At 45.8% G+C, this 60,948-nt stretch overlaps 4 non-coding genes across 4 annotated transcripts; 3 read left to right on the top strand and 1 right to left on the bottom strand.

Annotated features, from left to right (window-relative positions):
• Positions 1–10,510: 10,510 nt before the first annotated feature.
• Positions 10,511–10,582, top strand: trnag-ucc (transfer RNA glycine (anticodon UCC)). Its single transcript has one exon. It is a non-coding gene; the product is annotated as a tRNA-Gly (tRNA).
• A 298-nt stretch (positions 10,583–10,880) lies between these two features.
• On the top strand, positions 10,881–10,952 carry trnaw-cca (transfer RNA tryptophan (anticodon CCA)). The gene has a single exon. It is a non-coding gene; the product is annotated as a tRNA-Trp (tRNA).
• Positions 10,953–14,155: 3,203 nt separating this feature from the next.
• trnam-cau (transfer RNA methionine (anticodon CAU)) lies at positions 14,156–14,227 on the bottom strand. The gene has a single exon. It is a non-coding gene; the product is annotated as a tRNA-Met (tRNA).
• A 7,624-nt stretch (positions 14,228–21,851) lies between these two features.
• Positions 21,852–21,934, top strand: trnal-cag (transfer RNA leucine (anticodon CAG)). The gene has a single exon. It is a non-coding gene; the product is annotated as a tRNA-Leu (tRNA).
• Positions 21,935–60,948: the final 39,014 nt, after the last annotated feature.

The raw sequence follows: 60,948 nt of genomic DNA, 5'->3' as shown, positions 1-60,948 counted from the left end.
CACGAAAGGGGGAGGTGTGTCTGGTGGAGGAGGAGAAAAGGATGCTGGGTAACAAGAGATCCAGGGTTAAGGAATGAGAAGTGAGCCAATTAGGATGTATGGCCAGGTCAGGAGGGGTCTAGGATCGCCTATGGGAATCTGTATGTGAAACTTGATGTCATTTGAATGTATTTGTAGAGATTCCTTTGTCTCCAATAGCACTCAATTCGGAAGACCCAGGAGGCAGCTTGTGTTCTGGGTTTGTGTGATGCGATTCAGACTTGCAAGTTGGTTAAAAATAAATAATACTATGCCGACAAATGCATCTCGAGTTTTATTGAGTCGAGACTGACGTGTATAGAATTCAATGTTTTGTCAAAGCAATTCCACTATGCTGCCGTGCTGCCCTTACCTTGTCCTTATTACCCCTCTGTGGGGTATTCCTGGACGTTATTGTATACACTTTTCCCCTTCGCTCTGTTAAAGGAATTGGAAACATTGAAAAACTCCTGGTTCTATCTTTATCAAATGATATGACTGTGTTAATAAAACATAACCCATTTCTGTCAGTGGAGATGTGATATTGGCACCAATAAAACTCACACACCACAGCAGATGCTGTCTGTTTCCCTCAGAGAATGTCAATTGAAGAGCTTCCCGATTTCGTTACTTTGAGCTTCACAGTGATGTGAAATGACAAATGTCCGGATCACACTGGAAGCAACACTTTGATACTAATTTACTGAAAAGAAAAGGCGGATGCACGGTGATAGCGACATGTTTACTTTTGGTGTGAGTGAGAATATAAATAGCAGAGGTTGGTTTATGGGTTATGGGCCCAGCACGCTTCCGCTGCGCCACTCCGCTCCTTACGTCCGCCGTGTTCGCAATTACTGCTCTGAGGCAGCCAGATAACTATTTTCTTTAAAACGAGAACCCAAGTGTTGTGAAGCTCACTTTGGCTGGACAATAACCCGGAACTTCAGCACGGCTGTAACAGACAGAGGAAGACACACAGAAAAGCAGGAAGAGACTATCAGGACACACACACACAATGACACACAGAAGAGGTGCAGTGCAAACCAGCAAGATACTGAGATGGACAAACTGGTTATTTAGGAAAACGGGGTTTTCTGTTGCACAAAGATAGGCAATTAAATGTATTTCTGCTGCGTAACTGTGCTCTCTGCTGTGTAACTGTGCTCTCTGCTGTGTAACTGTGCTCTCTGCTGTGTAACTGAGCTCTCTGCTGTGTAACTGAGCTCTCTGCTGTGTAACTGTGCTTTCTGCTGTGTAACTGAGCTCTCTGCTGTGTAACTGAGCTCTCCGCTGTGTAACTGAGCTCTCTGCTGTGTAACTGTGCTTTCTGCTGTGTAACTGTGCTCTCTGCTGTGTAACTGAGCTCTCTGCTGTGTAACTGAGCTCTCTGTTGTGTATCTGTGCTTTCTGCTGTGTAACAGTGCTTTCTGCTGTGTAACTGTGCTCTCTGCTGTGTAACTGAGCTCTCTGCTGTGTAACTGAGCTCTCTGCTGTGTAACTGTGCTTTCTGCTGTGTAACTGTGCTCTCTGCTGTGTAACCGTGCTCGGTGCTGTGTAACTGAGCTCTCTGCTGTGTAACTGTGCTTTCTGCTGTGTAACTGTGCTCTCTGCTGTGTAACCGTGCTCGCTGCTGTGTAACTGAGCTCTCTGCTGTGTAACTGTGCTCTCTGCTGTGTAACCGTGCTCGCTGCTGTGTAACTGAGCTCTCTGCTGTGTAACTGAGCTTTCTGCTGCGTAACTGAGCTCTCTGCTGTGTAACTGAGCTCTCTGCTGTGTAACTGTGCTTTCTGCTGTGTAACTGTGCTCTCTGCTGTGTAACCGTGCTCGGTGCTGTGTAACTGAGCTCTCTGCTGTGTAACTGTGCTTTCTGCTGTGTAACTGTGCTCTCTGCTGTGTAACCGTGCTCGCTGCTGTGTAACTGAGCTCTCTGCTGTGTAACTGAGCTTTCTGCTGCGTAACTGAGCTCTCTGCTGCGTAACTGTGCTCTCTGCTGCGTAACTGTGCTTTCTGCTGTGTAACTGAGCTTTCTGCTGTGTAACTGTGCTCCCTGCTGTGTAACTGAGCTCTCTGCTGTGTAACTGAGCTCTCTGTTGTGTATCTGTGCTTTCTGCTGTGTAACTGTGCTCTCTGCTGCGTAACTGTGCTTTCTGCTGTGTAACTGAGCTCTCTGCTGTGTAACTGAGCTCTCTGCTGTGTAACTAAGCTCTCTGCTGTGTAACTGAGCTCTCTGCTGTGTAACAGTGCTTTCTGCTGTGTAACTGTGCTCTCTGCTGTGTAACTGTGCTCTCTGCTGTGTAACTGTGCACTCTGCTGTGTAACTGAGCTTTCTGCTGTGTAACAGTGCGTTCTGCTGTGTAACTGTGCTCTCTGCTGTGTAACTGTGCTCTCTGCTGTGTAACTGTGCTCTCTGCTGTGTAACTGTGCTCTCTGCTTTGTAACTGTGCTCTCTGCTGTGTAACTGTACTCTCTGCTGTGTAACTGTGCTTTCTGTTGCGTAACTGTGCTCTCTGCTGTGTATCTGTGCTCTCTGCTGTATAATTGTGCACTCTGCTGTGCAACTGAGCTCTCTGCTGTGTAACTGAGGTCTCTGCTGTGTAACTGTGCTCTCTGCTGAGTAACTGCGCTCTCTTCTGTATAATTGTGCTCTCTGCTGCGTAAGTGTCCTCTCTGCTGTGTAACTGAGCTCTCTGCTGTGTAACTGAGTTCTCTGCTGAGTAACTGCGCTCTCTGCTGTACAATTGTGCTCTCTGCTGTGTAACTGTTCTCTCTGTCCTGGAACCGTGACTGTGCCGGTGACAGATCTTCACCGTGGTTGGGTCAAATCATCCCCTGTTGTGTAAATGTGTTCCCAGTTGTGGAAATATGATCCGTCTGAATCAGAACCTTTCTCCGCCATTACTGAGAAATTTCAATTCCAGATTTATCAAATCTTGTCATGAAAGATTAGTTCAGGCCTGTGGATTCCCCGTCCCGGGACAGAACCTTGTATTCCTGTTATCAAAACAGTTCGGTCAGCTCAAAATTCTCAGATGGAAGCGCCCAATATGGGGCTTGAACCCAATATGAAACAATATAGGGCTTGAATGCACGACCGTGGGATTAAATGTCCTATGCTCTATCCAATGAGCTAGCCGGGCTGCTGTCAGAAATATTATTGACCCTCTTCCTGAGGAGATTAGAATTTGCTAAGCAGCGAACTTTGTGTCAAACCTTTTTCTAAAAATCGATTAATTCTTCAGTCACAGTCGTTGGAAGCAGGGCTCGAACCTGCTGGGGAAGTCCAACACCTTAACCACTCGACCATCGCAGCTCGGTTCAATAGGTCATTCATTAAACATTATAAAACATACAAAACATTATAAAACCGGCCAGGAATCACTCCAGGAAGGTCTTGCATTCCTGCGATGAACGGTGCCCCGGTGTTTATGTGAGGAGCGGTTGAATCTACCTTACAATTGACCATTGGATTTGGAGAGCAGTCTTGAGAGACTCGAAAATCCCAGTTCCCGAAACGCACAATTCCACTGATTCAATTGTTTACGGAAGAAAATCAGTTACATTGGAAATATCCTAGAAGTTCATTTTTGCTTTACATGGAACAGCACCGAACTTCCCAGTCCAGATCCAAATTAAAGCAATTCAATCACAGAAACTGGCAGCACAGAAGGAGGCCTGTGCAGACCGAATGGTCACGTGATTACGTGTTCCCCATCTAAAATGATCAGGTGTTCTCCCCGGATCGCGCTCAGAGCACAAGCCTGGAGCAGCTGCTCAAACAGTAAATAAATTATTTTTTGTTACACGTCCTTGGTCGCCAGTCTTTGAGAGATCAGAATTTCTCCATGGTGTCAGGAGTGGGCAGTATGGCACAAGGGCTTCGCCACCTAAACCCGCTGCTGTCATAGAATCAGAGAATCCCTATTGTGCAAATGAAGACCATTCGGCACAACGAGTATGTACTGACCCTCCGAAAGCTCACGCACCTGCCCTCTACTGGAATATTGGGTCCGATGGAGCAACTCTGGCCCCCATTCCAACCCCTGAAATCCGTCCCTCCCCTCTCATGAGTGGGGTGCAGGATTGGAGGGTCAGTGCAGACTCGATGGGCCGAATAGCCTCCTTCTGCATTTTACTGGTTTCTATGGAAACAGATATGATCACAGTATTTATTCACATGGGATAAACATTGGCTCGCACGCCACTGGCGGTGGCCGCGTGGCCTAATGGATAAGGCGTCTGACTTCGATGAATCTAATGATGATATCAGATACCTGTCGCGGTCGTTTTATACAGAAATCCGGTGGAACTTGCTGACAGCCGAGTTTTCCCTCTTCAGCTCATAGTTCCACCTTTCCATCCAAGCATTGCAGGGCTTTTTATGGAATATAATTCCTTCTAACATTGTTTTCATTCAATTCGCTCTCATCCTAGTATTTTGTTTATCCCCTGATGAATCCACAGTATCTGTTTGACTTGGATAAAGAATAGAATAAAATATTATGTATCAATCGGTTCACTACAATTCTGTGGAGGAAATTCTAATGTCGTCAGGAAGACAGACAGAGTCATAGATGTTGGCAGCATGGAAAAAGCCCTTCGGCCCAGCTTGTCAATGCCGCCCATTTTCTTTCACTAAGCTAGTCCCACTTGTCCGCATTTGGCCCATATCCCTCTATACCCACCCTGCCCATGTAACTGTCGAACTGATTTTTAAAAGATAAAATGATACCCGCCTCTACCACTGCCAGAGCCGTTCCAGATGCTCCTCATTACCTTACTTATGCTCCTCATTATTTCATAGACCTCTATGACATCATCCATAAGCCTCCTACGCTCCAGGAAAAAAAATGCCAGCCTATCCAGCCTCTACCTTTCACTCAGACCATCAAGTCCTGGTAGCACCCTTGTAAACCACTTCTGCACTCTTTCTAGTTTAACAATATCCTTCCGAAAATAGGGTGACCAGAACTGAACACAATATTCCATGTGTGGTCTTACCAATGTCTTGTGCAACTTGAACAAGACGTCCCAACTCTTGTATTCAACATTTTGAGCTTAAAACCTCGCATTCCGAATGCCTTCTTCACCACCCTATCCACCTGCGACACCACCTTCAAGGAGCTGTGAACCTGTACTCCTAGATCTGTTTGTTCTGTAATTCTCCCCAACTCCCCACTAGTAACTGATTAGGTCAATCCCTGATTTGAGCTACCAAAATACATCACCTCACATTTATCCAAATTAAACTCCATCTGCCATTCATACGCCCACTGGCCCAAGATGTTTAATAATGAGCTGAATCAACTGTTTTTTGTTCAGAGGGATGAAAGATTATCTCACTGGATTGGGAGTCCAGAGGCCTGAAATACTCTTTGGGACAGGGAATAAAGCTCACCGTTCAAATTCACTGATTCAATTGATTTTCAGGGGCGTTGACAGGGTGGATGCTGAGAGGTTGTTTCTCCATGTGGGAGAGTCTAGGACCAGAGGGAATGATCTCAGAACAAAGAACAAAGAACAAAGAAATGTACAGCACAGGAACAGGCCCTTCGGCCCTCCAAACCCGTGCCGACCATACTGCCCGACTAAACTACAATCGTCTACACTTCCTGGGTCCGTATCCTTCTATTCCCATCCTATTCATATATTTGTCAAGATGCCCCTTAAATGTCCCTATCGTCCCTGCTTCCACTGCCTCCTCCGGTAGCGAGTTCCAGGTACCCACTACCCTCTGCGTAAAAAGCTTGCCTCGTACATCTACTCTAAACCTTGCCCCTCTCACCTTAAACCTCGGCCCCCTAGTAATTGACCCCTCTACCCTGGGGAAAAGCCTCTGACTATCCACTCTGTCTATGCCCCTCATAATTTTGTATACCTCTATCAGGTCGCCCCTCAACCTCCTTCGTTCCAGTGAGAACAAACCGAGTTTATTCAACCGCTCCTCATAGCTTATGCCCTCCATACCAGGCAACATTCTGGTAAATCTCTTCTGCACCCTCTCTAAAGCCTCCACATCCTTCTGGTAGTGTGGCGACCAGAATTGAACACTGTACTCCAAGTGTGGCCTAACTAAGGTTCTATACAGCTGCAACATGACTTGCCAATTCTTATACTCAATGCCCCGGCCAATGAAGGCAAGCATGCCGTATGCCTTCTTGACTACTTTCTCCACCTGTGTTGCCCCTTTCAATGACCTGTGGACCTGTACTCCTAGATCTCTTTGACTTTCAATACTCTTGAGGGTTCTACCATTCACTGCATATTCCTTACCTGCATTAGACCTTCCAAAATGCATTACCTCACATTTGTCCGGATTAAACTCCATCGGCCATCTCTCCGCCCAAGTCTCCAGACAATCTAAATCCTGCTGTATCCTCAGACAGTCCTCATCGCTATCCGCAATTCCACCAACCTTTGTGTCGTCTGCAAACTTACTAATCAGACCAGTTACATTTTCCTCCAAATCATTTATATATACTACAAAGAGCAAAGGTCCCAGCACTGATCCCTGTGGAACACCACTGGTCACAGCCCTCCAATTAGAAAAGCATCCCTCCATTGCTACCCTCTGCCTTCTATGGCCTCGCCAGTTCTGTATCCACCTTGCCAGTTCACCCCTGATCCCGTGTGACTTCACCTTTTGTACTAGTCTACCATGAGGGACCTTGTCAAAGGCCTTACTGAAGTCCATATAGACAACATCTACTGCCCTACCTGCATCAATCATCTTAGTGACCTCCTCGAAAAACTCTATCAAGTTAGTGAGACACGACCTCCCCTTCACAAAACCGTGCTGCCTCTCACTAATACGTCCATTTGCTTCCAAATGGGAGTAGATCCTGTCTCTAAGAATTCTCTCCAGTAATTTCCCTACCACTGACGTAAGGCTCACCGGCCTGTAGTTCCCGGGATTATCCTTGCTACCCTTCTTGAACAGAGGAACAGAGTAAGGGGCCGCCCAATTAAATCAGAAATGATGAGTAATTTGTTCTCTCAGAGTACAGTGTATCTGTGGAAACATTGTTTCTAAGCGAATACTTGTCGAGGCTGGGGAAGTTAATATGTGCAAGATTAAATCAGTAAGGGAATCAAGGGTTATGGGGATAAGGCGGGAAAGTGGGTTTGAAGATTATATCATGTCAATCATAACCTCTTTGAATGGTGGAGCAGACAGGATCGGCCCATGGGCCACTTATGCTCTTCCGTCTTACAGTGTAATGAGATCATCTGATGAACTTGTTTTCACGGCTGGGCGTCCGGTTCTGGAAAGACAAAATCTGCCAGCAGTGCCCCAGATGAAGCTGGCGTCTGTTTTGGAGCTTCTGAAGCCGCAAGGTTTCATGGTGCCAAACTCCTGCCCAAAGCTGGTGTCGTGATTTAAATCGATTATCAGACAGAGGATTAGGAATGTCGGTATAGAGATTGGTGCAAGAAGATTCACTTCTCAGGCCTGTTGAACTCCGAATCTAAACTCCATCCTAGTTCCGGATACACTGAATGCATCATCAGGTCACCCTCAATAAGTGACCCAACACGGAGATGCAGGAAATGGATCATCGAGGAGGATGGATTCAGACCCGCAGATGCAAAGCACAATGGATTAGCAGCGCATCACCTTCACCTCTCGGCCAACTCGCCAAATGACCTGACTTCACCAAACCACCTCATGGACCTTTAACATCTGCAACAACTAACGGAAGAAGGTTGTATTTTTCCATTGGTCCAGATGTGCAGCCAGTTGTGAAATGTTGGAAATATAGTCTCTGTCAGCAAATTACATTTCCAACATATCAGCTGAAGGATTGTTCTGAACGGACTGATGGGAAACACTTCAACACCATGGGAGTGGGCACGTGAGCAATAGGTCAGAAGGTGAGAGCATTGAGGGAGAACTCACACACTGTATCAGAGAGAGACTAAATCCCACACTCACACACTGTGTCAGAGAGAGACCTCTCCTGTGGAAATGTGCTCTCTGCTGTGGTACTGTGTTCTCTGCTGTGAAACTGTGCTCTCTGCTGTGGTACTGTGTTCTCTGCCGTGAACTGTGCGCTCTGCTGAGAATCTGCGATCTCTCCAGTGGAAATGTACTCTCTGCTGTGAAACTGCTCTCTGCTGAGGAAACGTGGACCAGATGTGATGCAGCTGAGGATGCTGAGTGATGTAACGTGGACATGGTGAAGTTACTGGCCAGAAATTTCCGAATTCTATTTTTGTTTTTAATGGACTGCTACAATCCACGTGTTTATTCTAGGACACAACAATGAATAAAAATGAATCAGTGCTGAGCAGATCCTAACATCCCACACCTCCAGTTTGTTCTTATTGAGAACCCCGTCCTCGATGGAAGCTTTTGCTCTCCGGATCACACCACGCCACCTGGCAATACAGCAGCGATACCTCCAAGATCTGATCTGTAACAGAATCACAGAACAATAGTGTCCCCTTGTAACTGAGGGGAACAGGTGCTCCTTATCCGCCCTGTCTATACCTATCATAATCTTGTACACCTCGATGAGATCACCCCTCAGTCATCTCTGTTCCTGCGTGAGAGAGAAAACAAGCCGATCCAACCTCTCTTCATATCCTAAATGTTCCATCCCAAGCAACATCCTGCTGAATCACCTCTGCACCCCATCCAGTGCAGTCACATATTTCCTATAATGTGGTGACCAGAATTGCACACGGTACTCCAGCTGTGACCTCCCCAACATTCTATACAACTCCACCATGACCTCTCTGCTTTTGTAATCCATGCCCCGATTGATAAAGACAAATATCTCAAATGCCTTTTCCACCACCCTATTAACCTTGCCTTCAGAGATCTATGACCTTTGTTCCTCAGGACTTCCCAGTGTCAGGCCATTCACATTAGTTCTACAATAATAATATAATATTCTTCATTGTCACAAATAGGATTATATTAACACTCCAATTAAGTTACTGCGAAAACCCCCTACCAAATGATCACATCTAATTTTTCAGCGTTAAATTCCATCAGCCACTTTTCTGCCCATTTGACCATCCCGTCTGTATCTTCCTGTAACTCAAGACACTCAACCGAACTGTGAGCTTGAAACTCAGTGAAAGGATTTCACCCTCCTCTCGGAATCAGAACACCACCTCAATCCCAACATTCAGCTTGGGTGGGCAGACAAGACAACGTCCTTCCCGCAGCCCCCCAGCACAGACTGGATAATATCCCAAACTCGTATCCTGCTATTGTCACATTGCTCCACCACCTTGGTCTCTTCACAAAACGCCAGGAATCTCAGACCAATTCTTCAGACCTTTGATTCTCTCTTCAAACAACATCTTGTCCCTGATTAAGTCCATCCTGGGAAGAGGGGCTCGGTATTCCGAGTTTCTCTGCAGGCACCCGGTTGCTGCTGATGGACCAAACGAGGCCTCACGCCTGAAAGAAAGCCTCTCTCACAGCCCTGCGAGCATGTCTCCATTCGAAGGTGTAGTCAATACCTGCAGAGTAGATAACAATGGAGAGAAGTGTGAGCAATTTCAGCGTCACAATTCTCTGGACACAGAGCATTCAAAATATAATATTCCTGAAAATACTGAACTGATCCTCTGGGAGCAGGACTCAAGTCAAAGGGAAAGATCCAGTGGGTTTCTAGTGGAAAGATTTAACAACTGGATGATGGCAGCTAAAATCAGTACTTGCGTTGCAATCTCTGTAGATATTCTACTGAATTTAAACCTGCAAAAGGCATATTTTCCGACTAGAAATCCAACACATTTCCCCCTGTTGTGGAGGAAGTTCTCAATCGCACAGGTGGTCAAACGGAATAAGGCTGGGCTGGGATTTGAGTCCAAATTTTTCTTTAGGGAACAGACACTTTACCGGACGAAGCTACAGAGTCTGAGGATGTTCAGCTAATCACAAGGGCTCTGGCTTTGATTGTCGCTGATTCGGCCATACATTTACAATCTATCATTAATTGACCGTGAGAATGGGCGGTGAGGGGATTCTGGAACCGCTGCAAGTCCATATGGTGTATGTACACACACAGTGCTGTTAGGGAGGGGTTCCAGGTTTGGATGGTGCCTCGCGGAGGAAAAGTCAATTTCAGGAGTGGGATTCGAGCCCTGACCTCCAGAGGAGACTGTGACCTGCGCTCGGCCATCTTGACGTATTCGAAAGGTTAGGTGCGTTTGGGCCGAAATCGGGTGCTCTTTCCGAGGGTCGGTGCCGACTCGATGGGCCGAATGGCCTCCTTCCGCACTGGAGGCATTCTATGATTACTTAAACAGGGTGAAAATGGCAGCATCAGGACACAGGACAAGTTAAGGTCTCAGGCCAGAGTAAGTGTCCTATGTAATGACACATAGAATGTACATTTATTGTGGACACGGACACTTTCATTCAGGAGCATTTTAAATTGGAGTGAAATAACTTACGCAAAGTAAGTACTTGATAAGAAACAGTTAATCAAACTGATCTAAAGAACCAAAAGGACACGTCTCCAGTCAGTGAGCGATGGTGGTATAGTGGTGAGCATAGCTGCCTTCCAAGCAGTTGACCCGGGTTCAATTCCCGGCCATCGCAGTAATAAATTATTATTTATTATTTATCCTACCTTACATCTCCTATGACAGTGGATCACCACAACCCCATGAGGGGACGAAACAGAGACATAACAGACACGTTACAGGCCAGGATTGGATTTGAAGCCACGTGTACAGAGCACAATGGATTATTGTGCATCCCCTTAACCACGTGGTACAGCTGCTTGACTTCAGGGCCCTTTAGTATCCCTCAATCGAACTTCTTTGCGTTTCTTTCGCACAGTTGGGTATAAATAAAACATAAATCTATGAGGAGAAACCCGCAACGGTCCGCACTTGGGCTTGTGGCGCAACGGTAGCGCGTCTGACTCCAGATCAGAAGGTTGCGTGTTCAAATCACGTCAGGCTCAGGAGGATTTTCTGTCGCTGGTTCCAGGAATTTCTCTCTGTGGGAATGTTCCCGAAACGACTCCGTTCAAAGCCACAATGCTGGTAAATGTTTGCGGATATTTCAGATTGACCCGCTCAGTTTATATTTTTGAGCAGTTTAATCAAACATGCGGAGATTCGGATAGCTCAGTCAGTAGAGCATGGGACTCTACCTCCCAGTTGGCCGCGTCCATATTATTATCTGAGAATATTGAACTAACTGTGCTAACCATTGTGCTACTGGGCTGTCCAAACAGTTGGTTCAATCTCACTGCTCGTGGATGACACCAGAACAACTGGGCAGTTAAAAACAAGGATGTCGCTCTTTTTCGGGCGGAGATGAGGAGATTTCTCCCTCTCAGAGAGTTGCGCGACTTTGGAACTCTGCCTCAGAAGGCCGCGGAAGCGGGACATTGATTATGTTTAAGGCGGAGATGGGGAAATTCTTGTTCAGCAAATAAATCAAAGGTTTATCGGGGTTGCATACAACCATTGCATTCAGCCAGTTAGCTGGGTGCACAAGCGTGCGGTTTTTTAAAAATGTCGTTTTCATTTCTTTACTTGTACTCCACTGATATATTCGCTGCAATAACTTCTCTGGGCACAAAGCACGGTAGCACAAGTGGCTAGCACTGTGGCTTCACAGTGCCAGGGTACCAGGTTCGATTCACTGCCTGTGCGGAGTCTGCACCTTCTGCCCGTGTCTGCGTGGGTTTCCTCCGGGTGCTCCGGATATCTCCCACAGTGCAAAGACGTGCATTAGGTGGATTGGATAAATTGCCCTTAGTGCCCATACGGGACCAGTCTTCATAAATAGAAGCGTCATTCCGGCCCTGGGTCACTGCCCGCCTGGAATTTGCTCATTCTTCCCATGTGTGCGTGGGTTTCACCCCCGCAACCCAAAGATGTGCAAGGTACGTGGATTGGCCACGCTAAATTGGCCCTTAATTGGAGAAAAAAAAATTGGGTGCTCTAAATTTATACAGAACTAAATAAATAAATAGAAACGCCGGCAAGGCCGCTCTGGAGATTCTTCATAAAATGCTGCAACAGAAATAGACAATGTTGGATAACTCGGCTGGTCTGGCAGCATCTGTGGAGAGAGAAACAGAGTTACAGTTTCCAGTCCAGTCTGACCCTGCTTCCCATTCTCTGGTTCCCGCTCCACAGATGCTGTCAGGTCTGCTGAGATTTTCCAGCTCTGGGCGACTGACATGGGCACGGTGGGCGGAATGGCCGCACCCTGTGCTGGAACCATTCTATGATTCTATAATTCTAATCTGTTCTCGTAATTGAAACCTTCTATGTCTGTATCATTCTGGTGAATCTGCATTGCCGCCGCTACATTAAGGTTCTGAATACATTTTTGGACTCCCCTCATTCCCTCCTCCAGCAGATTTTTGCCGGGTAAATATCCTGATTCCCTAAACTCCTCATTCTCTCGAACAATGAAATGTCGCTTGGCTTTGACACTACCCAATAGACAGAGTGGTTCCGACCTCACTACCCGATCAATGCATCTCAATCGGAACAAGACTGAATTTTAATTCTCGCGCTTCCAACACAACTCGATGCAATCCGGCCTCACAACTTGGACTGGATTGTCACATCAGTGATTGCAGATACTTTGGAAAAATGAGTCCCACTGGGGGAAAGCAGGATGAAAAATCGACAATGATGGGTTTCAAACCCACGCACGGAGAGCTCAATGGATTAACAACCCGTCCCCTTAACCACTCGGCCACCTCATCCCGCAAGCGCGTTTGTCAAATCAAAGGTTTATCAGGTACAAATAACCATTGTATTCAGCCAGCTGCGCTGATGCACAAGCGTGCGTCTGTTTTTACTTGAGGAGAAATTCAGAATCCCACACCATGATCAAACGACCTTTAAATACCCTGTCCGTTTCTTCACGTGTTCTGCACTGATATATTCGCTGCAATAACTTCCCGGGAGCTCAAACCTCCTCCCGATTTCAGTCAATGACACCATCCGGGCTCGTCCGGATTTTTGAACCCGGGACCTCTGGCATTTTATCGCAGCTGAGAATCAGTGGCAATGTCAGGAGTGGGATTGAACCCCCGTCTCCAGAGGAGACTGACACCTGATGTATCCAAACGGTTCGGAGACGATTGGGCCGTGTTGGGGTGCTTTTTCCGAGGGTCAGTGCAGACTGGATGGGCCAAATGGTCTCCTTCTGCACTGGAGGCATTCTATGATTACTTAACCAGGGTGCAAACGGCAGCATCAGGACACAAGGACAAGGTAAGGTCTCAGGCCAGAGCAAGAGTCCCATGTAATGACACACAGAACATCAGAAATAAATACTTTTATTGTGGACTGGTGCCATCTCCTGGCTGACCGGGAGCCGTACGACACGGACACTTTCATTCAGGAGCATTTTAAATTGGAGTGAAATAACATAAACATAGTAAGACGTTGTTTACGAAACAATTTATCAAACTAATGCAAAGCATCAAAAGGGCTCAACATTCGGCAGTAAGTGATGGGGGGATACTGGTGAGCATCGCTGCCTTCCAAGCAGTTGATCCGGGTACGATTCCCGGCCATCGCAATAATAATTTGATTGGAGGCGTTTGCGTCTTTTCCTGTGTTTCGAGCTGAGGAAGAGAGCTGGAGAAAGTGAGGTGGCTGGAGGCAGGAATCTTCGCTTGTTCTAAATAGTCTGGTTGGATTGTTCACATCCGTCCGAGTGGCGAAACTGTGATCTCGGTTTCTATAGTGGTTTATTATTGGATATTGTTATATATGCTTATTACCCCTCTGTGGGGTATTCCTGGAAGTTATTATATAAACTTTTCACGTTCTCGCTGTTAAAGGATTTGAAAACACTGAAAATCTCCCGGTTCGATCTTTACCAAATGACATGACTGTGCTAATAAAACATAACCCATTCCAGTCAGTGGAGATGTGATATTGGCACCAATAATACTCACACACCACAGCAGATGATGTCTGTTTTCCTCAGTGAGAGTGAATTGAAGAGCTTCCCTATTTTGTTACTTTGAGCTTCACAGTGATGTAATGCTGTCTGCTTCATTCCTGGGCAAATGTCCGGATCACACTGGATGCAACACTTTGATACTAATCTACTGAAAAGAAAAGGCGGATGTGCCGCAGGGTGATAGCGTCATTTTAATTTTGGGGTGACTGAGAATATCAATAGCAGAGGATGGTTTCGATCCATCGACCTCTGGGTTATGGGCCCAGCACGCTTCCGCTGCGCCACTCTGCTTTTTAGATTCGCCGTGTTCGCAATTGCTGTTCTGCGGCAGCCACGTAACTATTTTTTTCTTAAACGAGAACCACGTGTTGTGAAGCTCACCTTGGCTGGGCAATAACACGGAACATCAGCACGGCTGTGACAGACAGAGAAAGACACAGGAAAGCAGGAAGAGACTATCAGGACACACACACAATGACACACAGAAAAGGTGCCGAGCAAACCAGCAAGGTACTGAGATGGAAAAACTGGTTATTTATCAAAAAGGGATTTTCTGTTCCACAAAGATAGGCAATTAAATGTTTTTCTTGCTGTGTAACTGAGCTCTCTGCTGTGTAACTGTTCTCTCTGCTGTGTAACTGAGCTCTCTGCAGTGTAACTGAGCTCTCTGCTGTCTGCTGTGTAACTGTGCTCTCTGCTGTGTAACTGAGCTCTCTGCTGTGTAACTGTGCTCTCTGCTGTGTAACTATGCTCTCTGCTGTGTAACTGAGCTCTCTGCTGTGTAACTGTGCTCTCTGCTGTGTATCTGAGCTCTCTGCTGTGTAACTGTGCTCTCTGCTGTGTAACTGAGCTCTCTGCTGTGTAACTGATCTCTCTGCAGTGTAACTGTGCTCTCTGCTGTGTAACTGAGCTCTCTGCTGTGTAACTGTTCTCTCTGTTGGAACCGTGACTCTGCCGGTGACAGAACTTCACTGTGGTTGTGCTAATCATTCCCTGTTGTGTAAATGTGTTCCCAGTTGTGGAAATATGATCCGTCTGCAGCAGAACCTTCCTGCGCCATTGCTGAGATGAAATTTCAATTCCAGATTAATTAAATCTTGTCACGAAAGATTAGTTCAGGCCTCTGGATTCCCAGTCCAGGAACATAACCTTGTGTTCCTATTATCAAATCAGTTCGTTCAGCTCAACACTCTCAGATTACAATATGGAAGCGCCCAACGTGGGTCTGGAACCCACGACCCTGGGATTAAGAGTCCCATGCACGAGGGCAGCACGGTACCATTGTGGATAGCACAATTGCTTCACAGCTCCAGGGTCCCAGGTTCGATTCCGGCTTGGGTCACTGTGCGGAGTCTGCACATCCTCCCCGTGTGTGCGTGGGTTTCCTCCAGGTGCTCCGGTTTCCTCCCACAGTCCGAAGATGTGCAGGTTAGGTGGATTGGCCATGGTAAATTGCCCTTAGTCTCCAAAATTGCCCTTAGTGTTGGGTGGGGCTCCTGGGTTATGGGAATAGGGTGGAGGTGTTGACCTTGGGTAGAGTGCTCTTTCCAAGAGCCGGTACAGACTCGATGCAATTCTATGATAATCTATGATGCTCTACCGACTAAACTAGCCGGGCTGATGTCCAAAATACCATTAACCCTCTTCCTGAGGATATTAGAATTTGCTAAGTCGCGAACGTTGTGTCAAACCGTTGACTAAAAATCGATTAATTCTTCAGTCACAGTCGTTGGGAGCAGGGCTCGAACCTGCTGGGGAAAGTCCAACACCTTAACCACTCGACCATCGCAGCCCGGTTCAATATGTCATTCATTAAACATTATAAAACCGGCCTGGAATCACTCCAGGAAGTTCTTGCATTCCTGCGATGAACGGTGCCCCGGTGTTTATGTGCGGAGCGGTTGAATCTACCTTAAAATGACCAATGGATTTGGAGAGAAGCCTTGAGAGACTCGAAAATCCCAGCTCCCGAAACGCACAATTTCACTGATTCAATTGTTTGCGGAAGAAAAACAGTTACATTGGAAATATCCTCGAAGTTCATTTTTGCTTTACATGGAACAGCACCGAACGTCCCAGTCTCGATCCAAATTAAAGCATGAGTGGGGTGCAGGATTGGAGGGTCGGTGCAGAGTCGATGGGCCGAATGGCCTCCTTCTGCATTGTACTGGTTTCTAGGGAAACAGAGAGAATCACAGTATTTATTCACATGCGATAAACATCGGCTCGTATGTCCCATGCGGTGGTCGCGTGGCTTAATGGCTAAGGCGTCTGATTTCGGTGAACATAATGAAGGTATTGGAAGCTCGAGTCCCACCGCGATCGTTTGATATAGAAATCCGGTGGAGCTTACTGTCAGCCGAGTTTTCCTTTCTCCGCTCAAAGTTTCACCTTTCCATCCAAACGTTGCAGGGCTCTTTTTGGAATATAATTTTTGGGAACATTGTTCATTCAATTCGCTCTCATCCTAGTATTTTGTTTATCCCCTGATGAATCCACAGTACCTGTTTGACTTGGATAAAATATAGAATAAAATATTATGTATCAATCGGTTCAATACAATTCTGTGGAGGATATTCTAATATCATCAGGAAGACAGACAGAGTCAAAGAGTAGTGGATGTTGGCAGCATGGAAACAGCCCTTCGTCCCAGCTTGTCAATGCCGCCCAGTTTCTATCACTAAGCTAGTCCCACTTGCCCGCATTTTCCCCATATCCATCTACACCCAACCTGCCCATGTAACTGTCTAACTGATTTTTAAAATCAAAATGATACCCGCCACTACCACTGCACTGCCTCTGGCAGCCCGTTCAGATGCTCCTCATTACCTTATTTATGCTCCTCATTATTTCATAGACCTCTATGACATCACCCATAAGCCTCCTACGCTCCAGGAAAAAAATGTCCCAGCCTATCCAGCCTCTACTTTTCACTCACACCATCAAGTCCTGGTACCATCCTTGTAAATCACTTCTGCACGCTTTCTAGTTTAACAATATCCTTCCGAAAATAGGGTGACCAGAATTGAACACAGTATTTCCCGTGTGGCCTTACCAGCATGTCTTGTACAACTTGAACAAGACATCACAACTCTTGGATTCAATATTTTGACCTTAAAACCTAGCATGCTGAATGCCTTCTTCACCACCCTGTCCACCTGCGACATCACCTTCAAGGATGTGTGAACCTGTTCTCCTCGATCTGTTTGTTCTGTAATTCTCCCCAACTCCCTACCATTAACTGAATAGGTCAATCACTGATTTGAGCTACCAAAATGCCTCACCTCACATTTATCCAAATTAAACTCCATCTGCCATTCATCGGCCCACTGGCCCAAGATGTTTAATAATGAGCCGAATCAACTGTTGTTCAGAGGGATGAAAGATTATGTCACTGGATTGGGAATCCAGAGGCCTGAACTAATCTTTGGGACAGGGAATAATTCCCACCATTCAAATTCACAGATTTAATTGCTTTTCAGGCGGGTTGACAGGGTGGATGCTGAGAGGTTGTTTCTCCACGTGGGAGAGTCTGGGACCTGAGGGATTAATCTCAGGGTAAGTGACCGCCCAGTTAAGCCAGAAATGATGAGTAATTTCTTCTCTAAAGAGATAGTGTATCTGTGGAAATATCGTTTCTCAGCGAATAGGATTGTCGAGGTTGGGTCAGTTAATATGTTCAAGATTTAATCAGTAAATAAAACAAGGATTATGGGGATGTGGCGGGAAAGTGGATTTGAGGATTATATCAGATCAGTCATATTCTCTTTGAATGGTGGAGCAGACAGGATGGGCCGAATGACCTACTTCTGCTCCTCCGTCTTACAGTGTAATGAGGTCATCTGATGAACTTGATTTCAGGGCTGGGCGGCCGGTTCTGGAAAGGCAAAATCTGCCAGCAGTGCCCCAGATGAAGCTGGCGTCTGTTTTAGAGATTCTGAAGCCGCAAGTTTTCATGGTGCCAAACTCCTGCCCAAAGCTGGTGTCGTGATTTAAATCGATTATCAGACAGAGGATTAGGAACATCGGTATAGAGAATGGTGCAAGAAGATTCACTCCTCAGGCCTGTTGAACTCCGAATCTAAACTCCATCCTAGTTCCGGATACACTGAATGAATCATCAGGTCACCCTCAATAAGTGGCCCAACGCGGAGACGCAGGAAATGGATCATCGACGAGGATGGATTCAGACCCGCAGATGCAAAGCACAATGGATTAGCAGCGCATCGCCATCACCTCTCGGCCAACTCGCCATATGACCTGACTTCACCAAACCACCTCATGGATGTTTAATATCCCCAATAACTAACGGAAGAAGGTCGTCTTTGTGCATTGGTCCAGATGTGCAGCCAGATGTGAAGTGTTGGGAATGTTGTTTCTGTCAGCAAATTACATTTCCATCATATCAGCTGAAGGATTGTTCTGAATGGACTGATGGGAAACACTTCAACACCATGTTAACACCGCGGAAAGTCTGAAAGATACAAACATTTGATCGCATCATGATGAAGATCAGTCAGACGCCTTAAACATCCCGTCAATGTCGGAGTTCTGACGATTCTAATTTGTTATCCAGAGAATCCCTGCAGGACATTCGGCCTCTTGAGTCTGCACCGAACGTCCGAAAGTAACCGGAGGCACCCGGAGGAAACCCACGCAGACACCGGGTGAACGCGCAGACTCCGCAAAGGCAGATCCCTGGAGGTGTGAAACAACTGTGCTAATCACTGTGCTACCGTGCTGCCTACAGTGCAGGTAGGTTTCGAATCTGTGCGGGGGAACCCCAGTTGATTGCAAGTACCAAGCCACAGCCACTCCGCTAACTGAACCACGTTTAACAAGACATTCATTGACAATTTATGCGATAGAAACCCAACCTGGAATCACTCCAGGAAGTTATTGCTTTCATGCGATGACGAGTCTCCCAGTCTGTCTGTGAGAAGGGATAGAATCTCCGCGGAAAAAGACCATTGGATTTGGAGTCTGTCATAATATCCACTCATGTATATAATGAGATGCAGACAGTCAGTGATGGACACACAGGATGACCAGTAAGCACAACACAGTGCAGCCAATCACCAAACAGGACACTACCACTATAAAGCCAGAGGGCACTAGGTTTCCCGCTCTCTCTGGACACAGCCACTGAGACAGTCAGAGTCCACGAGCTAGCAAGTGCAAACACCATGCGGTAGCTAGTAAGTCTGATCAGGCTACTACAAGGTCTCCAGTCAGTTCAGTATAGTGTCGACCCACAGCTGAATATGTGTATCAGTTCTATCGTTGAATAAAACAGTGTTGGATTTTCTCCAGTGTTCGACGTCTGTTTTTAGCTTCCCTGCATCGAGTGCAGTCCACATTGAGCCTACCTGCCTAACACATCATGGTAACAGAGTGATACTGATCTTTACGGACCTACCTCGAGTGAATCAGCATTGACCAGGAAGCAGCCATCCGGTGAAATGGAAAACACCAGCCTCCTCCGCAGCTCCGCATCACCGGCAACATTGGCGCCAATTGGAAAATCTTCAAGCAAAAGTTCCTCCTGTACATCGAGGCCTCAGACCTCGAAGCAGCATCGGATGCCAGGAAGATCACATTATTTGTCTCCACCGTCGGGGGCCACGCCATCCACATCTACAACTCCCTTACGTTCGCTGCCGGCGAAGACAAAACAAAATTCAAAACAGTCCTGCTGAAGTTTGACAGCCACTGCGACACTGAGGTGAATGAGAGCTTTGAATTGTACTTTTTCCAGCAGAGGCTTCAGGGTAAGAATGAACCTTTTCAGTCCTTCGTGACCCATCTCCGCATCCTAGCGCAGTCATGTAACTATGACTCGATGGCAGATTCCATGATCCGGGATCAGATCGTTTTCGGGGTCCACTCCGACTCCCTTCGGCAGCAGCTCCTGAAAGTATAACAGTTGACCCTCTCAGTTGCTATCGAGACATGCGTTATCCATGAGCATGCTAAGAATCGTTACTCCCACATCAGGGCGGCAGAAACTGCAAAACTGGCCTCCCACGAGGTGGAACGGGTGCAGGCCATTGTTCAAATGCAGGGCCTGAGCATCGAGGAGAGTGGTCACTTTTTGCGCTTTTCCCAGGTCCCTGCGCATGTGCGCCCTTACCGAGGGGACGACGAGGCCGAAAACACGACTGCACAGGTGCGTACGTCGACCGACCGCACTGCGCATGCACGATGGCGCACGGAATGCCCTGTCGGCGGCGTCATGACATCTCCGAATTGTGGGTCCACCCACTTAAAGCGGAAATGTCCGGCAAAAGGACGCCGGTGTCTACAGTGTGGCAAGCTTGGCCACTATGCAGCCCTTTGCAGATCTGCTCCACCGCTCAGCAGCCAGCGATCCCAGCTGCGGCGCAGAAGTGTCCGCTCAATACAACAAGGCATGCCAGATTCCGATCCCGACAGCCCAACAGACCCTGATGCTGAGTGCGTCAGGTCCCCATACCGGGTGGGCATCATAACTACACATGCGCTTCCTTCCACCACAACGCGGAACGCCTCTCGATCCTCAGTGTGGATCGACGACTGGTGTGCTGTCCACACAATTAATGAAATGAAATCGAAATTAAATGAAATGAGACAAGGCTTGCATCCGATTCAAACTTCACACCGGCGCATCAGCGAACCTCATCTCAAAATCCGGCCTCGACACCATGCGCGCCAGACCAAGCATTCTTCCACCGGCCTGCCAGTTCCATGACTACAATGGCAATGCCATAGCTGCCAATGGTTCCTGTCAACGAGGGGTATCCAACAAGGCGATCAAGGCAACACTGTGGTTTGAAATCGTCGGGCCTGACAGAGCGTCCCTGCTCGGTGCTCGAGCTCCTGAACCTGGTTCAGCGAGTCCACGCCACGTCATCATCACCGGCGACGGCCTCGCCAGCAAGTTGCAAGCCTATTTATATTCTCACTCACACCAAACGGAAACAAGTCGCTATGTGTCAGCAGCACACCTGCCTTCTTCTTTATAACAGGAAGATCCAATACCTCCCTTTCAATGGAAAAGCGTTGGTCTCAGGACATGAGATTCCAGCTTAAATATGCACAGCAAGACGCCACCGGCAGAAGCCCAGCTTCTGTGATTTCTTCTGTGACGTTGTTCTGATGGGAAAGTGGGAAGTGACTGGATTCATCTTCATAGAATGAAGTTCGGGGCGGCAGATTCGCCTCTCTGGGAACATTGATCACGCTGTTAGAGATTTCTTCAAACTTTGCCTCAAGTCCGACCACGGAAAGAATAAGCCGCGAGCCGTGTGGCGAAGCGGGAGTGTTCTGTGCCCATAACCCAGAGGTCGATGGATCGAAACTATCCTCTACTATTCTCAATCACACCAAACGGAAACAAGTTGCTATTTGTCAGCAGCACATCTGCATTTTTCTTTATTAGTATCAAAGTTTTGCTTTCAGTCTTATCCACTCTTTCACACCTGTTCACAGTACAGTCGAGGTGACTAAGTTGATTTCTTCCAGAACACTCTTCTGCCCCTTCGACTGGACGAACGTTCACCTGATTGGACACTTGAGGGGTTCTTCGGCTACTTGTCTGTGAAAGGAGCACCGGAAGCAGCTGTGGAGAGATATTGCAGTTGCCAGAATGCAACTCTCCAATTGGATACTTCACGTCCTCAGATCTTAGACTTTCAATACCTTCGTCTGAGGAACAGGTAGAGCGGGAAACCGGACCTTGTTGATTAGAGCAAACTGATCAATGCAGCAATGAGAAGCTCCTTAACCACCAGCGGTTTGGACAAGGATGGCACTCAGATACAGGACTCTGGCTGGGGGTCAAAAGTAGGGAAAGCATGTCTTGTTTGAAATGGAATCAAGATGAAGGCAGACTTTAAGTCGATTTGTGCACGGATCTTAATTTCTGCTTCAACGCATCAGGATGGCCGAGCGGTCTAAGGCGCTGCGTTCAGGTCGCAGTCTCTTCTGGAGGCGTGGGTTCGAATCCCACTCCTGATATTGTCTTTTCCTCCACGAGGTTAAATTTCTCCAGCAAGATTTTCCACCTCAGGAAGATCCAATACCTCCCTTTCAATGGAAAAGCGTTGGTCTCAGTACATGAGATTCCGGCTTAAATATGCACAGCAAGATCCCACCGGCAGAAGCCCAGCTCATGACTCGACAATCTGCTTCGGTGAGTCTGGTTGAGGAATTCATATTGATCCAAAGAGAAGGGTAAAATTCGCCTTCTCTTGTAAATAGTCTGGCAGGTTGGATTGTTCACATCCGTCCAAAAGGGGACGTTGGGAACTCGACTGCTATTGTGATTCATTGCTCGATAAAGCTTCATTTCCTTATTGGCCCCCTGTGAGTTATTACTGGATATCGCTTTATATCTATATTGCCCCTCTGTTCGGTACTACTGGATAATGCTTCCCGAGCAGTTTTGACTAAGGGTCACCTGGACACGAAACGTCAGCTCATTTCTCTCCCTCCAGATGCTGTCAGATCTGCTGAGACTTTGAAGCATTTTCTCTGTGGTTCCCGATGTGTGAGCATTACAATGTTCTAATGTGTCATGCTGTCTCTTTCATTCTTGGGACTAATGTCGGGATGAGACTGCAAGAAAGTTTCTGATAGCTATTTGCTGCAAAGCAAACAGGAACGTGCGTTATGTTTACTTTTGTTGTGAGGGAGAATACAAATAGCAGAGAATACCCTCGATTCCTCGACCTCGGGCTAATGGCCCAGCACGCTTCCGCTGCGGCACTCTGCTCCTTAAACCAGGAGCTACAACATTACTGCCCTGCGGTAGCCACACAACTATTCACATCCTCATTTTTTTCTTTCAACAAGAACACACGTTTGAGCTCACTGATTCTGGTCAGCATAGTTCAGATACTTCACTTTCCTGCGGGATGGTTGTTCTGTGAAGGTGATGTGATTTCTTCTGTGACGTTGTTCTGATGGGAAAGTGGGGAGTGACTGGAATCATCTTCATAGAATGAAGTTCGGGGCGGCAGATTCGCCTCTCTGGGAACATTGATCACGCTGTTAGAGATTTCTTCAAACTTTGCCTCAAGTCCGACCACGGAAAGAACGAGCCACGAGCCGTGTGGCGAAGCGGGAGTGTTCTGTGCCCATAACCCAAAGGTCGATGGATCGAAACCATCCTCTGCTATTCATATTCTCAATCACACCAAACGGAAACAAGTTGCTATTTGTCAGCAGCACATCTGCCTTTTTCTTTATTGGTACCAAAGTTTTGCTTTCAGTCTTATCCACTCTTTGACACCTGGTTTCAGCTAGCCACAGTACAGTCGAGGTGACTAAGTTGACTTCTCCCAGAACACTCTTCTGCCGCCTCTACTGGATGAACGTTCGACTCTACTGGAAGAGTCGATTTCGGCGGGAGAATCAGCTGGTGAGTCAGTTTCAGCGGGAGCAGTGCGGAAGTAGCTGCTGGGTGGTAAGTCTGTCCTTTAAAAGCACTTGCCTTTGCAGGGGCAGGCCAGTCGATTTCGGCGGGAGAATCAGCTGGTGAGTCAGTTTCAGCGGGAGCAGTGCGGAAGTGGCTGCTGGGAGGTAAGTCTGTCCTTTAAAAGCACTTGTCTTTGCAGGGGCAGGCCAGTCGATTTCGGCGGGAGAATCAGCTGGTGAGTCAGTTTCAGCGGGAGCAGTGCGGAAGTGGCTGCTGGGAGGTAAGTCTGTCCTTTAAAAGCACTTGTCTTTGCAGGGGCAGGCCAGTCGATTTCGGCGGGAGAATCAGTTGGTGAGTCAGTTTCAGCGGGAGCAGTGCGGAAGTGGCTGCTGGGAGGTAAGTCTGTCCTTTAAAAGCACTTGTCTTTGCAGGGGCAGGCCAGTCGATTTCGGCGGGAAAATCAGCTGGTGAGTCAGTTTCAGCGGGAGCAGTGCGGAAGTGGCTGCTGGGAGGTAAGTCTGTCCTTTAAAAGCACTTGTCTTTGCAGGGGCAGGCCAGTCGATTTCGGCGGGAGAATCCGCTGGTGAGTCAGTTACAGCGGGAGCAGTGTGGAAGTGGCTGCTGGGAGGTAAGTCTGTCCTTTAAAAGCACTTGTCTTTGCAGGGGCAGGCCAGTCGATTTCGGTGGGAGAATCAGCTGGTGAGTCAGTTTCAGCGGGAGCAGTGCGGAAGTTGCTGCTGGGAGGTCTGTCTGTCCTTTAAAAGCACTTGTCTTTGCAGGGGCAGGCCAGTCGATTTCGGCGGGAGAATCAGCTGGTGAGTCAGTTTCAGCGGGAGCAGTGCGGAAGTGGCTGCTGGGAGGTAAGTCTGTCCTTTAAAAGCACTTGTCTTTGCAGGGGCATGCCAGTCGATTTCGGCGGGAGTGGAGCTGACTGGTTAGTCAATTTCAGCAGGAGCTGAGAATTTTTTTAAAAAATTAGTGTTTTAGGCGGGAACAGGAAGTCGACCCGCGGACGTCTGGGAAGACCCTCACCAATAAATTCTGGTGGAGAGGAAACCCGAGACACTACACGTGTAGTGTCTCCCACCCGCCCTCCTCCTCTGACCTAATAATAAAACCCATTGGTCTGAGGTAAGTACCATATTTTATTATATTATTCTTATTTTTTATAAAAAATTTAATTTAGTGGTTAGCCAGATCTTGGTAGAAAGTTAGAGGAATGGCAGGGAAGGGAGTGCAATGTTCCTCCTGCAGGATGTTTGAGGTGAGGGATGCAGTTAGTGTCCCTGCTGATTTTACCTGCAGGAAGTGCTGCCATCTCCAGCTCCTCCAAGACTGAGTTTGGGAACTGGAGCTGGAGTTGGAAGAACTTCGGATCATTCGGGAGGCAGAAGGGGTCATAGATAGCAGCTTCAGGGAATTAGTTACACCAAAGATTGGAGATAGGTGGGTAACTGTAAGAGGGACTGGGAAAAAGCAGTCAGTGCAGGGATCCCCTGCGGCCGTTCCCCTGAGAAACAAGTATACCGCTTTGGATACTTGTGGGGGGGGGGACTTACCAGGGGTAAGCCATGGGGTACGGGCCTCTGGCACGGAGTCTGTCCTGTTGCTCAGAAGGGAAGGGGGGAGAGGAGCAGAGCATTAGTAATTGGGGATTCTATAGTCAGGGGCACAGATAGGAGATTTTGTGGGAGCGTGAGAGACTCATGTTTGGTATGTTGCCTTCCAGGTGCAAGGGTACGTGATGTCTCGGATCGTGTTTTCCGGGTCCTTAGGGGGGAGGGGGAGTAGCCCAAGTCATGGTCCACATTGGCACTAACGACATAGGTAGGAAAGGGGACAAGGATGTCAGACAGGCTTTCAGGGAGCTAGGATGGAAGCTCAGAACTAGAACAAACAGAGTTGTTATCTCTGGGTTGTTGCCCGTGCCACGTGATAGTGAGATGAGGAATAGGGAGAGAGAGCATTTAAACACGTGGCTACAGGGATGGTGCAGGCGGGAGGGATTCAGATGTCTGGATAACTGGGGCTCTTTCTGGGGAAGGTGGGACCTCTACAGACAGGATGGTCTACATCTGAACCTGAGGGGCACAAATATCCTGGGGGGGGGAGGGGGAGATTTGTTAGTGCTCTTTGGGGGGGGGGGGGGTTTAAACTAATGCAGCAGGGGCATGGGAACCTACATTGTAGTTTTAGGGTAAGGGAGAATGAGAGTATAGAGGTCAGGAGCACAGATTTGACGTCGCAGGAGGGGGCCAGTGTTCAGGTAGGTGGTTTGAAGTGTGTCTACTTCAATGCCAGGAGTATACGAAACAAGGTAGGGGAACTGGCAGCATGGGTTGGTACCTGGGACTTCGATGTTGTGGCCATTTCGGAGACATGAATAGAGCAGGGACAGGAATGGATGTTGCAGGTTCCGGGGTTTAGGTGTTTTAGTAAGCTCAGAGAAGGAGGCAAAAGAGGGGAGGTGTGGCACTGCTAGTCAAGAGCAGTATTACGGTGGCGGAGAGGATGCTAGATGGGGACTCTTCTTCCGAGGTAGTATGGGCTGAAGTTAGAAACAGGAAAGGAGAGGTCACCCTGTTGGGCGTTTTTTATAGGCCTCCTAATAGTTCTAGGGATGTAGAGGAAAGGATGGCGAAGATGATCCTGGATAAGAGCGAAAGTAACAGGGTAGTTATTATGGAAGACTTTAACTTTCCAAATATTGACTGGAAAAGATATAGTTCGAGTACAATAGATGGGTCGTTTTTTGTACAGTGTGTGCAGGAGGGTTTCCTGAAACAATATGTTGACAGGCCAACAAGAGGCGAGGCCACGTTGGATTTGGTTTTGGGTAATAAACCAGGCCAGGTGTTGGATTTGGAGGTAGGAGAGCACTTTGGGGACAGTGACCACAATTCGGTGACGTTTACGTTAATGATGGAAAGGGATAAGTATACACTGCAGGGCAAGAGTTATAGCTGGGGGAAGGGCAATTATGATGCCATTAGACGTGACTTGGGGGGGGGGGGATAAGGTGGAGAAGGAGGCTGCAAGTGTTGGGCACACTGGATAAGTGGGGCTTGTTCAAGGATCAGCTACTGCGTGTTCTTGATAAGTATGTACCGGTCAGGCAGGGAGGAAGGCGTCGAGCGAGGGAACCGTGGTTTACCAAGGAAGTGGAATCTCTTGTTAAGAGGAAGAAGGAGGCCTATGTGAAGATGAGGTGTGAAGTTTCAGTTGGGGCGATGGATAGTTACAAGGTAGCGAGGAAGGATCTAAAGAGAGAGCTAAGACGAGCAAGGAGGGGACATGAGAAGTATTTGGCAGGAAGGATCAAGGAAAACCCAAAAGCTTTGATAGGTATGTCAGGAATAAGTGAATGACTAGGGAAAGAGTAGGACCAGTCAAGGACAGGGATGGGAAATTATGTGTGGAGTCTGAAGAGATAGGCGAGATACTAAATGAATATTTTTCCTCAGTATTCACTCAGGAAAAAGATAATGTTGTGGAGGAGAATGCTGAGCCGCAGGCTAATAGAATAGATGACATTGAGGTACGTAGGGAAGAGGTGTTGGCAATTCTGGACAGGCTGAAAATAGATAAGTCCCCGGGACCTGATGGGATTTATCCTAGGATTCTCTGGGAGGCCAGGGAAGAGATTGCTGGACCTTTGGCTTTGATTTTTATGTCATCATTGGCTACAGGAATAATGCCATAGGACTGGAGGACAGCAAATGTGGTCCCTTTGTTCAAAAAGGGGAGCAGAGACAGCCCCGGCAACTATAGACCGGTGAGCCTCACATCTGTAGTGGGTAAAGTCTTGGAGGGGATTATAAGAGACAAGATTTATAATCAACTAGATAGGAATAATATGATCAGGGATAGTCAGCATGGCTTTGTGAAGGGTAGGTCATGCCTCACAAACCTTATTGAGTTCTTTGAGAAGGTGACTGAACAGGTAGATGAGGGTAGAGCAGTTGATGTGGTGTATATGGATTTCAGCAAAGCGTTTGATAAGGTTCCCCATGGTAGGCTCTTGCAGAAAATACGGAGGCTGGGGATTGAGGGTGATTTAGAGATGTGGATCAGAAATTGGCTAGCTGAAAGAAGACAGAGGGTGGTGGTTGATGGGAAATGTTCAGAATGGAGTACAGTCACAAGTGGAGTACCACAAGGATCTGTTCTGGGGCCGTTGCTGTTTGTCATTTTTATCAATGACCTAGAGGAAGGCGCAGAAGGGTGGGTGAGTAAATTTGCAGACGATACTAAAGTCGGTGGTTTTGTCGATAGTGTGGAAGGATGTAGCAGGTTACAGAGGGATATAGATAAGCTGCAGAGCTGGGCTGAGAGGTGGCAAATGGAGTTTAATGTAGAGAAGTGTGAGGTGATTCACTTTGGAAGGAATAACAGGAATGCGGAATATTTGGCTAATGGTAAAGTTCTTGAAAGTGTGGATGAGCAGAGGGATCTAGGTGTCCATGTACATAGATCCCTGAAAGTTGCCACCCAGGTTGATAGGGTTGTCAAGAAGGCCTATGGAGTGTTGGCCTTTATTGGTAGAGGGATTGAGTTCCGGAGTCAGGAGGTCATGTTGCAGCTGTACAGAACTCTGGTTCGGCAGCATTTGGAGTATTGCGTACAGTTCTGGTCATCGCATTATAGGAAGGACGTGGAGGCTTTGGAGCGGGTGCAGAGGAGATTTACCAGGATGTTGCCTGGTATGGAGGGAAAATCCTATGAGGAAAGGCTGATGGACTTGAGGTTGTTTTCGTTGGAGAGAAGAAGGTTATGAGGAGACTTAATAGAGGCATACAAAATGATCAGGGGGTTAGATAGGGTGGACAGTGAGAGCCTTCTCCCGCGGATGGAAATGGCTGGCACGAGGGGACATAGCTTTAAACTGAGGGGTAATAGATATAGGACAGAGGTCAGAGGTAGGTTCTTTACGCAAAGAGTAGTGAGGCCGTGGAATGCCCTAACTGCTACAGTAGTGAACTCGCCAACATTGAGGGCATTTAAAAGTTTATTGGATAAACATATGGATGATAATGGCATAGTGTAGGTTAGATGGCTTTTGTTTCGGTGCAACATCGTGGGCCGAAGGGCCTGTACTGTGCTGTATTGTTCTATGTTCTATGTTCTATGTTCACCTGATTGGACACTGGAGGGGTTCTTCGGCTACTTGTCTGTGAGAGCAGCACAGGAAGCAGCTGTGGAGAGAGATTGCAGTTGCCAGAATGCAACTCTCCAATTGGATACTTCACGTCCTCAGATCTTAGACTTTCAATACCTTCGTCTGAGGAACAGGTAGAGCGGTATATCGGTACTTGCTGATTAGAGGAAACTGATCAATGCAGCAATGAGAAGCTCCTTAACCACCAGCGGTTTGGACAAGGATGGCACTCAGATACAGGACTCTGGCTGGGGTTCAAAAGTAGGGAAAGCATGTCTTGTTTGAAATGGAATCAAGATGAAGACAGACTTTAAGTCGATTTGTGCACGGATCATAGTTTTTGCGTCAACGCATCAGGATAGCCGAGCGGACTAAGGCGCTGCGTTCAGGTTGCGGTTTCTTCTGGAGGCGTGGGTTCGAATACCACTCCTGATATTGTCTTTTCCTCCACGAGGTTAAATTTCTCCAGCAAGATTTTCCACCTCAGGAAGATCCAATACCTCCCTTTCAATGGAAAAGCGTTGGTCTCAGGCCATGAGATTCCAGCTTAAATATGCACAGCAAGACCCCACCGGTAGAAGCCCAGCTCATGACTCGACAATCTGTTTCGGTGAGTCTGGTTGAGGAATTCATATTGATCCAAAGAGAAGGGTAAAATTCGTCTTCTCTTGTAAATAGTCTGGCAGGTTGGATTGTTCACATCCGTCCAAAAGGGGACGTTGGGAACTCGGCCTCTCTCGTGATTCATTGCTCGATAAAGCTTCATTTCCTTATTGGCCCCCAGTGAGTTATTACTGGATATCGGTATAAATCTATATTGCCCCTCTGTGGGGTACTACTGGATAATGCTTCCCGTGCAGTTTTGACTAAGGGTCACCTGGACTCGAAACGTGAGCTCATTTCTCTCCCTCCAGATGCTCTCAGATCTGCTGAGACTTTAAAGCATTTTCTCTGTGGTTCCCTATGTGTGAGCTTTACAATGTTGTAATGTGTCATGCTGTCTCTTTCAGTCCTGGGACTAATGTCGGGATGAGACTGCAAGAAAGTTTCTGATAGCTAATTGCTGCAAAGCAAACAGGAACGTGTGTTATGCTCACTTTTGGTGTGAGGGAGAATGTAAATAGCAGAGAATACCCTCGATTCCTCGACCTCGGGCGAATGGTCCAGCACGCTTCCGCTGCGGCCCTCTGCTCCTTAAACCAGGTGCTACAACATTACTGCCCTGCGGTAGCCACATAACTATTCACTGCCTCATTTTTTTCTTTCAACAAGAACACACGTTTGAGCACACTGATTCTGGTCAGCATAGTTCAGATACTTTACTTTCGTGCTGAATGGTTGTTCTGTGAAGGTGATTTGATTTCTTCTGTGACGTTTTTCTGATGGGAAAGTGGGGAGTGACTGGAATCACCTTTATAAAATGAAGTTCGGGGCGGCAGTTTCATCTCTCTGGAAACATTGATCACGCTGTTAGAGATTTCTTCAAACTTTGCCTCAAGTCCGACCACGGAAAAAATGAGCCATGAACCGTGTGGCGAAGCGCGAGTGTTCTGTACCTATAACCCAGAGGTCGATGGATCGAAACCATTCTCTGGTATTCGTTTTCTCACACGAAACGGAAGCAAGTTGCTATTTGTCAGCAGCAAATCTGCCTTTTTCTTTATTAGTATCAAAGATTTGCTTTCAGTCTGATCCGCTCTTTCACACCTATTCTTCAGCTAACCGCAGTACAGTCGAGGTGACTAAGTTGATTTCTCCCAGAACACTCTTCTGCCGCCTCGACTGGATGAACATTCATCTGATTGGACACTGGAGGGGTTATTCGGCTACTTGTTTGTGAAAGCAGCACCGGAAGCAGCTGTGGAAAGAGATTGCAGTTTCCAGAATGCAACTCATCAATTGGATACTTCACGTCGCTGAGAACTTAGACTTTCAATACCTTCGTGTGAGGAACAGGTAGAGCGGGAAATCGGACCTTGTTGATTGGAGCAAACTGATCAATGCAGCAATGAGGAGCTCCTGAACCACCAGCGGTTTGGACAAGGATGGCACTCAGACACAGGACTCTGGCAGGGGTTCAAAAGTAGGAAAAGCATATCTTGTTTGAAATGAAATAAAGATGAAGACAGACTTTAAGTCGATTTGTGCACGGATCTTTGTTTCGGTTTCAACGTATCAGGATGGCCGAGCGGTCTATTGTTGAGGCGTGAATTCGAATCCCTCTCCTGATATTGCCCTTTCGTCCACGAGGTTAAATTTCTCCAGCAAGATTTTCAACCTCAGGAAGATCCAATACCTCCCTTTCAATGGAAAAGCGTTGCTCTCAGGCATGAGATTCCTGCTTAAATATGCACAGCAAGGCCCCACCGGCAGAAGCCCAGCTCATGACTCGACAATCTGCTTCAGTGAGTCTGGTTGAGGAATTAATATTGACCCCAAGAGAAGGGTAAAATTCGTCTTCTCTTGTAAATAGTCTGGCAGGTTGGATTGTTCACATCCGTCCAAGAGGGGAAGTTGGGGACTCGGTTTCTATTGTGATTCATTGCTCGATAAAGCTTTATTTCCTTATTGGCCCCCTGTAAGTTATTACTGGATATCGTTATATAGCTATATTGCCCCTCTGTGGGGTACTGCCGGATAACGTTTCCCGTGCAGTTTTGACTAAGGGTCACCTGGACACGAAACGTTAGCTCATTCCTCTCCCTCCAGATGCTGTCAGATCTGCTGAGACTTTAAAACGTTTTCTCTGTGGTTCCTTATGTGTGAGCATTACAATGTTGTAATGTGTCATGCTGTCTCTTTCATTCTTGGGACTAATGTCGGGATGAGACTGCAAGAAAGTTTCTGATAGCTATTTGCTGCAAAGCAAACAGGAACGTGTGTTATGTTTACTTTTGGTGTGAGGGAGAATGTAAATAGCAGAGAATACCCTCGATTCCTCGACCTCGGGCTAATGGCCCAGCACGCTTCCGCTGCGGCCCTCTGCTCCTTAAACCAGGTGCTACAACATTACTGCCCTGCGGTAGCCACACAACTATTCACTGCCTCATTTTTTTCTTTCAACAAGAACACACAAAGAACAAAGAACAAAGAAATGTACAGCACAGGAACAGGCCCTTCGGCCCTCCAAGCCCGTGCCGACCATGCTGCCCGACTAAACTACAATCTTCTACACTTACTGGGTCCGTATCCCTCTATTTCCATCCTATTCATGTATTTGTCAAGATGCCCCTTAAATGTCACTATCGTCCCTGCTTCCACCACCTCCTCCGGTAGCGAGTTCCAGGCACTCACTACACTCTGCGTAAAAAACGTGCCTCGAACATCTACTCTAAACCTTGCCCCTCTCACCTTAAACCTATGCCCCATAGTGATTGACACCTCTACCCTGGGGAAAAGCCTCTGACTATCCACTCTGTCTATGCCCCTCATAATTTTGTAGACCTCTATCAGGTCGCCCCTCAACCTCCTTCGTTCCAGTGAGAACAAACCGAGTTTATTCAACCTACCCTCATAGCTAATGCCCTCCATACCAGGCAATATTCTGGTAAATCTCTTCTGCACCCTCTCGAAAGCCTCCACATCCTTCTGGTAGTGTAGCGACCAGAATTGAACACTATACTCCAAGTGTGGCCTAACTAAGGATCTGTACAGCTGCAACATGATTTGCCAATTCTTATACTCAATGCCCCGGCCAATGAAGGCAAGCATGCCGTATGCCTTCTTGACTACCTTCTCCACCTGTGTTGCCCCTTTCAATGACCTGTGGACCTGTACTCCTTGATCTCTTTGACTTTCAATACTCTTGAGGGTTCTACCATTCACTGTATATTCCCTACCTTCATTAGACCTTCCAAAATGCATTACCTTACATTTGTCCGGATTAAACTCCATCTGTCATCTCTCCGCCCAAGTCTCCAAACAATCTAAATCCTGCTTTATCCTCTGACAGTCCTCATCGCTATCCGCAATTCCACCAACCTTTGTGTCATCTGCAAACTTACTAATCAGACCAGTTACATTTTCCTCCAAATCATTTATATATACTACAAAGAGCAAAGGTCCCAGCACTGATCCCTGTGGAACACCACTGGTCTCAGCCCTCCAATTAGAAAAGCATCCTTCCATTGCTACTCTCTGCCTTCTATGACCTAGCCAGTTCTGTATCCACCTCGCCAGCTCACCCGTGATCACCTTTTGTACTAGTCTACCATGAGCGACCTTGTCAAAGGCCTTACTGAAGTACATATAGACAACATCCACTGCCCTACCTGCATCAATCATCTTTGTGACCTCCTCGACAAACTCTATCAAGTTAGTGAGACACGACCTCCCCTTCACAAAACCATGCTGCCTCTCACTAATACGTCCATTTGCTTCCAAATGGGAGTAGATCCTGTCTCAAAGAATTCTCTCCAGTAATTTCACTCCCATGAAGTAAGGCTCACCGGCCTGTAGTTCCCTGGATTATCCTTGCTACCCTTCTTAAACAGAGGAACACCATTGGCTATTCTCCAGTCCTCCGGGACATCCCCTGAAGACAGTGAGGATCCAAAGATTTCTGTCAAGGCCTCAGCAATTTCCTCTCCAGCCTCCTTCAGTATTCTGGGGTAGATTCCATCAGGCCCTGGGGACTTATCTACCTTAATATTTTTTAAGACACCCAACACCTTGTCTTTTTGGATCTCAATGTGACCCAGGCTATCTACACACCCTTCTCCAGACTCAACATCTACCAATTTCTTCTCTTTGGTGAATACTGGTGCAAAGTATTCATTTAGTACCTCGCCCATTTCATCTGGCTCCACACATAGATTCCCTTGCCTATCCTTCAGTGGGCCAACCATTTCCCTGGCTACCCCCTTGCTCTTTATGTACGTGTAAAAAGCCTTGGGATTTTCCTTAACCCTATTTGCCAATGACTTTTCGTGACCCCTTCTAGCCCTCCTGAGTCCATGCTTAAGTTCCTTCCTACTTTCCTTATATTCCACGCAGGCTTCGTCTGTTCCCAGTCTTTTAGCCCTGACAAATGCCTCCTTTTTCTTTTTGAAGAGGCCTACAATATCTTTCGTTATCCAAGGTTCCCGAAAATTGCCGCATTTATTCTTCTTCCTCACAGGAACATGCCGCTCCTGAATTCCTTTCAACTGACACTTGAAAGCCTCCCACATGTCAGATGTTGATTTGCCCTCAAACATGCGCCCCCAATCTATGTTCTTCAGTTCCCGCCTAATATTGTTATAATTAGCCTTCCCCCAATTTTGCACATTCATCCTAGGACCACTCTTATCCTTGTCCACCAGTACTTTAAAACTTACTGAATTGTGGTCACTGTTACCGAAATGCTCCCCTACTGAAACATCTACCACCTGGCTGGGCTCATTCCCCAGGTATCAGGTCCAGTATCGCCCCTTCCCTAGTTGGACTCTCTACATATTGTTTTAAGAAGCCCTCCTGGATGCTCCTTACAAACTCCGCCCCGTCTAAGCCCCTGGCACTAAGTGAGTCCCAGTCAATATTGGGGAAGTTGAAGTCTCCCATCACCACAACCCTGTTGTTTTTACTCTTTTCCAAAATCTGTCTACCTATCTGCTCCTCTATCTCCCGCTGGCTGTTGGGAGGCCTGTAGTAATCCCCCAACATTGTGACTGCACCCTTCTTATTCCTGACCTCTACCCATATAGCCTCACTGCCCTCTGAGGTGTCCTCCCGCAGTACAGCTGCGATATTCACCCGAACCAGTAGCGCAACTCCGCCTCCCTTTTACATCCCCCTCTATCCCGCCTGAAACATCTAAATCCTGGAACGTTTAGCTGCCAATCCTGCCCTTCCCTCAACCAGGTCTCTGTAATGGCAACAACATCATAGTTCCAAGTACTAATCCAAGCTCTATGTTCATCTGCCTTACCCGTAATTCTTCTTGCATTAAAACATATGCACTTCAGGCCACCAGACCCACTGTGTTCAGCAACTTCTCCCTGCCTGCTCTGCCTCAGAGCCCCACTGTCCCTATTCCCTCGTTCTCCCTCAATGCTCTCACCTTCTGACCTATTGCTCCCGTGCCCACCACCCTGCCATACTAGTTTAATCACTCCCGTGTGACACTAGCAAACCTCGCGGCCAGGATATCTATGCCTCTCCGGTTTAGATGCAACCTGTCCTTCTTATATAGGTCACAGCTGCCCCGGAAGAGCGCCCAGTGGTCCAGATAACGGAAACCCTCCCTCCTACACCAGCTGTTTAGCCACGTGTTTAGCTGCTCTATCTTCCTATTTCTAGCCTAACTGGCACGTGGCACAGGGAGTAATCCCGAGATTACAACCCTCGAGGTCCTGTCTTTTAACTTTCTGCCTAGCTCCCTGAACTCCTGCTGCAGGACCTCATGCCCCTTCCTGCCTATGTCGTTAGTACAAATATGTACAACGACCTCTGCCTGTTTGCCCTCCCCCTTCAGCATGCCCTCTACCCGTTCGAAGACATCCTGGACCCTGGCACCAGGGAGGCAACATACCATCCTGTAGTCTCTTTCACGTCCACAGAAGCGCCTATCTGTGCCCATGACTATAGAGTCCCCTATTACTATTGCTCTTCTGCGCTTTGACCCTCCCTTCTGAACATCCGAGCCAGCCGTGGTGCCACTGCTCTGGCTGCTGCTGTTTTCCCCTGATAGGCTATCCCCCCCAACAGTATCCAAAGGGGTATACCTGTTCGAGAGGGGGACAACCACAGGGGATTCCTGCACTGACTGCCTGCCCTTTCTGGTGGTCACCCATTTCCCTGCCTGCACCTTGGGTGTGACCACATTTACATAACTGCGATCTATGACGCTTTCTGCCACCTGCATGCTGCTAAGTGCATCCAATTGCTGCTCCAACCGAACCATGCGGTTTGTGAGGAGCTCCAGTTGGGTGCACTTTCTGCCGATGAAGCCATCCGGGATGCTGGAAGCCTCCCGGGCCTGCCACATCTCACAGTCAGAACACTGCACTCCTCTAACTTACATTTCGTCAATTAATTAAAATTTAAATTAAATAAAAAAAAATTTTTTGAAAATATATTTACATTTTCTTTTCAAAGTTACTGTTAACTATCTGTTTCCTAGCACTAGATTTCTAATAGAAATGCGAAAGCTAAATATAGTACTCTCCGATCTCTGGCTTAGATATCCCTCTAAATTATAATTAAGTAATAATGTTTAATTAGTTACCAATGCTTAATTTTTTAAATTTAGTGTAGATTCCCAACCAGCCACTCAGGTCACAGCTTTTCTGTGATGTCACTTCAGTTTCCCCCGACACACACAATTTGAAAAAGGTATAAAAGTAAAAATGAGTAAAAATCACTTACTTACCTTCTTACCTTCTGAATGGCTTAGATGTTCTCAGGTTCTCTCCCTGACAGAGACTGCTCCTCCACCTCCGAACCTTGACCTGCACAATGCTAATAATATAATATAATAATAATATTATATGGCACTTACCTCACACCAATGGGTCTTATTATTAGGTTAGAGGAGGAGGGCGGGTGGGAGACACTACACGTGTAGTGTCTCGGGTTTCCTCTCCACCAGAATTTATTGTGGGGGGGGGGGGGCCTTCCCAGAAGTCCGCGGGGCGAAAAAAATAAAACAGAAGAGAAGTGTTTTTTTAAAAAGGATACACTTACCTCCCAGAAATCACTTGCGCACCGCTCCCGCTGAAATCGACTAGCCTGTTCCTGTGAAGATAAGTGTTTTTAAAGGATACACTTACCTCCCAGAAATCACTTGCGCACCGCTCCCGCTGAAATCGACGGGCCTGTTCCTGTGAAGGTAAGTGTTTTTAAAGGATACACTTACCTCCCACAAATCACTTGCGCACCGCTCCCGCTGAAATCGACTAGCCTGTTCCTGTGAAGATAAGTGTTTTTAAAGGATACACTTACCTCCCAGAAATCACTTGCGCACCGATCCCGCTGAAATCGACTGGCCTGCTCCTGTGAAGGTAAGTGTTTTTAAAGGATACACTTACCTCCCAGAAACCACCAGAATTTATGAGTGGGGGGGGGGGGGGGGTGGTCTTCCCAGAAGTCCGCGGGGCGAAAAAAATAAAACAGAAGAGAAGTGTTTTTTGAAAAAGGATAAACTTACCTCCCACAAATCACTTGCGCACCGCTCCCGCTGAAATCGACTAGCCTGTTCCTGTGAAAGTAAGTGTTTTTAAAGGATTGTTGAGCACACTGATTCTGGTCAGCATCGTTCAGATTATTTACCTTCGTGCTGAATGGTTGTTCTGTGAAGGTGATGTGATTTCTTCTGTGACGTTGTTCTGATGAGAAAGTGGGGAGTGACTGGAATCACCGTCATAGAATGAAGTTCGCGGCGGTAGTTTCGCCCCTCTGGGGACATGGATCACGCTATTGCAGATTTCCTCAAACTTTGCCTCAAGTCCGACCACGAAAAGAACGTGCTACGAGCCGAATGGCGCAGCGGAAAGTGCCGGGCCTATAACCCAGAAGTCGATGGATCGAACCATCCTCTGCTATTCATGTTCTCACTCACACCAAACGGAAACAAGTTGCTATTTGTCAGCAGCACATCTGCCTTTTTCTTTATTAGTACCAAAGTTTTGCTTTCAGTCTGATCCGCTCTTTGACACCTGTTCTTCAGCTAGCCACAGTACAGTCGAGGTGACTAAGTTGATTTCTCCCAGAACACTCTTCTGCCGCCTCCCCTGGATGAACGTTCACCTGATTGGACACTGGAGGGGTTCTTCGGCTCCTTGTCTGTGAGAGCAGCACCGGAAGCAGCCGTGGAGAGAGATTGCAGTCGTCAGAACGCAACTCTCCAATTGGATACTTCACGTCGCTGAGATCTTCGACTTTCAATTCCTTCGTGTGAGGAAAAGGTAGAGCGGGAATTCGGACCTTGTTGATTAGAGCAAACTGATCAATGCAGCAATGAGAAGCTCCTTAATCACCAGCGGTTTGGACAAGGATGGCACTCAGATACAGGGCTCTGGCTGGTGTTCAAAAGTAGAAAAAGCATATCTTGTTTGAAATGAAATAACGATGAAGATAAACTATAAGTCGATAGGTGCACGGATCTTAGTTTCAGCGACAACGCATAAGGATCGCCGAGCGGTCTAAGGCGTTGTGTTCAGGTCGCCGTCTCTTCTGGAGGCGTGGGTTCGAATCCCACTCCTGATATTGCCTTTTCCTCCACGAGGTTAAATTTCTCCACAAGATTTTCAACCCCAGGAAGATCCAATACCTCCCTTTCAATGGAAAAGCGTTGGTCTCAGGACATGGGATTCCTGCTTAAATACGCACAGCAAGACCCCACCGGCAAAAGCCCATTTAATGAGTCGATAATCTGCTTCGTTGTGTCTGGTTGAGGAATTAATATTGATCCCAAGAGAAGGGTAAAATTCTTCTTCTCTTGTAAATAATCTGGCAGGTTGGATAGTTCACACCCGTCCAAGAGGGGAAGTTGGGAACTCGGTTTCTATTGTGATTCATTGCTCGATAAAGCTTTATTTCCTCATTGGCCCCCTGTGAGTTATTACTGGATATCGTTATATATCTATATTGCCCCTCTGTGGGTTACTGCTGGATAACGTTTCCCGAGCAGCTTTGACTAAGGGTCACCTGTACACGAAACGTTAGCTCATTTCTCTCCCTCCAGATGCTGTCAGACCTGCTGAGACTTTAAAGCATTTTCTCTGTGGTTCCCTATGTGTGAGCTTTACAATGTTGTAATGTGTCATGCTGTCTCTTTCATTCTTGGGACTAATGTCGGGAAGAGACTGCAAGAATGTTTCTGATATGTATTTGCTGCAAAGCAAACAGGAACGCGTGTTATGTTTACTTTTGGCGTGAGGGAGAATGTAAATAGCAGGGAATACCCTCGATTCCTCGACCTCGGGCTAATGGCCCAGCACGCTTCCGCTGCGGCACTCTATCCCTTAAACCAGGAGCTACAACATTACTGCCCTGCGGTAGCCACACAACTATTCACTGCCTCATTTTTTTCTTTCAACAAGAACAGACGTTTGAGCACACTGATTCTGGTCAGCATAGTTCAGATACTTTACTTTCGTGCTGAATGGTTGTTCTGTGAAGGTGATGTGATTTCTTCTGTGACGTTGTTCTGATGATAAAGTGGGGAGTGACTGGAATCTTCTTCAAAAAATGAAGTTCGGGGCGGCAGATTCGCCTCTCTGGGAACATTGATCACGCTGTTAGAGATTTCTTCAAACTTTGCCTCAAGTCCGATAACGGAACGAATGAGCCACGAGCCGTGTGGCGAAGCGGGAGTGTTCTGTACCCATAACCCAGAGGTCGATGGATCGAAACCATTCTCTGCTATTCGTATTCTCACCAACACAAAACGGAAGCAAGTTGCGATTTGTTAGCAGCACATCTGCCTTTTTCTTTATTAGTGTCAAAGTTCTGCTTTCAGTCTGATCCGCGCTTTCACACCTGTTTTCAGCTAACCGCAGCGCAGTCGATGTGACTAAGTTGATTTCTCCCAGAACACTATTCTGCCGCCTCGACTGGATGAACTTTCACCTGTTTGGACACTGGAGGGGTTCTTCGGCTGTGAAAGCAGCACCGGAAGCAGCTGTGGAGAGAGATTCCAGTCGCCAGGATGCATCTCTCCAATTGGATATTTCATGTCGCTCAGATCTTCGTCTCTCAATACCTTCGTGTGAGGAACAGGTTGTAATGAAAAAATATGTCATTTAAAATGGGGGAGAAGGTTAAGCGGGAAACCTTGCTGAAGCCACTTAAATATGAGACATAAGAACATAAAAACATAAGAACTAGGAGCAGGAGTAGTCCATCTGGCCCCTCGAGCCTGCTCCACCGTTCAATGAGATCATGGCTGATCTTTTGTGGACTCAGCTCCACTTTCCGGCCCGAACACCATAACCCTTAATCCCTTTATTCTTCAAAAACCTATCTATCTTTATCTTAAAAACATTTAATGAAGGACCCTCTACTGCTTCACTGGGCAAGGAATTCCATAGATTCACAACCCTTTGGGTGAAGAAGTTCCTCCTAAACTCAGTCCTAAATCTACTTCCCCTTATCTTGAGGCTATGCCCCCTAGTTCTGCTTTCACCCGCCAGTGGAAACAACCAGCACGCATCTATCCTATCTATTCCCTTCATAATCTTATATGTTTCTATAAGGTCCCCCCTCATCCTTCTAAATTCCAACGAGTACAGTCCCAGTCTACTCAACCTCACCTCGTAATCCAACCCCTTCTGATCTGGGATTAAACTAATGAATCTCCTCTGCACACCCTCCAGTGCCAGTACGTCCTTTCTCAAGTTAAGAGGCCAAAACTGAACATAATACTCCAGGTGTGGCCTCACTAACACCTTATACAATTGCAGCAGAACCTCCCTAGTCTTAAACTCCATCCCTCTAGCAATGAAGGACAAAATTCCATTTGCCTTCTTAATCACCTGCTGCACCTGAAAACCAATTTTTTGCGACTCATGCACTAGCACACCCAGGTCTCTCTGCACAGCAGCATGTTTAAATATTTTATCATTTAAATAATAATCCCTTTTGCTGTTATTCCTACCAAATTGGATAACCTCACATTTGTCAACATTGTATTCCATCTGCCAGTCCCTAGCCCATTCACTTAGTCTATCCAAATCCCTCTGCAGACTTCCAGTATCCTCTGCACTTTTTGCTTTACCACTTATCTTAGTGTCGTCTGCAAACTTGGACACATTGCCCTTGTTCCCCAAATCCAAATCATCTATGTAAATTGTGAACAGTTGTGGGCCCAACACTGATCCCTGAGGGACACCACTAGCTACTGATTGCCAACCAGAGAAACACCCATTAATCCCCACTGTTTGCTTTCTATTAATTAACCAATCCTCTATCCATGCTACTACTTTCCCCTTAATGCCATGCATCTTTATCTTATGCAACAACCTTTTATGTGGCACCTTGTCAAAGGCTTTCTGGAAATCCAGATATACCACATCCATTGGCCCCCCGTTATCTGCCGCACTGTTAATGTCCTCAAACAATTCCACTCAATTAGATGGCACGACCTGCCCTTTATGACCCCATGCTGCGTCTATCCAATTGTACAATTTCCATCCAGATGCCTCGCTATTTCTTCCTTGATGATAGATTCCAGCATCTTCCCTACTACCGAAGTTAAGCTCACTGGCATTTAATTACCCGTTTTCTGCCTACCTCCTTTTTTAAACAGTGGTGTCACGTTTGCTAATTACCAATCCGCCGGGACCACCCCAGAGTCTCGTGAATTTTGTTATATTATCACTAGTGCATTTGCAATTTCCTTGGTCATCTCTTTTAGCACTCTGGGATGCATTCCATCAGGTCCAGGAGACTTGTCTACCTTTAGCCCCATTAGCTTGTCCATCACTACCTCCTTGGTGATAACAATCCTCTCAAGGTCCTCACCTGTCATAGCCTCATTTCCATCAGTCACTGGCATGTTTTTGTGTCTTCCACTGTGAAGACCGACCCAAAAAACCTGTTCAGTTCCTCAGCCATTTCCTCATCTCCCATTATTAAATCTCCCTTCTCATCCTCTAAAGGACCAATATTTACCTTGGCCACTCTTTTTTGTTTTATGTATTTGTAGAAACCTTTACTATCTGTTTTTATATTCTGAGCAAGTTTACTCTCATAATCTATCTTACTCTTCTTTATAGCTTTTTTAGTAGCTTTCTGTTGCCCACTATAGATTTCCCAGTCCTCTAGCCTCCCACTAATCCTTGCTACTTTGTATGTTTTTTCCTTCAATTTGATACTCTCCCTTATTTCCTTAGATATCCACGGTCGATTTTCCCTCTTTTTACCGTCCTTCCTTTTTGTTGGTATAAACCTTTGCTGAGCACTGTGAAAAATCACTTGGAAGGTTCTCCACTGTTCCTGAACTGTTTCACCATAAAGTCTTTGCTCCCAATCTACCGTAGCTAGTTCTTCTCTCATCCCATTGTAATCTCCTTTGTTTAAGCACAAAACACTAGTGCTTGATTTTACCTTCTCACCCTCCATCTGTATTTTAAATTCCACCATATTGTGATCGCTCCTTCCGATAGGATCCCTAACTATGAGATCCTGAATCAATCCTGTCTCATTACACAGGACCAGATCTAGGACCGCTTGTTCCCTCGTAGCTTCCATTACATACTGTTCTAGGAAACTATCGCGGATACATTCTATGAACTCCTCCACAAGGTTGCCTTGACCGACCTGGTTAAACCAATCAACATGTAGATTAAAATCCCCCATGATAACTGCTGTACCATTTCTACATGCATCTGTTATTTCTTTGTTTATTGCCTGCCCCACCATAATGTTACTGTTTGGTGGCCTATAGATTACTCCTATCAGTGACTTTTTCGCCTTACTATTCCTGATTTCCACCCAAATGGATTCAACCTTATCCTCCATAGCACCGATGTCATCCCTTACTGTTGCCCGGATGTCATCCTTAAATAACAAAGCTACACCACCTCCCTTACCATCCACTCTGTCCTTCCGAAAAGTTTGATACCCTCGGATATTTAACTCCCAGTCGTGACCATCCTTTAACCATGTTTCAGTAATGGCCACTAACTCAAGTTCATTCACGATGATTTGCGCCATCAACCTTATTCCGAATACTACGAGCATTCAGGTAAAGTACACTTATGTTGGCTTTTTTACCTCTGTTCTTAATCTTAACACTTCAATCAGTAACCTCTCCTAAGTTATATTTCCTCTTAACATTTGTCCTAATTTTCCTTGTCGTCGAACCCATATCTTCCTGTAACAAACTGCCGCGTCGCTTACCATTAATGTTTTCACTTCCCGTTTTATTTCTTTTAGTATTCCTGGTCCTATTCACTGAGCTCCCCTCAGTTACTGTACCTTGTACTGCCCTATTTTTGATTTTTGACTGTGGCTTCTCTGCCTGACACTTTCCCCCTTACTGCCTTTTATTTCTGTCCCTGTTTTACTACCTTCCAAATTCCTGCATCGGTTCCCATCCCCCTGCCACATTAACTCTCCCCAACAGCTCTAGCAACCCCCCCCCCCCCCCCCACCCCCTAGGACATCTGCTTTCCAGCTAAGAAACACATGAGGTGGCACGTTTCTACCATAATTGACACATTTTTGACGTTAAAACTCTTTTAGCAAATAATCAGGTCATAGGGTATAGGTCCAAGCCAGATAAGGTTAGAAATATAGAGGGCAACCTGCCGTTGACACCAGCTGACCAGTAGAAGTGCAGAGGCGAACTGATTCGTTCAACACGAGTTCATATCCAGTATTTAGACTGAGAAAAAACATCACTAAAGACAGATATCAGAAAAGTTGCTGACGAAGCAACAAATAAATGTATTACCTGCCAAACAAAAGTATTACATGTCAAGCAGAATAAGCTAGTTCAACGACAGGGAGCTTGCATTAGCTACAGTCGGCAAGCAACGGTTACATTTCAATAAATGCCATGTGGAAACTAAGGCTGCGCAAAGGGCTATATAATACCTAATAATTCAGCAGCCAGCTCTCATAGCTACCCTCGGTCATGGGAAGGACTGAACACGGAAGCCGAGCAGAACAGCGAATCCATCAGGAAAAAACCAAAAGTTACAGGAGAAAATTGTCAAGGCAGACTTGAAGGTCTAACAACTGACCAGGAAGATGCAAAGAAAAGATCTTATTACTTTTCTGTAAAAACAGTGATTACATCTTTTAATTTGAAATTAAAACTAACTTAAATTGATAACCTGAAAGAGGGTTTATTAGAAAGATTACTTCACTATACTTAGAAAAGCCGGACCCGTGAGTGAAGCACCTGAGTGGAAAGTAAACAGAATCTTCTCTGAAGACATGGGTTATGCCGTGGGATAACATGAAACACTGGTTTGACACGAATAGCGCCCACCTAAGTCTGCATAGGAGTCAGGGAGTGAGAATCTGTTCATCATTTAGAATATCTTGACCCTTTTCTGGTACAGGGGGAATTCTAAGAATAGTGGTGAGGTTTTAACTTCATGGCGCGCAACTTGGAGGCCTAGAATATTAGAAGTTTCTGGGTAAAGCGAGGCTAGAATATTAGAAGTTTCTAGTTAAGCAGGTGGAGGTTTGAATATTAGAAGTTTCTAACCTACACAGGGATGGAATATTAGACGTTTCTAATTCCCAAATAATTGTTAGACTATTAGAAGTTTCTAACCGGCACAACGGCTAGAATATTAGAAGTTTCTAGTCTATGTGTGAGGCGAACTTTACCTGCCGAGTTTAATGCGGAACGTCATGTGTGATTGTCTTTTGGAAGAATATTCTGTGGATCGGGGGGGGGGGGGGGGAGGACGACACATGAAACTCTGTTGGGTGCGAGCGTCAGAAGACTAGAAGATACTGACCCTGAGTAAAAGCCTGCAAGACATCTTAGTAAAGGTACTGGGATTCTTGCATCCATTACTGGTAGAAGGAGGACAAAAATAAATCTTCCTTGGAGTCAAGCAGATTGTGAGGGAAAGCCGAGAGAAATAGGGACGCCGACAAAACTTTAGAGACCAAGATCAATCGACCTTTAACTAAAACAAGAAGATAGTGCCTCAGTACCCCTGGCTAGGCCCCAGATAGGGTGCATATCCTGAATGTCGGAGTGCACCTGAAAGGGACAACCAGGAACAGAAATTTAGAAGTCCAGGAAATGGCAATTAGGGTAATCCTCTTGCTCTGAAACACGGTCAAGAGAGATGAAGCAACGGGGCGAGAGTACGGGGCGAGAGTGGAAGAGATTAAAAGAGGCAAAAAAAACTCCTGGATAAGAGAGGCTTATCAGAACGGAGGGGTCTCAATTTTTGTTAGAGTACCTAAAACCCGATGGAATAGACATCCAAGGTCTCGGTGGATAAATGAGTGTGTGTGTGTTTAATCAGGATTTGTGAATTTCCCTTTGGTGTTTCAAGTTTATAAAATGTTGTATTTTGCAAAACCGAGTTTCACATCAATTAGAAGTTATAAACGGCAGGTAGAAATGTGACCAATATTATGAGGTAGTAAATCAGTATGTTCAGAACTAAATTGGTCACAGCATAAACACAAAAGAGGTTTTACTCGGGAGCAGTCAGAGCTCTGTGCAGGAAAGTACTTTGAAACTAACCGGTTGAAATTGACACGGCACAGCTCCAGCAGGTCCCTAGTGCCCGAAGACTCAAAATATAGTCAGGAGCAGGAAAAATGATGTTTAGAATGTTAAATACATGGTAGAAGGAGCTTTCGGGAATAAAGATATTAGACCAGAAGTTAGATTAGGAGAATTACTTTCAGTATCAGGAAATGAGAATCTGATGGCAGGGAAATATTTAATAAAATTCGACGCAGGAAAAATTGGGATATTAAATACCAATCGATAGCACAGAGGCAGTTTGGGTGAAGCTACCAACTAAAACCAGGTAAAAGGTAAAGAAAAGATCGTTCAGAATTTGGGTGAACATATAGTTGAATTAGAGAAGCATGGCGTCTGGAGCAAAAAGAATTGTACCAGAACTAAAACATCTGACCCAGCTAAATAATAACCAAGGGATTATGATAATCCATAGGCAACCTTTCGGCAGCAATGAAGAAACGTAATCTGCAAGGATTGTATATGGGATGGTATGATAATGACAAAATGGCATTACTGCAGAGAAAACCTAGCTAACGATGATGTAATTCTGAAAGGATGTGCAGGATTGTGGAGAAGTGACAAATTTATTATCCCAATTAGTGAGGGACTATATAGTTTAAAAGATGTTGGGATGACCCGGGGACATAAAATTAGCCTAACAGTGTTCAGAGACTGTAAAACCGCAATGGTGCCATGCCAGAAGGTAGACCATACCCCAAACCGGTTGGACAAGGAAAAAAGGAATAGTGTACGAAATTAATGATTGACCCGGGCTATGGATTTGGAAAAAATATGAACCAAAACTTTCCCGATACAGTGAAGGGAGTTCTGTGGATAAATTGAAAATCCCAGACAATGGACAGGCTTTAGAGGAAAGGAATGTTTGGTTCTGAGTGTCAGGGAATTACTGCACTCACTAGTATTATGTGATGAAGTAGAGTGGGATGACAGTGAATTAAAACCTGTTAGCAGCATTGATAGGACAGATGATGGAGTTAAAATGTCATGTTCAGAACTTACCTTTCATAAAACTCCTGTCATAATCAGAAATAAAGAAATTGAAGTGAAGGCAGTAGCAATATCCGAAATGTATCAGGGGAGGTTTCAACTAGATTGGACCACTGAGCGAGCAAAAGAGGGGGGATTTGAGATTCTTCGAATCTCACTCAGTGGTGCAATGATAGAAGGAGAAGGCTTAACTGGCCTTAATTGTATGAAGTACATAAATGAGCAAAAACCAAGCCAGCTAAAAACCCCAAAAGAAACAGATGGTAGCAAAGGACATCCGGAGGTCCTGGAGAGGGCACTTCTGGAGTATCCGAACATGAATAGAAAATACAAATGAACAAATAGGGCCCTCTCCAACCTTGGCCTGTTCGTTTGATTTTTCAGATGGATAAAATGATACAAACACATTTGTTTGGAAGGAGAAATAGGACTACAATCAAGAGGGATACAAGGGTCGGGTTTAAAGAAGGAATGGAAGAAGCTAGGACTAGGAGTAAGCTAGATTGGTTAAAATGGGGGCAACAAGGTTAATGGGGATTGCCGTGATTAGTTTCGGAATATTAGTATTCTAATTGCATTCGGGAAATCGGGTGAAGTAATGGGATATGGAAAAATAGATACCAGCTTCAATCAGATAAAACATCGAATAAAAATAAGAATAAGCAAATGTTTAAATATAACGGAAGAAATCATTAATTTCTAAGACATCCAGGAGATAGGGCTCAACAGCAGTATGTTAGAATCAAGCAACGGTGTCAGTAACAAAATGTTCAGTAGAATGTTGGGAGCACTTGCAAGCAGCCTGGAATACGTACTAAAATTGTCAGACCGGTTAAAGATTTTTAGACAGTATTCGGGAAAAATAATGATACTAACTGGGACCCCGAGAAAGGGCAAGATAAGATAAGAAATGCGTTGCAAAACAAAACCACAAGTAGGAGTAATTTGGGAAACGATTTAATAGACGTGGGCTTAAAAATTAAAGAAACATTTAAAACAGCAATTAAAATTATAGCAAGTCCATTTAAATGGTTTTGGACTATGTTAACCTTGGTTCAAAACAATTGGTACTTGTTTGTATCAATTGCGGGAGGGGTAATTGCCGCAGCAGTGCTGTGGAAATTGGGAAATTTTAAATTTTGTCAAAATCTATGTTGCAAATGTTGAAATAAAATTGCTCAACGGAAAGAGAGAAAAATGATACAATTGGTTACATATTTGAGGAACGTAAATGACAAAGCCAGGAAGAAATCTTTTCGAGTTAGGAATAAACCGAAGTATCAAATGATTACTGAGCACTGAAACCTTCGGTGACACATCTCTGACTGGACATGTGGCCTGGACACCAGCTGATGGTGACGAGTGTGATATAAAATAGTTACTTTAGAGATATTAGTTAATGTAATGTAGAAATAAGCCATTTTGATTCATTCAAGTAGAGACAAAGGATTTTAGACCGCATGGGAAAAAGCAGGAAGAGGTGTATCTATGAGAGTGATGCTGAATTGATAGGGGCCGGAGAAAGGGATTGGAAGTGAGCCAATCAGAATAGATCAAACAGGTCAGGAGGGACATAGGATGACCTATGGGTGTCGAGTATGTGAAACTTGATGCCATTTGAATGTATCAGTACTGATCTCTTTGTCTGGGACATTCACTTAGTCCCGGAGCTGCAGAGAGCAACATGTTATCTGCATCATTGTGGACTAAGTTTAGCTTGCAAGCTGAATAAAATAACTAATGTTATACCTGCAAATCCATCCCGACTTTTATTGAGGCCAGACTGACGGATAAAGTAATTTGGGATTCAACATTTGGTGCCGAAACCCGGGATTTCTCAGGGCGATCCTGATCCAACTGCGAAATCAGAATTAGACTGATTATGAACAGGAGGATGGGGAACAAAGGGCCCTCAATGTAGAACTGGAAAACGACCGCGCATTGATTGTTCCCCTCTTCTTATCGTCTGATTAGTCTGGTCACTCGCGGTTGGCACAGAAAGACCGCCTCGACGAAATCACAGGTCAGTCTGGGGATTAGCAATTTAATTGATGGGATTTCATATTGTTGATTCGGCTTGTGTTAGGGTTTTGGGTTGATGTGACATCTCAAATGATGATTCAATTCCAAGTATAAGGGTTCAGAGGCTGGTGGGACTTCAGTAGTGAAGGTTCAGTCTATTATATGGGTTCAGGGGCTGATGGGACTTCGGTAGTGAAGGTTCAGTCCAGTATAACTGTTTTTAAATCTGAAGATTGTTCAACTGTATGTGTGAGTGTTTTAAATATATAGTTGATTAAGCTAAAATTGTACCCTTGGACTGTGGTGGCGAAAAACGCAGTTCCGAGGACTAATTGAGATTGTGGGGAATGCTGCATATTGGTTGAAGCAGAAGTCTCTCAAAGGGTTAACAGCAGCAGGCAAAATCAAAAGACAGACAGTGCTTATCACTCAGGCTTTGAGATAACAGCAGCAGCCTGTAGTGTTTTCGGATACCTTTCCTTTGAGTCAGTGAACACCAGCAAAGTTACGTTTTGAATTATTTAAAGGAAACCAGTGGGTTTCTCCACCTCTTTGATAAAAGTTATTATTTTCGAAAGCAATTGATTGAAATTGCCAGAATCTTAAGTTTTACTTACTTGAAATAATGTTTATCTCATTTTATCAGGAGATTAATAGAAACTTAAAGGAGTCACGGACAGCATTTTTAAAAAAAGTGTAAATCTGGAGATGATAGTTGATTTTGCCAACATTTATGTGAATGTAAAAGAAAAAAATTGTTAAGATAAAGAAATAATTAAGTTGTAAATGTTATACAAGTTTGTGTTAAGCAAATCGTAAATTTAGTTCTGAGTTGAGATCAGAGCTTAGCTTGCAAGTTGCAGTAATTCAATTTGAATTTTCAAACATTTTTAAGTTTAGAAAAAAAACCACTGTTAGAACCTTTTCAACCAAGTAGAGACAGGAAAGGCACGTGTGAAACAAAAGATGAGCTACGTAGTTCAATGGCTGGCCTTGAATTGACAGAAAAAGAAAAATTCAATAATTTGGAATAGTCAGTAAAAGTTCCGTCCGCACCCATAGCATGGTCTGCGCTCATTCCAGAACCACCAGAGTACAATAATATATACCCAGTCATTGCTCCCCAGATTCCAAATATGCCAGAAACTCAAGCCCTTTTGGATGATAGTGTGGGTGATAGTGTGGGTCCTGATTTACCAACTTCACGACCAGAAGAGCAAAAGGAACTCTGTCCCACAAGCCCAGTTAGCTCTAGGACAAGATCTCGGACAGCGAGAGAGGGGCTTGACCCTCACCAGAAACAATTAAGCATATCACCTAAGTCTCTCCAAACTAAGGAGAAACCACAAGATTCGGGAACAAAGGAAGCTGAAACAACTTCTTTTGAAGAGAAAGAACTCCCCCTAGTGACAGGGAGAGACGTTGAAGTCTTGGAACAACCAGGGGAAATAGCTAGAGTGCCCCCTGGTGACATTCGGAGACAGTTACCGATTAGGAAGATGCGAAACCCCGACGCAGTGACTGCGGGAGCGAACCCCACGATAGACGTTTACTTCCCATGGACACCCAGTGAGATGATGGCTATTATGGCTACAATCCCAGATAGAAAAAAATCTCCTGCTTCCTTCGTGGATTCCTTGAGAACTACCATCTCAATTTATCAAGCTGATTCAAGGGACCTCTGGGCCCTAGTCCAGCAGATTTTAACCCCAGCAGAGTACCGCAATTATCTTAACCACCTGAATTATGCTAGTCATGCCGCACTTCAGCAGGCCTATGCGTTAGACGACGATAGAAGGACACAGATCTTGAATGCGTTGAATAGCACATTTCAAAGGCCCATAAATCTTTCTGTTATCTTAGACCTAAAACCTAAGAAGACTGAAGAGCCAGAGGAATTTCTGGAGCGCTTTAATGAAATCTACCGGGGGCAGTCAGGCGATTTGCTGTATCAAAATGGTCAGAATTCCCCTCAATATTGTGCTATGTTAATGCATTGCCTACCACCTTCTGTGGTTACTGCTGTGGAATGTAATAACATGAATTGGACAGAGAACGACCCTTTCCAGATGGCAAGGGCAGTCAGATTTTATTGGAAGGAGGGTGTAGGCCAAGAAGGAGGCTCAGTTACAAAGGTTAAGACTGAGTATGTAATGAAAAAGGATGATTGGCGATCCCAACAAGCGGCAGAAATGGTAGTTTATCAGCAGGAGCCCCAATATTGTGACTTTGGGTGGGTGGATCAGCGAGGAGGAGGATACCAAACCCACCCAAAGGGACCCTCAGCTCCTTTTTATGGCTCACCGAACGCATCGACAGCTTTACAACCGCAGCCCCCTCTGAGGGGCCATTGATCTACTGGGAGAAGAGGACGAGGCAGATATAGAGGGAGCAATGCATGTTTTAATTGCGGCCGTGCAGATCACTGGCAACAGGAATGCCCCTTTAAAAGACAGGACAGGTGTGTGAGTATCCTATTTCTGAGCCTGTGACAGTCACTTACGAGAATAAGTCTGCAGATCATCAGTTTGTAGTGACTACTGGATTGGACTGTAACTTGTTGGCCCGAGATTTACTGTGTATCTTCCAGCTACAGCTAGAGTGCGGAGATGAGGGGGTAACGGTTACATCATGGAGGATGAGACAACAGTGCTATATTTCTATCACCCCCCCCCCCCCCCCCCCCCCAGTGGTGGACGTTAGACATTGAACAGTCACTGCATCACATTACCCTGGCCTATGACAGAACTGGACGAAACAGGGAGTTGGAGGACAAATACCGGCCATTAATTGAGACCGAATGGCCAGTCAAGGTTACAGCCACAGTCATGGGAAAAGAAGGTACAGCCGATTTTGTTACAATATCACCACAGTTATGGCCACAGTCAGCTTCGGTAAGCCCTCATATTACACGTCAGGTCCACGACCAGTACCATGCCAGGGATATGGGGCGAATGGTCAGGAGGGCAGTGGATCATTCGGATCCAACAGACTACGCACTTCAAGTCATGCCGGACGGCACTACCATAAAATATTTTGAGGTCCCTGAAACGATTAACACTCAACTGCAGCATCACAGGGGAGATGATGTGTTGGAATATGTCAATCCACAGGTCTGGGCGGAATACCCATCACAAGTGGGAAAGACAAATGTTACACCTATAAAGGTAATGATTAAGGATCATGTAAAGCTACCTTCCATTCAGCAATACCCCCTGAGACCCCAAGCTGCTCCGTCTATAGACAAATTAATTCAAGAGCTGTTGCAACAGGGTATTTTGGTCCCTTGCCAATCAGAATGTAACACCCCCATACTTGCTGTGCCTAAACAAGCCAAACCAGACCAGTACCGATTAGTACAGGATTTACGTTCAATCAATGCCATCGCATAGCCGTTACTTGCTCTCACCCTCCAACAGGATATTACGGTGTATAGCTCCCACTCGGTCATCGCACTACTGAGGCAACTGCAGACTCAGCATCTTACCGCAGATCGTCAGAATAGGTATGAGGTATACCTTTTGAACAATCCACGTCTGACATTTAAATATTGTACCACTATCAATCCAGCCTGTTTTCTTAGCGGTCCCCCCGTCAATGAGGACGCGCCTGGTCACGACTGTTTAGCCTTGATTCAGGAAACTACAACAATAAGGGACGATCTGAGTGATATTCCGTTAGAACAACCTGACATGATTATGTATGTTGATGGCCGTGCATTAGTAAGCCCCACTGGCCGGAGACTGTCCGGTTAAGCAATCATAGATCAGGATGGTCTGATTCTAGAAGCGGCAGCTTTCCAGACCCCTTACTCAGCACAACAAGCCGAACTTTTTGCCCTCACCCGTGCATGTATACTTGGGGGAGATCGCCGGGTAAATATCTACACTGACTCCCGATATGCTTTCGGGGTAGTTCATGACTTCGGACAACTCTGGAAGAATAGGGGATTCCTTACCTCGGCAGGCACAGAAATATCCAACCGGGGTTTAGTTAATGACTTACTGCAGGCCCTCCTTATGCCCGCGCAGATTTCCGTTATTAAATGCGCTGCTCACACGAATGGTAGAACCCCAGTTGACGTTGGGAATGAACGAGCAGATTGTGCAGCGCGAACAGCCGCGCAAATTCAGCAAGTGATGGTGCCTAAGATGTTAAGTCAGACTAAACGATCTACTATAAATATGTCTGCTTCTGACAAGTCAATGCCAACCATCCAAGACGTCATAAGGTTACAGGAGGACGCTCCTGAGAGTGATAAACAAATGTGGAAACGGTTAGGTTGTACATATGATTCTGTTTCCTCTTTATGGACCACGCCTGCACATCAGACTTGTATGTCTGATGTACTGGCTTTATGGGTCATTGAATGTGTACACTTTGCAACTCATTGTGGGGCTCGAGGGACTAGTGATTTGTTGCTGGACACTTGGTGGCACCCTAAAATGCAGGGGTTGGCCCAAAGTATCAGTAATCGGTGTTTGATTTGTCAGCAATATAACACCGGAAAAGGTATCCCTTGTGGGATGGGGCAAACCCCGTTGCCCAGTGGTCCCTTTGAGACGCTCCAAATGGATTACATTGAGTTGGAAAGGTCTCAATGTTATAAATATGTTTTGGTCATTGTGGATGTGTTCAGCAGATGGGTCGAGGCGTATCCGACTATCGATAATAAAGCAGCTACTGTGGTTAAAGTATTGATGCGGGAAATCATTCCCCGGTACGGTATACCAGCCCAGTTAAGTTCTGATAATGGGCCTCATTTTATTGGACAAATTAACAAGACGTTTTGCTCCCAGTTGGGCATACGCCAGCAGTTACACTGTGCTTATAGACCGCAGGCGGCCGGGTTGGTTGAGAGACACAATCAGACCCTCAAAACTAAATTGGCTAAATTAAGAGCAGACACGGGACTGACATGGCTTAAGTTGCTCCCCGTTGCCCTCTTCCAGCTGCGGGTTACACCTGCGGGACCGGCCCGGCTCTCTCCTGCCGAAATTCTTTATGGCAGGCCTCTTGGAACTCCCTGGAGCCTGCAGGTTCCCAGACTGGTTCAGTTTCACCATATGACTGAAGAGATGACCATCTATGTTCTAGCCCTCACGCAGGTGCTCAAGGAGCTCCATGGCCAGGTCCGCGCGGCTCACCAGCCATTGCCCCCAGTACCTAGCTCACTTTCAGTCCAGCCCGGTAGTTATGTCATGGTCAAAAATTGGACTAGGAAGGGGTCGGAGCCGCGATGGGACGGGCCCTTCCAAGTTCTCCTTACCACCCCCACAGCAGTTAAAGTGGAGGGGCGAAGTGCTTGGGTCCACCTACATCACTGTAAATTGAGTCCATCTCCACTACTGTAAAAGGTCGGATACTAACCTGCCTCCCTTCTCCAGTGCTATTTTACAGGTGTGGAGCATGATGGAGTGGCTACGCATCGTCTGTATGATATTTGGCCTCACTCCGCTTGGCGTGTTATTGGCGATGGACATGGAAAAGGGGAATATTATGTATCTGTGTAGCCCCAACCAATCTACAAGGATACATCACCTCTGCAAAGGTGATGTTCTTCGCTGCCCCCATATACGAGGACATGGTATCGACTCATGGAAGATCATCAAAGTTAAGGAGAATGCAGGAGTCATGAAGCAGTTGCACCGGTCCCGGCGATGGGAAGGGAACATTATATGGACATTGCCTTGTTTTTGGAGTACATGTAAATTCGATTTTGGATGTGTTAAGAGTGGTGCAATAAAGGTAACATCAGGCTGTCAGAAGAGCGTAGGAAGAGGCTATGAGAAAGTGAAAGGGACTAGAGAGAGGACGGGGCGTATGAGAAGGGAAGTACAGCTAGAACGTAGGTTACCGGGAGATACACTTAAGTTAATTAAAGGCCAAACTGAGGAAAACCCGGGTAGTATGAATCTCTTCTACCAGATTTACCATCGCTTGTATGGCCAGGGACGGGTTGTCTGCTACCCAAACCCCGCAGCGGTGTCTAGGTTATTTTCTGTTTCACCGCTTTGGGGCACTCCCCAAACGGTGGTTCATTGTCAGCGTTCCGAGCCACCGCCCGAGCAAGTCACTCTTCCTTACGATCCGGGTTCAGCACCACCGGCTATTTGCCTTCCCCTTCCTCGGGATAATTCCCATTCACAGTACGATAGGCTGCGGCGGTGGAGGGCGTACATACCTAGCCACTTCACTCCCAATAGGGATTCCCGGTCGTACGAGAATTGCTTCAGCAGTGAAGGATACGGCTGTTTGCTGGTAGAAGTGGACACAAATATAACATGTCTGTTCCCCACCTGTACGGACAGGAGGTGCCATATCACCCAGGCGTCTGGCCAATGCGTTTGTTACAACACCACTTGTGTTCCATTGAACGCCGGCCTCCAGCTCCTTTGTGGCTGGGCGAATGTCTCTCATATCACTGTTGGGACTAGGGCTTTCCGCATTGCTGGGCGGCCCGAATGGGCATTTCAAAGTTGGATAAACTGGGCTACTGGGGGGTCCTTAGCAACTGATATGCTGATTGTGATGCTAGCCTGCACACGGAGCAAGGATACTACTTTTTATTTAATGGTACAGCGACCAACGTTTTGTCACCCCCATTTCCCCGCCGAATTGCTATAGGGACTCTAGTCCCTACCACAGTCCCCTGCCCTTCGGCGTGGAACCTGCATAATCAGTTAGCACGCCGGGCAGTCTCTGCTGAATTTTGCGAGAACTGGAAAAACCTCAGGTTCTTGCACCCAACCGGGGCCACTCAGCCGGGTGGGGGATTCTGAGCGTATTGACACTGGGAGGTGTGGGGGGTTCCTTGGCTGTCAGTGATAGGAATTATTTTATTTGCGGCCTTACCATCTTGGGAAATGAAACCTTGGGAGCCCTCGGGGCAATAACCAAGGAGTTGTCTCAGATACGGTTGTTTGCAATGCAGAACCGGTATGCTCTTGACTATCTTCTGGCTCGTGAGGGTGGGATATGCGCCATAGTGCAGGGCAAGTGTATCATGGGAGTTCAAGGCTTGACCGCTAACATCACTAAATTTATGGATCGCATACGGGATCACTTGGACGGGATGCAGAGTCCTGGCTCTTGGGGTAACTGGGGATTTGGAGGTTGGAAGGACTGGTTGATAAATATGGCCATGTATTTAGTGGTAGCTATCGGCTGCATCTTTGTGAGCCTAGCCATCCATAAATGTGTGATGGGTAGAATGCGGGGTGCACTGGATCAGATCAGCGCCTCAAAAAATTTAACTGTTAAAATCCATGAGGGTGAAGCAGATGGGGGGGGGGGGGGGGGGGCTAAGACAGGAATTGGAAATGCAGCGACGGATCTTTTTAGATCGGGAACCGTAGCTATGGATTGGATAGTCCGGTTATCATGGAATGATAAAAGGAGGGAATGACGAATGTGATATAAAATAGTTACTTTAGAGATATTAGTTAATGTAATGTAAAAATAAGCCACTTTGATTCTGGCAAGTAGAGACAAAGGATTTTAGACCGCATGGGAAAAAGCAGGAAGAGGTGTGTCTATGAGAGTGATGCTGAATTGATAGGGGCCGGAGAAAGGGATTGGAAGTGAGCCAATCAGAATAGATCAAACAGGTCAGGAGGGACATAGGATGACCTATGGGTGTCGAGTATGTGAAACTTGATGCCATTTGAATGTATCAGTACTGATCTCTTTGTCTGGGACATTCACTTAGTCCCGGAGCTGCAGAGAGCAACATGTTATCTGTATCACTGTGGACTAAGTTTAGCTTGCAAGCTGAATAAAATAACTAATGTTATACCTGCAAATCCATCTCGAATTTTATTGAGGCCAGACTGACGGATAAAGAAATTTGGGATTCAACAATGGATGATCTGAGTTCTCCACGGGACGTGTACTACATGATGGATTTTTTAAGGGTCGCGACAGACAGCAGTGACTGACGAGGAACCCCCACAGTTTACGAGACAATAGTATTATGACATTTTTGTTTGTTTGAGCTTGATGTTGTGGTGGGAAATTTACAACCAATGTATTAAACGAAGTTCCCTTGAGGCATTATGATAGTTATTAAAAAGTAATGTCGTGCATCTTTTTAAGAATTGTTATGTATGTATGAAAAATAATTTGACATGGGCTTGAGATAACAGATGCCAACTGACAAGGAACAAATGCTGGACTTTGGTAGTTGATTTTAGTTAGAGGTAGACTTACAGCACTAAACTACAACAGGCGGCAGATAGCTGGGCAATAGAAGAATTGGAACTAGGATAGCATTGGATGCTGTCAAAAGCATGAATTATTCTAAAGAACAAGTGACATCTACAGATACAATTGACATGCTTAGAACTAAACGCAACAGCACAGAATCTGACAGAGTTAATTAGAACTTGAGACAGGAGCACAACTTGTCATACAATAGCGAAAACCAGCAGGGAATCTCAGCCTGCCTGATGATGACGGAGCTAAAGCTGCTCAACAGTTTGAACAAATTTTGTTTACTCAACAACCACAAAGGGTGTGAGTTTTCTGTAAAATGGGACTGTTTTAATACAAGGGGTTAAACAAGGGGTTCACTTAAAGTGTAGTAAGGGTAATCTCGTGGGTAATTTACCAAAGTACCAGCACATATCATATCACGGGGAATATTGATGTTGTTAATACCATGTGTGATTTATATACTCTCATTATTGGTCACAAGTGCTGGCTTATAAAGCACTCTGTTAAGACCAGGAAACGATGTGTTGATATTATATTTTGTCTTTCAAATTGTGATTGCTAAAACATATGTAAAGCTGTAACACACAAACTGTTTGTGTGATTAGTTGCAAAGCAAAGTGTTAAGATAAGGCTTACTTTTGTAACTTTGTACTTGACAATAGGGAGGAATAATGTTTATATGGAAGACGATAAAGTGATGATTCGATGTGAAGAAAGTGGGCTCAATTAGGTTGGACACCCACCAGTTGGATGTATTAAATGTATTGCTCCTTGTAATAGAAACAGGGTTGTCAACCATTTTTGGTTGGTTATGTGGCGACTGTTATAAGGGCAAATATACGCTTCATGTGTCTCAAGACATGATAACGGAGGAAAGGGATCTTGAAGAGACATGGCAGTCAGTTACAATAGCATGCCTATCAAATGTTTCCGGACGTACTTGGTTCAGGGACATGTTAGTTACCCATGAGAGAAAATCAGGGTTGGAAGTGAGGTCAAAAACACCTTTTAAATTGATGAGGCACGGGAGTAAGTGGTTAATACATGATATAGTCGTTTACGATACCAATGAGGAACATAAAGCAATTTGGATTCAACAGGAATGGGACACTCGACTGCCAGTGACAGATAAACAACCTTTTTGGTTATTGATGTATTGAGTGGCTTACTGATCCTAAGGGACACGAGGAAGCTTGTACGGTGCTGCTATCCCAAGGAGATCAAATGCTTTGGAGATAGTGTAATACACGAAAAATAGCTATTGTGTTACCTTTCTGAACAGATGCCACTATAGTCCACGGTGATTACAATTAAGGAATGACCTGTCTGTCAACTGTGGTATAAGCGATGGATAAAAACACACGATGGGGTTGGGACACGATTTGAAACCAGGAAAATTGAATATTGAAAGCACAGATATAGGATACGATGGTATAAAATGAGTAGGGGGATAAGAATTAAAAGAAGGGGGCCATGTTTCAAATGCCAAGAGGGGGTGTAATGCAAAAATGGAAAAATATGTCATTTGAACCATGAAAGTAAGCCTGGAAAAGCCTGAGATTTTAAAAGAAAGGGAAAGGTCCCACAAAGGGTTAACAGCCGCAGCGTGTTTGAAATACAGATAGCTTCACAGGCGTTAAAGAACACAGCTATGGCCAACTCATCCTGTTTTCGAAGTTAAAAAGACATTCAATCAATTTAAATGTTTAAGTTATATAAAAGGGAACAGTATTTCACACTTCTTTAGAAGTGCATTATTGTAAAACACTAATTAATCACTATTAAAGCCCCAGACATCTGCTTTCTGACTGAGCGAACCTGCTCATCCCGGTCTGTCGGAAAATGTAAGACTCCCATTCCAGCCATATTGTTGCAAAACAATCTAATATCTGATTTAATCCATTATCCCGGTTCATTGCTTGTGTATTCGTTCTATAAATACAGAGGGGGTGACCAAGCCCGGTAAGAGATAGTAGTAGAGTTACGTCTGTCCGAACAATTGACACAGGTTCAGCTCCTGGCCATCACAGTGGTGAATTATTTAATTAGATATCGCAGGTCACGACAGAAAATGAGGGGACAGTCCTCAAATAAAATTCACAAAATATTCTCATCATCTAACTTCATCTATCCAGTTTCAACTTGTTTTCCGCGGAATCTTTAGTCAACAATAGTAAATAGAAACATGAGTAAAAGAGTGGGTTAATCGCGTCAAAAAAACGACAAACTCAAAGTTCAATTTACAAACTGTGTTATGGATACTCCTGGGGCCAGATGAATTAGCAACTAAATTATTTACACAATAACCAATAATAAAAAATATATGATTGGTGGCTCTATGGAGCAAGTGATACAGTGTAGGACTTGTATTTCGTGTTCTGCTGAGACGTTCTGACGTTATTGGTTCGAAATCCGCCAGAATCGCATTTTTAAAATAAATTTCGAGTACCCAATTCATTTTTTCCAATTAAGGGGCAATTTAGCGTCGAAAATCCACCTAGCTTACACATTTATTTTGGGTTGTGGGGGCGAAACACACGCAGTCACGGGGAGAATGTGCAAACTTCACAGGGACAGTCACATAGAGCGGCGATCGAACCTGGGACCTCGGCGCGTGATACCACAGTGCTAACCACTGCGCCAGCGTGCTGTCCAGCGGAGTCGGCTTTTGGGTGGGACCAAAGCACAGTGGTTAGCACTGCTGCATCACAGAGCCAGGGATCCGGGTTCAATTCCAGCATTGGATGACTGTGTGCGGAGTTTGCACGTTCTCCCCATGTCTGCGTGGGTGTTCTCTGGGTACCCTGGTTTCCTCTCACAGTTCCCTCCGCTAACTCAATTCCTGAGATTGACTGGCCCGGCTAAATTGCCTCAGGTGAGGTTCCAGGGGGAGGTTAGGGTTTTGGACCAAGGTACAGTGCTCATTCCGAGGGTCGGTGCCGATTCGAAGACCGTGTTACCCCGGAATTGAACCCGGGTCCCTGTCGCTGTGAGACAGCAGTGCTAGCCCCTGTGCCGCGGTGCCGCCCAAGAGCAGACTCTTGTGGAATAAGAACCCATAACGTCAGAATCCACTGGAGGGACTGTAGATTACTGAATAATGGTGAAATACACAGGATCAGGACAAGGTTCGGTCCATGGTCGGAATAAGAATCCGATGTCAGGACACACAGAACATCGGAATTCAATTGCATAAATATATTTATTGCGGACTCGGCAATTCTTCTGGCTGAGCGGGAGCCGTGCGACAAGGACACTTTCATTCAGAAGCATATTCAATTGGAGTAAAATAACAGAAGCTTAGTACGACTTTTTAACAAACAGTTTATCAAACAAATGCCAGGTACCAAAAGTACTCAGGCAGTGAGCGGCGGTGGTACAGTGGTGAGCATAGCTGCCTTCTAAGCAGTTCAACCGAGATTGATTGCCGGCCATCGCAGTAAAAATGTAATCGTAAGCTTTTGCGCGACATTGTGGGTTTCAAAGTGAAGAAGAGAAACAGTTTGTAACTGTGACGTTTTACGCTGATATCTACTTGAGGTGTATAAACTGCAAAACGGTCACGATCAAGTATATGTGGAGATAATGCTTCCTCTTTTGCGGCATTCTCAAACCAGAGTTCTTAACCTTAGTGTAAGAGATAGCAAATTTAAAAAACATTTGAGGAAAAACTACTTGTCCCATCGCAGTAATAGTTGTAACGGATGTTTTTGCGCGACATTGTGAGTTTCAAACTGAGGAAGACTGGCCAACAGTTTCTCATTCAGAATTTATGCGCAATTCTGTAATTGAGGTGTATAAGATGTCAAACGGTATGGATAAAGTAAACGTGGAGTTGGTGCTTCCTCTTGTGGGGCATTCTAAATTGCGAGGTCAGAATCTTACAATAAGAGATCTCAAATTTAAAAAAGATTTGAGGAAAAATATGCTTTTCCCAAAACATAGAAAAATACAGCACAGAACAGGCCCTTCGGCCCACGATAATGTGCCGAACCTTTGTCCTAAATTAATCATAGAATTTACAGTGCAGAAGGAGGCCATTCGGCCCATTGAGTCTGCACCGGCTCTTGGAAAGAGCACCCTACCCAAAGTCAACACCTCCACCCAACACTAAGGGCAATTTTGGACACTAAGGGCAATTTATCATGGCCAATCCACCTAACCTGCACATCTTTGGACTGTGGGAGGAAACCGGAGCATCCGGAGGAAACCCACGCAGACACGGGGAGAATGTGCAGACTCCGCACAGACAGTGACCCAAGCCGGAATCGAACCCGGGACCCTGGAGCTGTGAAGTAATTGTGCTATCCACAATGCTACCGTGCTGCCCTTAAGAACAAATAAATCTACACTATATCATTTTACCGTAATCCATGTACCTATTCAATAGCTGCTTGAAGGTCCCTAATGTTTCCGACTCAACTACTTCCACAGGCAGTTCATTTCGTGCCCCCACTACTCTCTGGGTGGAGAACCTACCTCTGACATCCCCCCTATATCTTCCACCATTCACCTTAAATGTATGTCCCCTTGTAATGGTTTGTTCCACCCGGGGAAAAGGTCTCTGACTGTCTACTCTATCTATCCCCCTGATCATCTTATAAACCTCTATCAAGTCGCCCCTCATCCTTCTCCGTTCTAATGAGAAAATGCCTAGCAGCCTCAACCTTTCCTCGTAAGACCTACTCTCCATTCCAGGCAACATCCTGGTAAATCTCCTTTGCACCTTTTCCAAAGCTTTCACATCTTTCCTAAAATGAGGTGATCAGAACTGTACAAAGTACTCCAAATGTGGCCTTACCAAAGTTTTGTACAGCTGCATCATCACCTCACGGCTCTTAAATTGAATCCCTCTGTTAATGAACGCTAGCACACCATAGGCCTTCTTCACAGCTCTATCCACTTGAGTGGCAACTTTCAAAGATGTAGGAACATAGACCCCAAGATCTCTCTGCTCCTCCACATTTGCAAGAACCCTACCGTTAACCCTGTATTCCGCATTCATATTTGTCCTTCCAAAATGGACAACCTCACACTTTTCAGGGTTAAAC

The sequence above is a fragment of the Scyliorhinus torazame genome, chromosome 24 (assembly GCF_047496885.1).
Source record: "Scyliorhinus torazame isolate Kashiwa2021f chromosome 24, sScyTor2.1, whole genome shotgun sequence".
In the NCBI taxonomy this organism is placed as follows: domain Eukaryota; kingdom Metazoa; phylum Chordata; class Chondrichthyes; order Carcharhiniformes; family Scyliorhinidae; genus Scyliorhinus; species Scyliorhinus torazame.
This window is presented reverse-complemented; position numbering and strand designations above follow the sequence as displayed.